This window comes from Alligator mississippiensis, chromosome 3 (genome assembly GCF_030867095.1).
Source record: "Alligator mississippiensis isolate rAllMis1 chromosome 3, rAllMis1, whole genome shotgun sequence".
NCBI classification, from domain to species: Eukaryota; Metazoa; Chordata; order Crocodylia; family Alligatoridae; genus Alligator; species Alligator mississippiensis.
In genome coordinates this window covers 187,566,969-187,639,057 of record NC_081826.1, presented here as the reverse complement: position 1 = coordinate 187,639,057, position 72,089 = coordinate 187,566,969, and the positions used below count along the sequence as shown (strand labels likewise).

The window sequence follows — 72,089 nt, the reverse complement described above, 5'->3', positions numbered from 1 at the left end:
GGGCAACAAAAACAGGTCTTGGTGCTGGGGCATATGACTAATGAGGAGAGGCTGAGGGAACCGGGCTTATTTAGTCTAAAGAAGACAAGACTGAGAGGGGATTTAATAGCAGCCTTTAATTACCTGAAGGGGAATTCATAAGAGGATGAAGCTAGACTTTTTCACAGTGGTGGCAGATGACAGAATAATGGGAAGTTTAGCTTAGATATTAGGAAGAACTTTCTCACGAGGAGGGCAGTAAAACACTGGATTAGGTTTCCCAGAGAGGTTTTGGAATCTCCATCCTTGTAGGTTTTTAAGACCTGGCTAGACAAAGCCTTGGCTGGGATGATCTAGTTAGCTACGGTCCTGCTTTGAGCAGAAGATTGGACTAGAGGACCTCCTGAGGTCCCTTCTAACCCTCATTTTCTATGATTCTATAATGGGTATTAAGTGCCTTGAAAAAATCATCAACAATGAAGTACTACAACTAGCAGCCATGTCAAGCATGGAAGCCATGCTAGGACAGAGGCAAATTACCTGGGTTGGACATGTCATACATATGGACAATTGACTGTCTAAGATAGTTCTGTATAATGAATTTGAAAAAGGCAGGAGGAAGGTTGGCTGTCCCAAACTCCACTACTAGGACTGCATTAAGTGGCACATACAGTTTGCTGGGTTGGACATAATGTCCCAGGAGGATATGGCCCATGATTGGTGAGCTTGGCACTTCATTGCAAAGGAACCAAGAATGAGCAACAGAACATCATTGTGCCACCTTGACTAATGGTAGGAGGGAATGTAGATACCAACTTGCCTCAGCTCATCTCCTGAACCCTACATGTGGAAACTGATTTCCAGTATCAGCAGTAGTCATACTCAAGTACAAGTGACAATCATTCATTCATTTATGTTCCCATTTTGGGGACAATTGCTTGTCATTCCCCTCCCCCGCAAAAAAGATCCCATTTTCTAAATGAGAAGGAGTCATAGTCTTTTGGATTAGAACCAACATCAGAAATCTACCAGCAAGAAATGTAAGTATTAAAAATACTCTGAGGTAAAATGTTAAAGGTTAAATCGTGAAGTTGTAACCAACCCAGCTAGAATTCGGTGTGATGGCCTTGAAGTTAAAAGCACATCATATGGGGGACACATCCTGGGCTCCAAAAGTACAAAGCAGCCCTGAAGCCAGTGAATAGGAATATCCAGTAGCACAGAGCTACTGTAAGCATCTCATGACTGTCTTCTGGTCTACATTGCAGGGGGTGTGGCCAGGACAAAACAGCATCCGGTTGATTCTTGGCTCCAGAATAACCCAATAACCTTTTGCAGCCTTCTTCCCTGAGCTGAGCACAGCTCACAGACTTAGCCCTAAATTCCATTAGTGTTGTGTGTTTTAAAATGATCCAGAGGTGCTTATGGATATATACATGCAAAATCTATGAAAGCCAAAGGGAAATTTGCATGGTTATTGGATGGCAGGATTTGTATCTTTATCTAGGTCTCTGGGAGCCACTGATAAAAGGCAATATATTCTGTAAAAGTGCATAAGAAGCTGACTGACCAATGCTGTGGCAGTCCTACGTCAGAATTTTCTTGCTTTTGTGGGTTTATATTTGACTCATAAAATTAGTTGAACACATTTAATTAACTACAGTGGCTGTTTGAAATCTTTGACATTATCATTTTTATACTACTACAACCTCATACCACTGATGGTCATTAGAGCTGTTTCCTAGATCAGTGCAATTCATTCTGGACTCAGAGTTAATCTCATGGAAAATCCAATCAGTAAATTGATTAGGTATTAAATTACATTCTTTGTTAACATTCTCTATTCCTTCCCTTACAGTTCAAAGAAGGCATTATACATTTTCTCCCTTCACTCTCCCTCATTTCCATTAGTATTACTGCACAGTTAAACTCGTTGATATGGCAGAGGTGAACTATGGATTTTATGTTACCACTTTCTTCTTAAAAAATGAGAGTTCAGCAGTTAGGCAAAGGTAGAAAAGGTTAAACACATTTAAAAATATGCCTGCTGCCAGGTTGGCTCAGTACCATTATATTTTGACTGATTTCTTTGTAGTAAGGATTGTCTAAACTGTGCTGCAGACACCGATGTCTGTTGAAAATACTGCTGGCATTAAAGTTTACTGTAGCAATAAGCCCCTCTAAATTGGTTGTCACTGTACTTTGTAAGCAGCTCTTTCCATGGGCCATTCCTAGCAGTTCACTTTGGATAACAAGTGATTTTTATGAGAGGCTTTTTTTTATGAAACCCTGAGGTGACAAGAAATAATGGAGCCAACTGAGCTCAGCTAGCATTGTCTATTGTGCCCACTTATGCCAAGGCTAAATTTAGTGAGTTCTGGAAACAATGTTAAGGACACCAACCAAGTATTCAAGTTCTTACAGTGTATATTTTTTCACACTGCCTACAGAAATCTGTTTTCTATCTGAGCTATGATGTGATTTCTATTATTGCATCTGCAAACTGTATATGTAGCTGTAGTTGAAATCCTGGCTGTAGTACTGATGTTAATGGGAGTTTGCTGCTGACTTCAGTGGAGCAAGGATTTCACTCCTATGATAAGTGTTTCTTTGCCTTTCTCCAGTGGTTTCTCTCATCAATTTTTGTCTTGTTTTTAGACTGTAAACATCTTGGCCTAGGGTCTGAAGGTAACTATGTATGTGAACAGCTCCTAACACAATGCCCTCCAATTTGCTCCCCAATGTAAGTGTTAAACATTAACAACAACAACAAACATATGTAAGATAAGTTATTTGAGTTTTATAAGAGCTTTGGGAAATGGCGCTTTTTCTCTGAAGCTCTTTGCTTTAAGGTAGGTTGAGCATTGGTTTCCTTCTTCTCAATTTACTTTTACAATTTTGACTTCAACTGGTTTTAAAAATCTCAAAGCAATTTCTAAGTGTCACTATTACTATTTCTAAATGTTTTTGGTAGCATGTCAAAATCATTTCTTTAATATAAATCCACATATTAGCTCCTGCTCTGTCAAAACTAGCCCTATGTTCATTTGTAGTTGGGGATATTTTATGATAGTGCAGACATGGATATTTCTATATTTTTGAGTTTGGGGACCCTCAACCCCATCTTGCAATCTCACTCTCCTCTCTGTCCTAATTATATATCATTTTAGATTGCTCACTGCACTTGAAATTCATTGTAGCAGAACTGCCAATGTTTTCTTCTAAACAACCCCCTTTCTCCATTTGGCTTGTCAAGGTTTTCATCACTTGTTATACAAACCTACTTTTCAGGCACATTTGTACTCTTTTTTCATTTTCTCCTAAATCCCATCTGTGACTAAATCCAATCATTGCTTCCTTCATAAAATTTCAAAGATCCTTTCTTTCCCTAAATTAATTGTCTATTTCCTGCCTTGACTATTGCAGACTTCTGCTCTCTGGTTTTCTTTGTATCAGTCTTACCCCCTTCATAGCTGAACTCCCCAGCTAAAATGCCATATTTACTCACATAACACATGTATCATTCTCCCCAAAATTATCCTTCCAAAATTGGAGTGCATGTCTTCAGCAAGGGAACTTATTTTTCTGTGAAGCACAACAACAGGAGCATTTCTATTCAAGCAGTGGTAAGGGAGTCAATTGTCTTCATGGCCCATTAGATTCTCCTTGACACATGCTAATTGCTCTTCACTCAACAGGTATGAACAACACACTCTCCTTTTAAAGGGCCTTGATGTTCTACTTATCAACCTATCTTGTCTTCTGCAATTCTACTGAGGAATTTTCAGGCAACTTCAGGTCTGTCTTCTGTTTCTCAGCCCTGGAGACTGTTCTTGCACATTTCAAAATCCTAGATCTACTCATGGAGTTCAGTCTTCAGTAGCAGCTACAGTTTCAGCTTTTGGCTTAGCAGCCAGGTTGCTGACAGTTCAGTTATGAAAGAGTTAAAGCTGTAACTTTTGTCTGAGCAGGAAAAGAGAGAATGAAGGAGTGGAAGAATGAGTGAGTAGCTCTGTCCCTGCTGTATGTGACCATAAGTCTGGAAAAATAAATATTTTTTTCTTAATATGGGTTTAACAAAAATAAGGTGTGTGTCTTATTTGGGGATGTATGGTATGTGAAAAAATATCTTATATATTGTTCTGAACACATCATCCCCCATCATTTTATACTTCCTACACTGAATTCCATTTGTGCATATTAAGTTCAAACCTTTTGTCCTTGCCTTTGGGGCCCTACAGTATTCAGGCCTAGCCTTCATCTTCAATCACTTTTCCTTCTTCATTCTTTTTTCCCTTTAAGTTACGTAAGTATTAGATACCCAATGTCTTTTCCCACATAGCTGTCTCTGTGCATATTTCTACTCTTCTCCAGCTTTACTTTTTGAATGGTCTCTCAATGAAGTTCACCTCTGCTTCAGAGGGTATATAAAATATATTGATTAAATTAGGATGCTGCACATGCTATTTTATTCATTGGCCAGAAGCGCATATGAACTTAATTGCCTTCCTTTTGTCACCATACTCTCTCTTGCCTGTTCTCTCCTTCAGTCACTGTGCCATGTCTAAGTTCTAGACATCAAGGTCTTTGAGGCAGAGATCTATTTGTTTTATTATGTGCTTAGCTTATCTGTGAGTGAGATGCAAATATTAAATACTAATGATAATTCTAGAATGGACTTAATTCTTTCTTGTATATTGAGAATTGTTCTCAGCTGTCTTTAACTTGTGAGAACTCAACACCTCCTGGTGGGTACTCAGGACTAGGTGCAGACAGAAGTGCAACTCCCCACTGTAACAAAGTATGCCTTGCAGGAACCTCCAGACCAAACAGAAGTTCACTGTTGGTTTTGGTGGGGAGGGGAATCTATTTGCTAGCTGCAGCCTGTAGCTGGCTTCCGCTAGCAACAGCCCTCCTCCTTGTGAGGCTACAAACTTTTCAGAATGGGAGGAAAGAAACAGAGCAAAGGGAGCTTATTCTGACTATGGAGGGTAGGATGGGTGAATTTGTCTTCTCACTCCACCTGGGAGGGGCTCCAATATACCTACCCCACCCTCCAGTGGGGGCTGAAAACCCCCCAGACCAAATTTCTTCCTCTCCCTTTCCCCCTCACTCCCATTCTGAAAAAGCAAAAGGCTGGCAGGCAGCGCAGACACAATTTATAGAAGATGCTGTACTTTGAAACTTCTTCATCTCACCCCACATGCAATGAGGGTTCAGATTTTCACCCAATTGGTCATTTTTGAAGTAGTCTGCAGCTGCTCACTTGTGTTTGGTCATGGCTATAGACCACTTTCTGTGGCCAAATTGGGTGAAAATTGTCACTTTTGTCTGCACCCACTGTATAGAAACAAGTAGGATAAGCCCCAATCTCATGTAAGTAGCTATAAACACTTTTTTTTTTAACTGAGTCATATCAGATGAGTCACTTGTACAAAGATACTACTTATTTTTGTAAGTGCCTAGAGGATCACACCTTCTCCTTGGATAAACAACTGGCCTCGGGCCCACCTTTGCCAGAATACCTGACAAGGCAGAAACCTCTTTACTGACAGCCCGTAACTGTGGCCGCTGCTAGATTCAAACACTAATCTACCACATATCACTGACTTCTTTCTCACAAAAGCAAAAATTTTCTGGTTACTTTGAAGTGAATGAGGCATAAGATTATCACAATAGAGCCATATTTCTTCATAGTTGTATGGAGCAGCTGGTATCCACATTGGAAATGGAAAAGAAAAATAATCCACTATTTAATTCTTTCCTACTAAGGCTAGGGACAGACATTCAAAAAGCCTGAGCCTGAATTAATTAAATCTTTGCAGTTTAGTGTAACCTGCAAAGAGTAAATCAGTTTCCAAGGAAAGGCAAGCAGACGCCTGCAGTGGCTCAAGTCAGAAGGCCAGGAATGCTAGAGCAGCCACCCTTCCACAGGGAAGCTGAGCTGAGAAAGGCAGGTGTGGCCAGGCCCCAGCAGGCCCCTGACAGCCGAGAGCAATCCTGGCATGCAAGGCTGCCCAGCCCCAGATGGGGAACTCTTCCCCCTCCTCCCTCTCCCCCACCACCATGGGGTAAGGAGAAGGGCCCTTTTTGGTGCTGGGGGCTATTGTCCCTCCTCCTGCTCCATGCCCCCTGCTGTGGGGTGGGGTGGGGAGCGGGACTGTGTGAGGCTACCTGGCCCCAGAGGGGGACTCTTCCCCCTGCTTCTCCCCCCTTGCTGTGGGGTGAGGACGGTGGGCTCTATGGGATGCCTAGCCCCAGAAGTGGACTCTTCCCCCCACTCCTTCCCCCCCAGGGTGGGGTGGGGTGAGGCTGTTCCATTCTGGGGGGAACTCTTCCCCCTCTTCCCCCTCACCCCAGAGGGGCAGCAGGAATGCAGAGCTCAGCTGGGCAGGGTATGGATGTACATGTGTGGGTGTGAGGTGTAGGGGCTCCCACACACTGCCTGGAAGCAGCAGCAAGGTGGGGAGGTCAGGGTGCTCATGCCCAGCACAGATGCAGCTCCAACCAGCACTGCACAGTGGGGAAGGAACAAAGCCTCACTTATCCCCAGGGCTCTGAGTCTGAGCCTGCAGCTCCAGCACTTGCAGAGAGGGTATCCCCACAATGAAGCCAGCTGCCTCTCCCGCTCGCTCCTGAGCAGTCCCTACACTCTGCTGGGAGTGGAGGGAGCCCCCCCGCTCCGCCCCCGCTTCCCTGCAGAGTCCAGTTCAGAGCTTCCCCTCTGTGACTGCGGAGCTGCAGACATGCAGCACAGAGCCATAATAGAGGCAGCCAGTGCTGCACTGGGGATGAGGAGTGCAGCCCCACTCAGCCTACCTGACTGCTTCTATCCCTATGAGTGCTGGACCTGCAAGGTCAGGTTCAGAGCTGTGGGGACAAGGAAGGCTCTGCTCCCTCCTCCCACGCAGCACTGGCTAGAGCCGCACCTGTACCAGGCCCTGACCTCCCTGCCTGCTGCTGCTGCCAGGCAGCAGAGGCTGCACACCATGGGGGGACCATGTGGGGTCCCTACACCTTGCACCCGCCCTCACACCCCAAACACCCACACCCTGCACAGCTGAGCTCCACACTCCCACTGTCCCTCTGGAAGGAGGAGGAGAAGGAGGAGGGGAAACAGTTCCCTCAGCCTTTCCCTACCCCCAGCCCTCTGGGGCCAGGCAACATCACATGGAGCCTCCACCTCCCAGCCCAATGGCAGTGGGGAAGGGGAGGAGGAAAAGTCCCCATCCCCAGTGCTTCACAGAGTCCCCCTCTCCACCCTGGGAGGAGGAGGGGGAAGAGTTTCCCCCAGCATGGAACAGAGCCCCCTCCCCACCCTGCAGAACAACCAACACAGGATAGCCCCATTAAGGTGAAGGGGGCAGGGAGAAGGGTAAATTCCTCCCTCCATCCCTTCCCTGAAGCTGGGGTCTGCCAGCTCCAGGGACCACCACTGCAGGCCCCTCCCCTCTGCTCCCTGGCAGACAGGCAGATCCTGGCTGCGGTGGGGAAGGAGGGAAGAAGTAATCCCATCCCTGACCACTTTGCCTTAACGGAGCCATGCCAGCCGGTGTCTCCACTAGGGCTGGTCCCTGCTCAGGCTAGAGAGCATGCCGGGATGCTCAGGGAGTCTTGTTTATCTTAAACCAGCTAAGAAAACAACTTCAGCATCACATTCCTTAAATCATTATTTAACACTTCTTGGCCCTTATAGCAAAAATTATTGTTGTAGCCAGGCAAACATTAACTTAGAAAAAGGAAGTTAGTAGCATATTGATGAGCCATAGCCTGAATGCTGATGATAACGTTAGAGCCAATTGTTTGCCTTTTTGACCTTGGGATTTTAGATAAAATGTATAATATAAAAATAAAATAAATAATTGTTTCATAGAGCAAGTATGATACTGTAACAATAAAAACAATAACTCACCTTATTATCTTAGACAGAGGATAATGAGATTTCACCAGCACACATACAGTCCCAATGGATTTAGCTCAACTGGCAGGATTAATGTTAGAGAGGACACCATGCATAATTCAAGATGTCTAATTTGTTGGGGCCATTAATTTGGCATCAGTTGCTGTGAACTATATATCCTATGACTAAACTTTGTGTTCAAACTTTTTGGTGTTACAAGAAATAGAATTTCCTACACTTGAGAAACAAGTTAGAAATCTGGTGGGGGTTTTTGCACTCTTTACAGAAAAATTACCATATATTGTTTACAACCTCTGTATGAAATGCATTTTTTAAAAGCTGGAACCTTAGAATCTTTTGATGCTGCTGCCTGTAGCAATGTCACAGATTTTTCAGATATTATATCTGATGTTTGCAGTATTAAATCTGGGCAATTCACAGCTACTTGTTACAGAGGTACTCAGCAAAGACCTGCAGATCTATATATTGAGGAGCATTTGTGTGCAGTTCCAACAAACGCTCCACACAAAGCCATTCTTCTTTGTATTCAGCTGTATGCTTGTCATACAAATCCCAACATAATAATGAATTAGTACATAGCAAAGCCTGTTAGTGTTTCGAGATCCAAATCTCCACCTTCCCTGCCATTCTGGGATGGATTTTTGGATACCAGGGTCAAAACAGATTTAGAGTTTTGTCACAGTTCCTTAGGTTCAAACATTTATATGAACCTTTCCTCCTTCTGTCCTGACTACTTGCAAAGGTTTTTGAACTCTATTGAGTAAGAGTTGGCTTTTCACTGACATGCTGTCACAGCTAGATCTGTGTACCAAGTGGATAGATAGTATTGGCGAAAGAAATATTAAAGCCAATTCTCCTCCTTTATTGCAGTGTAAAGTTCCTTTTGCTAACAAGACTACAGGGTAAATGGGCCTTTGAGATAAATTTTGCATTAGTTTCTCTCTCCAGTTGAATAATACACCATTCTGTATTTAATGTCACAGAGCTCACTGTTACGTGCACTTTTGTGAAGATATTTCCACCAAGTTGATGTCAAAATGTGAAATTAGTGATTAATAAAGTGAAGGAAGCAAAAGGAGAGCTGCAAGTTACTAAAAGTGATGGACATGATATATGAATATCATTAGCTCTTCCTTAAAGAACATTTATATGATTATATGAATGCAACTAGGCAATGCAGTATTTTAGTATTTCTCTAGTCACTGGAACACTCTGAAGCAGATGGACTGTGTGACTGATGATTCAATAATTGCACTCATTAAAAATGTTCACGCTTTTAATTTTTCCCCCCCTCACATTCTGTGAAGAGCTGAGGAATGAAATAGTTTTGTCATTGTCAGCAGATAGATAATTGAACTTGCTTTGATTTCCTGGGGTGCCCCTTCCCCACCCTCATGCTGGGGATTGACAACTCCAGAAGTGCAGAGAACATTTGAATCAGTCCCAACTGTCTTAAAGAAGAGAAATATCATAGAATGATTCCTCTCCCCCCCCCCCATGCTTGCTTGTGTGCACTCAGCCAGCAACCCACCTTGCTAGAAAACAGCATGCATTTGCTGTTTTGCCAGATTACTTCCTCCCATGATACTTTTACCTAACAGTGAGACTTTGAAAGAGCAGTTTTACCTTGAACATGCACATAGAATACTTCTATTACTTGTTGTCAGCTATGAAACAGTGTAAAGGTAAGTCTCCAAATGCATAACTGCTTCAAGCCTGGCATTGCAAGAACATGAAATCACATAAAAATCTAACAAAGGATCATGGAAAAGTGGAAATCAGTAAAAGAGAGTCTCAACTCTCAGGGAAGGCTAGTTTAAAAGGGTACCTACTAGTATGGGAAGAGGGATCCTCCTTTCTGTTCCACTTCGAAGGACTTCTGGCTTGGAATAATAAGGATCCAAGTTTGAGTCTTAGTTCTAACAAAGATTATACATTATATCAAGTCCATTCTCCAGATAAGAACCTAGATTAAGTGGTTTTATTCACTCAGGTATATAGTATTTATTAGAGACAAGAGTCAGAGCTTGACATTTCCCATGGGACAAATAACAGTGGCATGTATTTGTGCCATTGCTACTTGTCCCTGGGCATGTCCCTGCATGCACATTCCAGCATGCAGGAAATGGACTCAGGCCAGCTAGGAGAGACTGGGGCCAGCACCTGCACTGGCCCCTGCAGCCTTACCTGGCGTTCTGGAGCAGCAATGGTGCTGAGCTAGATGCTTGGAGCCTGGCCAGCAGCCAGAGCCTGGCTCTGGCCAAATAGGCTCCAGTTTCTCCTAGCACATGCTGCTAACAGGTGAGCTGGGCCACTTTTTTTAGTGGCAATTTTTTTGATACCAGGATCTCTCTGTTTATAAAACCCCCCACCGTGTTGCAAATCAACAGTGCAGTGCATGGGTGCATGTGCACTATGTACAGTTTGTGGTGCCTCATGGCTCTGAGGTGCTGCAAGCTACACATGGATGCTCATGGAGATGTGCCTCCATGGTTACAAGTTTGATAAAGCTCCTCTTGCTGTACATGTGTAAGGTCTTTCACTTGAGTCTCTGCTTTAAAACTTCCTCTGAGTAGGCTTCAGCACTGATTTTTTCCTTGCACTCCCTGGCACACTTCCTGGACAAAGGATCTCTGTGTGTATCCTATTCATCAAAGTAGGACCTCACAATATGACTGCCTTAGGACCCCTCCCCTGGCCCCGGCACCACTGATGACTACTTATAGAGATATCCTCATTGTTAAGCTCACCATTTTCCTATAGCTTTTACTGTGTGGGCACTTAGTATTGGAGTTCACTTCTCAAGGTACATTTTAAAGCATATAGTGCATGAACCTTGCAAAAAATTCTTGAATCATTTTTTCTTTATTTTAGGGAGCAAAAGAAACGTACTGATCTGGGTAAAACATTTATATGCCATTCCCTGCTTTAGTTCTTCCATCAGTCTTGATAATTCTTTGGGTTTCTGGCTGACTCTTTGAAGATTCTCCTCCAAATTAGTTTCTTCTTCTCCAAGTAAGTCTCTCTCTTTCTCCTTTACCCAGTTTCTTTGTGTCATTCCACAGCTGAAAGAGATCCCTTTGCTACCAAAAAGGTATTATTCTTCAGTACTTCTCTCGTGCCCAAACTGCCTTTGCATATATGAGCCATGTGAGTTCAAATCCTGGCCCTATCACCCTGGTCTTCTGGCCATGTTTCCAAGGAAAATCCATTTCTTCAAACTAAGGTCTGCATGCGTGGAAGTTAGAGACAACTTGATCTATCATCTAACATGCAGCTTAGTTTTTGCTTTCCCCCTCCCCCCCCGGTAAGAGTTTTTTTTCAGTGTCACGGCGGTGTCCTTGCGGAGGGCCGTGATCTCCTTGAGGCCCTCTCACCGCGCTACTCCGGCCCGAGGGCACCCTCCATTCTCGCCCGCCACGTCTTGGTGTAATATGTAATAGGGAGGCTGCCTTGTGTTTCCTCGGGCCTGTCAGCTCCTGGACCCCTCGTGGGTCTCCCCGTATAATGGGCGCTACCCAAGCGCCCTAGCCTTATGGGCTATGCGTGGCTCCTACCTCCCCTGATACCACGCCCCAAGCCTCGCAGATGTAATGGACGTTGTTCGGTCTTTAAGCCCGCTTCCCGGGCCTCCTCTCTAATGTGGCCCACTCTGGGCTCCCTCTCTCGTGCCCAGCCTCTTGCTGGGACTCTTGCCTGGCCCACTCTGGGCCTCCCCTGCCAGTGTGGTTCCGCTTCGGGACTCTCTAGCGGGCCTCTGGTCCTATGGGCCAACCGCATGGACACCCTCCCTGACTCTGGCTCCCCGCGCTGCTACTCCCTGTCTTCTCAGGGGCAACCACAGCGCCCTGCCTTGGTCTGAGGGGGATTGCCGCACTAGCCTGTGGCCGGGCTCGCTATGCCCGTGCGCCCACACTGGGCTACTCAACAAAGCACCATGGCATTCCCCCTTTCTGGGGCTCGCCGCGCCCACACTGGGCTACTCAATAACGTACAAGGGCATTCCCCCTCTCTGGGGGCTCGCCGCGCCCACACTGGGCTACTCAATAAAACACAATGGCGTTCCCCCTCTCCGGGGCTCGCCGCGCCCACACTGGGCTACTCAATACCGTACAAGGGCGTTCCTCCTCTCTGGGGGCTCACCGCGCCCACACTGGGCTACTCAGTATGGCCCTGCTCTCTAGGGCTGCTCAGTATGGTGCTCCCCCCTTCCCTGGGGCTCGCCGTGCCCACACTGGGCTACTCAGTAATACCGCCCCTTTCCTGGGGCTGGGGCTATGTTCCCCCCACACGCAATCCGGGGTCTCGGTCCCCGTCCGCAACCTACGGGTTGCCTCCGCGACCCACTGGCCGCGCTCCTCGGGCAGTGGCGTGCGAGCTGCGCCTTCGGGGTCTATGTTCCCCCACATGCAATCCGGGGTCTAGGTCCCCGTCTGCAACCTACGGGTTGCGCCCGCGACCCACTGGCCGTGCTCCTCGCCGCCAGTTGCTCATACACTGGCGTGCGAGCTGCACCTTCCCTGGCGCTATGAACAATAATGCGCCCTCCTGACGCTAGGGCACCCCACACTCTCTGGGGTCCCTGTGATTGAGGCCTCCTCCAACCCCTACAGCCTCACCCAAGCCTCCGGGTGTAATAATACAAACACAAAGCAAAACCACAAGCCCCTAGGCTGTAACACAAATGCAAGCTGCATGGCCATAACTCATCATCATAGCTCAAGCCTCCAGGGCTATCATGAGCTGTACTTGCGACTTAGGCTCCTTCCCATATCTCGGCCGAGGGAGCTCATGCCTCTCCAACTGCTGGCAGAGAACTGCCAGCCTGGCCTCAGCCCTGAGCTTTATAAGGGCCAGGCCCTGCCCCCTACAGGCAGCTGGCTCCCCTTAGTTGCTCCGGCAACCCACAGCTGTGCTCATTACCTGAGCAAGCCTCAGCTGGGCTTGTTATGTCAGGCCAGGGCGCGCTCACTCGCTCCCTGGCAGTTCCTCCTTTCTAGGAGCAGGGGTACCAAGGTGCCCTGCGACATTCAGTTTTTGATCTTCTTTAACATTTGGCCTGTTCACAGATAGTTGTGTTAGTGCTGCACCCATATCTTCTATCAAGAGTATAGAATAGAGAGCTGAGAATAGAAGCAGCTGAAAAAATCAAACTGGAATTCATTATTTGATCAGAGGTAGAGTCTGCAAATCATTGCACAGTCCTGGCCCTAAAATGCTTACCATCTAAATGGACACATGAGACCCAAACCAAAACATTTGGATCAGAATCTGGATTGAAAGGAAAGCAGGCACAGCCTGTCACAGGCAGGACTGAGATGATAATTCAGTTGTTTGGATTCCCAGTATACTGTCCTAACTACTGTGCTACGTTGCTTGGAGGACTACTTTAGCATATACTTTAATGAAGACATCTTACAAGAGTTTTCCTTTGTCTGATATTTAAAGGTGTCACCATAAATTCTTAATTCCATGACAGCTTTTTCTCCTAGTTTGTTGCACAGTATATGGAACTCAGAATCATCTAAGAGGGTGTAGCAATAGACAGTGCTGCAGCATGAAATCCTCTGAGTGCACAGGTGGAGAATCAGGAAGGTATATACAATCATCTTGCAGAGTAACATTTCACATAATTAGCCACATTCTGACAGGTTCAAGAAGAGAGTGTCAGTCAAGAGTGAGCTGCTCTGCTTGAAAGAAGCAGATCTATTTGTAAGTAAAATTCCATGTGAGAAAATTAATTTTTCCCCAGCAGTTAAACATTAGATGGGTCCCTATCCAAATATCCTCAATAGATAGGTGAGTTTGTAGCTTCAGGTAAACTTTGTAGGTGGGTTCTATCCATGGGTGACTGGTGCCGCCTTAGTCAGGGAGGGCATGTGCCCCTTCGTGACCAGTCCCACTGACTGGGGGGGTTCCCCTGTGGCCGATTTCGCTGCCTGGGAGGACCCCCGCAGCCAATCCTGTGATGGCCAATTGCTGCAACCACTGCTGGGAGCAGCTGCAGCAATCAGCCAGTGCTTGCAGGCGGGGGCACTGGTGCTCCTGCCTGCCCCCCTGCCCATTGTCTAAGTGGCGGTGCAGCCAGTCAGGCAGTGCACCGGTGGTCAGGGGGTGCACCTATGAGTCACTACTGGCTGTACTGCTGACATAGGTTGTACCCAATTCTTGCTTCTTACCACACTCAAATACCAGAAAACTCTGGATCCACATGTTGTGATTTGGCTTGCCTGTAACAGAAGGAAGTATGACAATAAAAGCAAAGGGTACAACAACATTTTAAGCATCTCATTCTCCTCCCAAAGGAGATGTTGTCTCTTGCTTTAAGCCCAAACTACAACTGTTTACATTGTGATTTCAGAACCCGAAAGTTTGGGTTCCTGAGTTTTGCTTTGGTCCCATATATACAGAGAATCTTTGTATAAGAGCAGAACCTGTGAGAAATAGCACTGCACAGAGGTATAAAATACACAGCAAAGCATTGCTTCAGGGAGCAGGTAGGAAGGAGGTAGTTTAGTTTGGGCAGAAATTGATCCATTTTCAAGATAATATAGAACTCTAAAGTGGCAAGCAAGACAAAAAATGTTGATGAGAGCTATGTCAGACATTTAATGGCATTGTTTCTGTGACAATTCATGCATTAGCATCACTTCTCCTTAAAATGCATTGGTGATGGTGACTCATTGTTCATAATTGGTACCTAGTTATCATTAACATTATTTTTGTGCATTTGTACATCAGTGGCCCACATGAAAAAAGTAGGTGAAAAAAGTAGTAAAAAGTGGTTTATAGCAGATGTCCTGTTTTACTGTATTATTGCATAAGGTATTAAGAAAAGAAAAGAAAAGAAAAGAAAAGAAAAGAAAAGAAAGAAACACTGGCAAAGTAAGGACAATATGAAGAAAAAGACTACTATAATATTCACTAAAGGTAAAATCCATCCGTGTGCAAGACCCAACACAAATAAACCTGCAACAGCTTTTGGAGTGAGGAGACAGAAAGATAGATTTGCAAGTGTGTTTGTAAAATTTTGGTTTCCCGTGAATGTTCTTGCAAATGAACGAAAAAGATCACTCACTCAAATGCTTGCAGAAAGTGAAGTTTTAAAAGTCAAGAACAGAGGTGGATAGGAAAGGATTTTCCTTGTCAGGAAGAATTTTCAAGATGATAAATTATGAAAGTTGAAAGTGACCAGAAGGTCAGGGGAAACTATGCATAACATTTCATTTATATACATTTGGGAAAAAATAAATGTTGGTATTTTACTGTACATTAATATTAATTTCAAAAAAGAAAGTCATTTCAAGGCCATACAATGGACAATTTTCATTAAAAATATCAAAATAAAAATTCTGCCAATTTTAAAATTCCACCCCCCCAATTTTTTAAATGAGGAAATTCATTTAAATCTATCTATACCCAGAAACAGGTTCAATCAGTCTGTCTTTTTCCAAGGAAAACAATGTTATGTCAAAAAATGATGATCTACACTTGTTGAGAATACCATTTTAGCAAATTAATTTCCTACTGGATTCAATGTTCAGGTATGTTATGCCATCATATTTCCAAACTCACATGGGTGCCCATCATGGTAGTCTATGCAGAAGGACCAAGAACTGTGCAAGAATGGAGCCTGAATGAAAATTTTATCTATGGATCATTCCAAAAGAAGGTTTAAGTGCATTGGTGTGCTAGGGTGAATAAAGGACTTTGCTTTCTGGGACTGTTAACCTAGCCTGTTTAACTGTTTTAGGACATGCACATTCCAGAAGAGAGTAGATCCTGTGAGAAGAAAGTTGTCCAGACTAGCTCATTAGAAATGAAGTACAGAGAGCTTCACAAGCAAATCAGAGAGAACCACACTCCTCTGTCTCTGGAAACCAAAACTAGGTTTCTGTACACTGATAATTAACTCCAATTTTGTCCATCACTTAAGTGCACTGAAACAAACTCTGGCAAAACAAGGAAAGCTGTAGTATTCTCTGCTGGAACTTACTCCCATTTGATCTGAAAAAATAAGCTCCTTAAGGAACCTTATACCTAAAAACCTACCAAATTCATGGACCCTCGCAGCCAATTACACAGCTGTAACCTAGCCGGGTCCCCTGATTTCATGGCCATATCATAGCTGGGGCTGCCATTTTGCAGGTGGAGCAAAGCACCCCCCGTCCCTGCATGCCTTTTGATTGGCTGAGGGGTGCTGCAAGTCTTACCCCTCCCATGCATTGATTGAAAGCCCTAGCTGGAGCTGCCTGGCTTGTTAATTCAGTAAATATTACTGTCTTTAAGGGGCAGAGGGTAATAATTTCTGAGTAAACAAACAATTTAAGTGTGGCAATTAAACAGTTCCTGTACCCAGTTGTCACCCCTCCCCCTCTCCCCTTCAGGTAAAGGAGACTTTTGGCAGGCTTTTCCCTGCTCTCCCCCCCCTTCCCACATCCCCTTCTGGAGACAGAGAGATGGGAACTTTTCTGTCCTCTCTCTCTTCCACACCTCTGCTTCAGGAGATGGTCATCCTTCTAGAAAACAGCTTTTTGCCAGCTGTTTGGTGGCTTTTTAAGCATAGCTGGTTCTCTGCACTTTTTCACAAGGAACCAGCTATTTCAAGGGAGATTACCAATTACATGATTTCTGAGAAATCTGTGAAATTGTGTATTTGGTATGTCCCCACTCATAGCTTTCCTTGCCTACATCCTGAATGCAGCTATATTGAAAACTGCAAACCTTGCTAATTTTCCATGTATACAAAGTCAGTCCATCAAAATGTCTGTTGCAGTGAACTGTTGCCCCAAGTGTGGGAAGCTAACACTAGATGAGACTCTAGAGTTAGATGAGAATTGAGAATGAGCCGGAAGGAGGACTGAAGGTGCCATTATTAATTTTATTTTGGTTTTATTTTGTTTTATAAAATTATAAATAGTGATGTTTTGGGGTAAGAGGGACAGGAAAATTGGGAAGCCAGTATTTCTGTACAGTTACAATTTCATACTCTCTTCTGGGGGATATATTTATTCTTGAATCAATCACTCCATTCTGTCTCCAAGACTGAGGAATACAGTTGATAGGCAGTGAGGTAACCTGACAAAATCTATAGTTCATGTTTTTTGCTTAGGATGTCTCAAGGTATTGAGATTTTATGAGGTCCATCAATGGCAATTTCAGCAGTCCAATTACTGTATAGTCATAGTATGTCATAGCATGTTTTTCTAGAGAAGGGCAGCAGACATGCTTAACAATGGGTTCCAAAGTGCTAGTGGAAGGATATCTTTTGAGAAGTCATGCACACCCTTGGCTCTGGAACAGAATTTATCCACTGGATATCATCAGGCCACAATAAGAAAAGGTTTTTCTTTCTATAGAATTGAGCTCCAGGTCTATATATTCTGAAGGTGGGCCATCTAGAATAGTAGAAATACCTGGGTTTATTTTACAATTCCATTTCTGGGAGATTGTATGATTTTTTTTCCCTCACTGCCTGTTTTCCATTCGTCATAAACCAATATCTCTGAATCTTTCTCCCCAGATTGCTGGCTAGTGGACTTTAGTGTTAATTAGGATGATTATGCAGTTGTGGTATAATCTTGCTTTTTTATGTTGATGTTCCAAAAAAATGTTTCTTTAACCATTGCAGACAGTTAGAAAAATCCAGTTTCTTTTGGACTCCTCACCTATGCTGTAGCTAGGTAAATTTTAAAAAAATTCTTTGCCTGAATTAAAAATTTCTGGTGGAACTGATAGCAAACACAGAAAGTCTAATTTGCATATAGATGTTGAAGCTTGCAACTATGTGCTCTTCTGAGACACCTCTTGTTTAAATGTGTACACAGTCTTGCACTGGTCTGCCCAGTCCCTACTGAAAACTAAGCTGAAACTTTTGGAAAACTCTGAGATGGCATATCTTCTTAAACTAACATTTTACATTTGTAAAGAGAGGGCAGAACAGTGTTAAATAAAACTCATTTAAAAGGAGCTGTTGGTGGAGATTGAGAAGGAAAGGGCAAAAGAGAAAACTAGTTTGAGTTGAAACTTAAAATCAATCAAATATGCTAATTTTTATCCTTCATCCTAGACATGCTTTATTACAGTGTTGGAGTGGGATAGATATAGAAGAAGTTAAGAATAGTTCTGTTTGTGCATGTGAGAAAAGGGAATGTGCCTCCAGATGGTTATTAAAATGGCAAAAAGGCAATTACAAAGGCTAAGATGTCTTAAGTGAGAAGAGAGGGAGAGAAAAAATGAGGGGAAGGAGTGGAAGAAAGAAGAAAAAAGGAAGAAGAAACTGAGGGGGAGAGGGAAACAAGGATGGAAGGGGGGAGGTTGTTTTTTTTTTTTTTTTACTTTCCTCCCATTCACCTTTGTTTCTTTTTAATTTTTAACCTTGAAATTAGCACAGGTAGAGAAATTGCCATGCAGCTCAGCAACCTTGTAATATTTCATCAAAAGAAAGACATAAGAAAACCATGGTGATTTTATTTTTTAAATTTTATTAAAATAAAATATCCTCAAATAGTATGTCATATCATCTAAAATAAACTAACATTTAAAAGATTCTAAAGACTATGCATAGTTAGAATAATTGTGATAGTAACAGTATTCATACAAACTATATAATAGGGCTAACAAAAGCAGATAGCTAACATGACAACTTCTGATTCCTATGGAATGTAAAAAATTATGCAGAACTCTATGTTAGCCAGCCAGTTTTTTATGACGCCAATTTCTGCCAAATTCTGCCACACACAATTCCCATTGACTTTAATGGGAGACCTGTATGCATTGATGGCTAGAAAATATTTAGAGGTTTGCTTTTAAGAAGTGGCTTGTAGGTAAAGTAGATATGTATCAGAACAATGGTCCAGGGGAATGGCAAGGGTTAATTAGTTTCTAAAAGCCTGTTTGTGACAAAGTTTCCTTCAAAGCTTCCTGTGTCTGGAGCAGGCATACCACCCTGCTCGCTGATAACTCATAACATGAGTTAAAATAGCATTAGGTCATAGTGCCTAGCTGTAGAGTCCTTGGGATTTCTGGTTTTGGTGGACAGACCAAATTAAGAGACTGGGGAATGCCTGAATTAAGATGTGTGCATGTGATGGGTTTGCTGGAACAAAGGACTATGCTGCCAGAAGAGAACATGGACAGTATGATGACCACAGGGAAACCAAACAATGGTATCCAGGAATGAAGAGTCAAAAGTGGGGATTTTAGACCATCAAAGGGTCCCTGAGGGGGGAACTGGAGGGAACCATGGACAGAGGGCGCACTACTGGCCCATCTCACCCACCCCAGTGTGGGTTGAGGAGGGGAGTGGGCCTCAACCTCCAGGCTGCTGACATCTGACATTCAAGAAAGAAACAGGATAAAGCTTGCATACTGGCCAGATGTACCTTCCCTCCATTTGTAAATGTTCTGTGTACTGAGGCTCTAAGCAAGATCAAGTTTGACCACAGTCTACATGTGCTATTAAGGTGAAACAATAAACTCTGGCACTTATTGTATTAGAGTTTATTTCTCCCAGTTGTTATTTTTAGCAGTTACTTTGCCATAGTGGCACTCACTCTATAATGAGGGAGTGCATCACTATAGTGAGATAGCTGCTGGTCATATGTAAACGCCTGCGGATGCTATACTGCTGTAGCACATTGCTATGGTGACACAGCATCATATGTAGACATGCCCAATGAGAACTAAAATGCTCTTCTCTCAGGAAAAAATCTTGTAGGATAGGACAGATATTAAGAAAAGCTTGTAGGGTCATTGATTTCATGGAGCTGTAAAGCTGGTCACAGGTTTTCCAATAATACTGGTATTCCTTCAGAATAGTTAATTTACTAAAGTTAAAATGTTTCATGGAAGTTTACCAGTTTGCATGACATTTCAGAGACCCATTCATATTCCTATGAATCCTACCTAGTTTCTGCCCTCTTACCTGGAAGGTTTCTCAGGAGCCAGGGCTTCAAAGGTCTGTGGCTCTAGGGCAGCTCTGCTCTGTGGGACTTCTGGGTTTCTACATTTCTTTCTATAGAGCTGGGAGCCCGGGGACACTGAAAGTTCTAGCTTTAGCTAAGGCTCTGCTCCACCTTTACAAAGGGGAGACTTTTAGGGTCCCCAACCTATGGCTAGTGAGACCCCTACTGCTAGAGGACACCCTCAGTTGTTACTGACTCTAGGGTTACCCTTGGCTTCCACCATTTTCCCTCTGAAGCAGTGCTGGGAGCCTTGGAAGCAGGCAGCTGCTCCATTTCATTTCAATGAATGAAAACTTTTACACAATTCTAAAAGGTACAAAAAAATAAATTTCCTTCCCTTGTTTCCACACTGAATGAAAACTTTAAAAAAATTGTTTGAAATTTCCCAGAGAATGTCTGGAGATGAGCCCAAGGGCCATGCCCAGCTCCAGGTCCAGGAGCTGGCCACAAATCTAGGTTCACCCCAGTGACCCGACTGTGGGCCAGGGAGGCCAGTACATTTCTGTAGGGCCCCAGCAGGAGAGCCCAGGTGCCTGGGAAGATGCCTGGCCAACCCAGAAATCTGGTCAGGGATGAACCCAAGGGCTATGCCGGATTACAGTACCAGAAGCCCAGCCACAGATCCAGGTTTACCCCAGTGACCTGACCATGGGCTGGGGAAACCTGTACACTTCTGTAGGGCTCCAGCAGGTATGCGGGGCCCTGGGGTCAGTGCCCAGTGACCACTCCAAGTGGGCCCAGCTACCAGGTTCCCCTGCCCGGGGCACAGGAGAGCCCCAGTGCTGAGTTTTGGTAAGCCCTAGGGGTATACAGTTTCACAATCATTGCACTTTACTTACCTAGAGAATCAACTGAAAAAAACAGACAGAGATGGTAATTTTGTCTGGTCTCCTCCACAAATCTTAGAACTTTCCCCAGTCATTTCTGCATCAAAACAGCCTATCAATTTTGATTTCAAGTCTTCAAGTGATGGACAGTCTACTACATCCCTAGGTTTTGGAAAGGAGGATGCGACATAGAAGAGTTGCTTCCCCAGATTTTTCCCATCAAAGTATGACATGAGGATCCTTTTGCACTCCAATCCTGATCTCCCATAGTTTTCCAATAAAGTGGATTCAGCATGATGAGGGAGCAGATCACAAAGATACCTCTGATCTTGCCAATTATGTAGGGGCCTTGCCTCCTATTTCTCTTATCCCTTACTCTCCTTCTGCCTTTGCCACCTCTTTAGAGGAGAACTTCTGGGTGATAGGAATTTGAGGTTTATCATGAGATTTAGTCTTCAGTGGGTGCATCTACATGAGATACTTTACTGTGAAGTAGTGTAGTTTACGGAGAAGTAAGAATGTGCATATACTTGTGCACATGCTTTCTGCACAGTAAACCTCGCTAATGGCAAGTAAATTTTCTACCTGCAAATACATATAGCAAAACTACTCATGATTAGTAACAGCTTACTAGCGCTCATGTAGATGCCTGACCAGGAGCAAATCTGCTCCCAATCAGCTGGCCACCAGAGGGTGGGAGAATGCTTACTGCACCCAGGAGTTGCCTGATGCCAGGTTGGGCTCCACCACTGGAGCCCAGGCAGGAACTATGTCTCCTAGCCCCAGCAGCAGGGAGCTCCAAGCCCCCTGCTCCAAGATCATGATCAAGAAGTGGGGGCTGCAACATCCTTATCTCCCAGCCCCCACATCACCATCATGATTGGGGAACAGGGGGCTGGGAGATCCTTATCTCCCAGCGCCAGCTCTGCAATCGCGGGGCTCAGGCTAGGAGGCCCTTACCTCCCACTCCCATGATCTTGGAGCGGGAGCTGGGAATCGTCCTGGTCAGGGGCAGATCCCAGCCCCATATGGTGATGGAAGCATGGGCCTTGTGAAGAGCTGGGGGGGGGAGGGGGGGGGAAGTCCCTGCCCCAGCCCCAGCCCCTTGCTCTGATCTGATGGTGGAGCAGCAGTTAGCTAGCTGCTAGCTGCCCCACCAGCACATGGGGTAGGGGGCTGGGACCTGCCCCTCACCTGCAGCTCTTTCCAAGTCCCCTGCCCCTGACTGGGGAGCTGGCGCCAGGAGCTCCATGCTGCTGGGGCTGGGGATTGTTGTCTCTGCCCTGGCAGAAAGCAGCCCCAGGAGTGTGCAGTGTCACAGTCCTGGCCAGGAGACAGCTGGGGCCCATTGCAGGGCCCCAGGAAGCAGAAGTAGTTTGCTGCCATTAGCAGCAAATCTTCTCTCATGTCTCTGCATGTGTAGATGACTGCCCAGGAGCATTTACTCACAAGTAGTTTGCTTGCAAGTAAACTGATCCCAAATCAAATTCATGTGTAGATGCTTCCAGTCACTGTTGAGTGCTGCAGAGGGTTGGAATTTCATTTGTTTATTTGACACCCTGGTGCTGAACATTATTTCCACAGTTTTCCTTTGCTGATTCCAACCCTAACTTTTTATAGGAAGCACTTTGCTCCTTAATCATGTTCCATTCTGTTTCCAGTTTTAGTTATGTAGCCCTGTCCCTCCTGGTCAAACTTACCTTTAGGAAAGCTGAACAATTTCTGAAATAAGTGTATCCTGCTTATTGTAGAAAGTTCATCTAATCATGTCATCAAACATGTGTAGGAATGGTGAAACTCACATTTATAAGAACATCTTCCAATAGAACAAGGCGATTCATTTACAGCTTATGCTCAGGAGTTCTTTGATAACAGGGCAGTGATGTTCTGCAGATTTTGCAGGCTACACATGATGTGAAAGAAAACTTCCCCTAGAGACTGCAGGCCAAATCCATCCAACTGAATTTATTTATAACACACTGTAGTTCCCAATCAAAGCTATCTGAACTATGGTCAAAGTGAGTGCCAAGAGCACCAAGTACAGTTACGGCTGTCCAAAGTCATCGTCTCAGGCACTGTTGCAAAAATGAGACACAAGGTAGTGAATTATTTATTTGCTACTCTGAAGCAGGTTTTTGGATGATCAAAGTCTATTTTTCTTAATGCATTAAGTGTGCAGTCTGTTATAGAGTCTGTAGTATGCTAGTTAGGGATCATATTAGCCAACCAAGTTTGCATATTGCTTTATTTATAGAATCTGCTGGCCTTGAAAAGACTTCTTTTAACCCTGGTAAAATTGTTGGTTTGAGAATGATTTATGGGAGTCAGAAGGTTCACAGATAAAAATGTTTTTGTGACCCTCAGAGTGCTTGTCTCTACTATCTCATTATGCAAATTGGGAACATTCCAATCCACTCAAAATGCATCTCCTCAGATCATCTTCCTTGCCTGTCATTTTGACTGTGCCACCCCTATTTAAGAGTTTTTATTCGCTCCTCATTTTCTATTGCATCAGATTCAACTTCTAACTCACCTTGAAGGCCCTTCAAAACCATAATCTTTCCCAATTAACCATTTTCTCTTCCTGCATTCAGTCCCTTAAGTCTGCTTTTTTCTCAAACGTTGAGCACCCATCTGTTTCTTTCTTCCACAACCTTCTTCACACTGCTGTCTATCATGAAATATATATCATACTCAAATTAAATCCTGTGGCCTGCTATGACTCCTTTCTTTTGTGATGCCTACACAGAATCAATAGCATGGTAGACTTTCTGTATTTTTTTTAATTGCCAGTTACTCTGTTGTATAGAAGGAGTGAGCATGTCTACCTAAACAAATAATTCAGAACCTAGACGTTGTGTATAGAGCTGTTCTGTATGAGTGGTAGGTTCATATCAGAAATGCCCCTCTCCTCTCTCTTTCTTTCTGCTGTTTAGTATCTCTTGTTCCTTCCTCTTGTGAATTAGATCACAGAATCATGGAAAATTAGGGTTGGAAGGGACCTCAGGAGGTCATTCAACCCTCTGCTCAAAGCAGGACCAACCCCAACTAGATCATCCCAGCAAAGGATTTGTCTAGTCAGGTTATAGAAACCTCCAAGGATGGAGATTCCACCACCTCTCTGTACTCTCCTAGTGAGAAAGTTTTTCTGAATATCTAGCCTAAACTTCCCTTGCTGCAACTTGAGGCCATTGCTCCTTGTTTTGTCATCTGCCAGCACTGACAGCAGTCTAACTACATCCTCTTTGTAACCAGCTGTAACAGGATCTTGACCAAGCCAAAAAAACAAAGCAAAAAAGGCTTCCTGGTCCTGCCTCATCTCTCCTGCCTGATCTCACCAGTTCTTTATGAGCTGGAGTTGCCTGTTCACAAATCCTTGATCCCTGCTATGCCTCCTTTCTTGCCTGCCATACCATTGTTTTTGTATTTCAGTTAGAGAGGCTAGTAGCAACACTCTTTTACTAGGCATAGTGTTCACCAGGCTTCTTCCTTTTCTTCCTCCATCCTGAATTCATAGGTGGGTTCTCCCTCTAAGGTGCACTTCTTTATCTTGTCATGGATTGTCGGACCTTCTTACACCTGTAAATTTTGTTGAGGTAGCAACCTGCTAGTCTTAACCCCTTTTCTCTGGCTGGGGCTGTTAGCACAAGGTACACTGTTGTGGTCCTAGCTCCTGGGGCCTTTCTTGGGTCTGTTTTGGCTCTGGGCCCTTAGGTCCTGTCTCTGGCCCTCTTAGGGCACCACTGGGACTTCTACTTACACAGTAGTCCCAAGCCCAAACCACCAGTTTAGTTCATAAAGAGAACAAAAAAAAGGGGTGGGAGGATGAGCGAAGTGTCTACTTAGCAACCAAAAGTCCCAGCCTTTGGTAAGATACAAAAAAAAAAAAAAAGGAAATTGAACATAGAATCCTTACTAATGATACTCCCTCTATTTGCCATTAAAGTCTCACCAACAGGCTGCCTTTCCATGTTTTGAAGTCTCTTTCAGCTTCCCTGTGGCTAGGTCACCACACTCCTGCTTCAGTAACTCCAAGCCCTGGCTTCTCTTACTCTCCTCCACAACTCTGAGTACTTGTGAAAAAGCTGCAAATCACTTAATCTGTGAGCCATTATACTGCCTGCTGTTCTATTTTTAAGGAGGCCAGCCCTCCATTCCTAGCTTTCTCAGCCCCTCTCGTCTCTGCACCTCCATTTCTCTTCTTCCCCGGCATTCAGTGACAGAATAAGGGTTCCCTGTAGTGCCAGCCTTCCAGTAGTTGAAGCCTGTTATTAAATCCTGCCTCAGCCTTCTCTTCTCCAAACTAAATAAGCCCAATACACTCAATGTCTCCTCTCAAGTCATGTGCCCCAGCTTCTTAACCATTTTCATTGCCCTCTGCCGGACTCTCACCAATTTGTCCGCATCCTTTTTGTGGATACTCACCAGTGCTGAATAGAAGGGAATAATCACTTCCCTCGATATGCTGGCAACACTGCTGCAATGCAGCCCAGTATGGTAGAGTATGGCCTCTGGAACAAGGGCATGTTGTTGGCTCATATTCAGCATATTCAGTTTATTGTCCACTGTAACCCCTAAGTCATTTTCTGCAGAGCTACAGCTTAGCAAGTCAGTTCCCAGTCTGTACTGGTGAATGGGATTCTTCCATCTGAAGTGCAGGACTTTGCACTTGTCCTTATTTAACCTTCTGAGATTTCTTTTTGTCCAATCCTCCAATTTGTTTCAGTCTCTCTGAATCCTACCCCTACCCTCCAGTGTATCTGCTACTCCACCCAACTTGGTGTCATCCACAAACTTGTGGAGGGTGCACTTCATGCCATCCTCCAGATCATTGATCAAGATATTGAAGTAAACCAGCCCCAGGACTGACCCCTGGGTCATTCCACATGATACCAGCTTCCATTGAGACATTGAGTGTGACCCTTTTAGACTGACAATCCCGCCAGTTTTCAATCTACCTTATAGTCCTTATAGTCACCCAACCTGTACTTCCTTAGCTGGCATGCACAAATGCTGGGGGAGACCATATCAAAAGCCTTACTGAAGTCAAGGTATATCACATCTAATAAGGCTGGTCAGGTATGACTTGCCCTTGATGAATCCATGCTGACTGTTCCTAATCACCTTCTCCTTCAAGTGCTTTGAAATGGATTCCTCGAGGACCTGCTCTATGATTTTTCCAGGGAATGAGATGAGGCTGACCAATCTTTAGTCCCCAGATCTTCCTTTTTCCCTTTCTTAAAGATGGGTACTATGTTTGCCCTTTTCCAATCATCCAGGACCTCTCCCAATTGCCACAAGTTTTCAAAGATAATGCCCAGCAGCTCTGCAATCACATCAGTCAACTCCCTAAGCGCTCTCAGGTGCATCCTGTACAGCCTGTACATGGACTAATACATGTCCAGATTTTCTAAACAGTCCGTAACTTGTTCTTTTTCCACTGTTGGTTTCTCAGCTCCTTCCCAAACTATGCTGTGACGTGCAGTAGTCAGGGAGCTGACCTTGTCTGTGAAGACTCAGGTGAAAAAGGCATTGAGTACTTGAGGCTTTTCCACATCAATGTCACTAGGTTACTTCCCCCATTCAGTAATGGACCCAACACTTTCCCTCATCTTCCTCTTGTTGCTGACATACTTGTAAAAACTCATCTTGTTACTCTTCACATCTCTTGCTATCTGCAACTCCAACTGCACTTTTGCCATCCTGATTTCATCTCTGCATGCCAAAGCAACAGTCTTATACTCATCCCTTGATGTTTGTTCAAGTTTCCACTTCTTGTAAGCATGTTTTTGTGTTTTAGCTTACTGAAGAGTTGTGTGCTAAGTCAAGCTGGGCTTCTGCCATCTGTGCTAGTCTTCTTGTGCATCAGGATGGTTCATTCCTGCACTCCCAGTAGGGTTTCTGTAATGTACAACTGGCTTCCTAGACACCTGTTCCCCTGAAATTGGCCTCCCAGGGGATCCTGCCCATCAGTTCCTTGAGTGAATCGAAGTCCACTTTTCCAAACTCCAGGTTCCTTACTCTGCTGCTCTCCTTTCCTCTACTCAGGATCCTGAACTCAATTATCTCACAGCCACTGCTGGCCAGATTGCCATCCAGTTCTACATTCCCACCAATTCTATTTCCCTGTTTGTGAGCAGCAGTTGAAGAAGAGAATGGCTTCTAGTTGGAGCTCCAACATTTGCACCAGGACGTTATCCCCAACACTCTCCAAAAACGTGTTGAATTGCCTTTCCACCACTTTATTGCCCTCCCAGTAGATGTCACTGTGATTGAAGTCTCTCTGTGATCATAAAACTTCTGTTAGCTGTTTGAAGAAAGCTTTAATCACCTCATTCTCCTGGCCTGGTGGTCTATAGCAGACACCCACCACAACATCACCCTTGTTGCTCTCTCCTCTGACCATAACTCAGAGACTTTCAATGGGCCTATCTTCAGCTCCATATTGGAGGTCTAAGCAATCATACAACTCTTTTACATAAAGTACAACTCCTCCTTCTCTTCTCTGCCTGTCCTTATTGAACAGTTTACACCCATGACACTGCTCCAGTATTGTGAGTTATCCAAACAAGTCTCTATTATTCCAATCATGTCACAGTTCTGTGACTATGCAAGGACTTATAATTCTTCTTGCTTGTTTTCCAGGCTCTGTGCAGATATCTGAGGCAACAAGCTGATTGCCCTACTTTCTCAGGAAGAATGAGAAGCCCCCCCCTTGCCCCTTCCTGCTTGTGCTTTCTCCAGATCACCCACTTCTCCACTTATCTCAGGGCTCCAACAACCAGTGCCTGTCACTTCCTTTTGGTGGGAGTCCTTCCAACCTTAGGGATGCCTGGCCTGGCCTCTTTCATCAATGGAACATGCTTCTTGTCTTATGTTGTTCCAGCTCCATATCTGCTATCTAGGCAAACCACTTCAGGTGGACATAAAGAGTTTTGCTTACTTCCAAAGGCCACAAGCTTCCAATTTTCACCTTCCTGGGAGTCCATGTTCTCTTCCTTCTCCAGCACTGCCATTGGCAGTTCTTCTTCCACAGTTCTAGAAGTCTTCTCCAGCATCAAATTTATGAGGCCTTTATGGCAGAGGATGCTTCAGAACCTTGCCACCCCCTCCTGTAGCTGTCTTGCCCGCTCCCTGAGTGACACCACCAGGAGGCACTGGTCACATTGCAGGCACTCCTCCACCTGGCTGTCACTGGAAGGAACCTGCAAGCCAAATTCTCCGCAGCACCAAAGCAGGCCTTTGACTGTGAGTGGTCTTGCCTGGACAGAAAACTCATAGATGTAAGCAAAGGAAGAGCTAGCCGTGGCAGTGGCTCTGGCATTGCAACATTCTCCAGCCATTTCTCTGGGACGCTTAATCCACTGCCTCTCTTTTCCAGACCCTCTTTCCAAGTAGACCTTCCTTTGCAAATCCCCCCCCCCCCTAATCTGGTCTCTTTGATGTTTCCCCCTGAAGCAGGATCTGGTTCCTGGTGCCTGGCTCCTCTTCCTCTTTCTGTTCCCCTTCTTGCTCCAAGTAAGCTGCTTGCAAACTGCCCTGTTTACTGCTCCTGTTTACCCACCAATGCTCTTTTGGGTTTTGCCTTTGAATTTGTATGTATTCCTTTGCCCAGCACAGTTGGGATCTTTAGATATTAACACAACACAAACAAAAACTAGTGCTGCAACACTGAATGAATTTTAAATCTTAATTATCTAAACTGGTTACCTGCTTACATCATGTTTACAGTGCTCCTGAATTCACCTGAATACAGCACAGATATGTGTGTGTGTGTCTGTATTAAACTTCTGACTACAGCAGTCCAACAAAATCTGGCTAAGCTACAGTGTCTGCACTTTTATGTTAAGGAGCACCTCTCCCTAGGCGAATTGTATCAGCACAGGAAATGTTCAGTCAGGAACATCTGTGAGAGAGAGCCTGTGGATGAGAGAGGGCATCCATCTATGGGGCTGCATTTTCCACACTAGTTGCCAAGAAGACTTTCTCCCTATGCCATGGAGATAGAAAAGAGGAGACTCTTGAAATGACATGTATTTCAAGAACCTGTATTTTCCTATTTTTTTCCAGAGTAGATTTTTCATTCCTTCTTGGTCAAAGAAAAGCTACTAAAAGTCATAATAGAATAAATGTTTAAAAATCACATTAGTGATGTCAACACATTACTCTTTTTGATAGGTATGAGGATGCAGATGTTTGTCCCCACAATTAATCATGCTTTGTGATTCTGAGAGTAATGGGGTGTGTGTCTCAGAGCTTACAATATGGCTGTAATGTGAGGAAAACTAGAAATCGCTGGACAATGTCAAAAACAGGTCAACTATGCATGGAAAAAGCTAGCTTTTATCAGTTTTTTTAGATAGTGATCTATTGTATTCAAATAACAAAAGCATGAGGAGATTGTAAATGTTGTAAGCATTCAGTTTATGCATTTTGATTCTAGGTTTGGGTGGTTCTCTGTGTTCCTTCATTATAAAAGTGATTTGATTTTTCCTTTATTCTAAACCCTGGACCTTTACAGTGCTATAAACTTCATTGCTGTATGACACATTTCTTAAAAGAAATACCAAACACCTATACATTTGACCTTGCTGAACAGTTTCTTACATTACAGTTGATCTTCTTTAAGAGATTTTAGATGTGTTAGCTCCCTCTATACAACAAAGTAACTGTCAATCAAAAAACCCAGGAAGCAGAGCCAGAGCTCAGTCTTCAGTAGCAAAAACATATAAATTAAAGCACCTTCATTTGGATTTAACTGTGTGACCCGTAGATTCCTGCAGACTTGCTCCTGTGAGCAAAAAGATTGGCATACTCATGCAAGTAAGTGCCAGAGTGGAAGTTGCACACTTAGCCACTCTTTTGTATTGAAATTAGAATGATGCAAGTACATAGCATGAGGGTGTTAACCTCTTCCTCTTACTGATGAATAGTTACCTGTAACAAGTAGTCCTGTTGGAGTCAAGGTAATGGAATAAAGAGCTCAAATTTGAGCAGTATTAGCTTGAATGTAAACAGACAATTACATGAACTGTTTGACTGGTTTAAGGAGATGTATAAAAGCTGAGTTAATATTCTAAGATAACTGTGTTTGGAGGCCCTTCTGACCAGTGGGTGGCTTCCTGTCTGATTTCTCCTCAGAAGTAGCATGTTTCATAGTGGTGGACTGGAACCATTGGCTGATTGTGGAAACTCTTGCTGAAGGATATGTAAAGTTTTGTAAAAGGAGATTGCATGCTCTGGAAAACACAACAACAACAAACAGCTATTTCTTAATATCAGTTATATTAGAAAGGGAATTTTCTGCTCAAATGAACCCATGAATACGTTTACCTAGTAAGTATAGTATTAAGTGAGTTACAAGCATAATAGGCAACAGTTAGGTGCTTATTACAACAAACAGACCATATATTGTATATCTGAGGTTAATATTATAGTGCTGTACCTGCCCTGAACTTTTCTAAAATTACAAACTACCTTGCTTAACCTTTTCTTGAAGTCTGTGGGTGAATCTTCTATTTATAACAATAGAGTAATTAATGGTATTATTTTTGAGTAGGTGACATTGTCACCCAGACAGAATTAATGATAAACTTCCTGTCCTGACTCAAAATTATAAACCTCTGATGTTCTTCTCCTGAACCCCTTCTCAGCAGAAGCTGTCAATTGTACAGAGTATATTTTTACTGTGATCTGGGATGAAACCACAACATTATTTCTGTGTGGCCAGCTAATAGTGACTAGAATCTGGATTGGGCCAATGGGGAAAAAGTCCATTAAGATTTACCTTTTTCTTTTGCCTTGTCAAATTATAGCTATCTCAAAGAAAATCCATGAACTTCTGATGACGTCCTGTTAACCCAATGTTGCAGAAAACAGTCTAATCACAAACAAAAGCATGGGAAAAGGTGGGAAATCACCTTCCACTACTCTTATACCTTAATGAAGTGTGAACTTCAAAGACTAATTGACAATATTTAAACATCAGCATTTAAAGTCAATGTAAAAGTTAAACTTCTAAGAGCAACATTAAGCTGGCATAACTTGACAGCTATTTGCATAGATCTACTACCTTCTTATTCTCAAAATCTAAGTCATTTTTCCAAGTTCTAAGGCCTAGCTTTCCTTTTAGAAGGCACAATTTGCCCTTACAAAAATGAACAGTGTCAAATAGTACTTGTCACTGTAACAGCCTGACAGGGCCGGCCCACCCTATCCTGCAAAACCTGCAGCCAAGGGGCCCCCTGCAGCCGTGAACACTCCACCGCTCCCTGTTGCTGCTGCTGCAGGCTTCTTCGGCCACTCTCCACCCCTTCTCTCCCCCCTTGCTGCTGCCGCCGCTGCCACCACCACCGTCACCATCAGCTTCTTCACGCCAGGGAGCCCCAAAACTATATCTCTCAGGGGGCCCCCAAAAATGTGGGCCAACCCTGCTGCCTGATTTGTGCCTATAATGCTCTCTTTGTCCATTCACAATGCAGATGTAGTTTATTTCTAAGTGCAAAATGTGGGTACACAGTTTGCCAATCCAAAAGACAGAGGCCTCCCCCGCATTGAAGATATCATCCTAAAGATATATTTTTAATAATTAAGTTAAAAAATTAAGCCATTGATCTGTTTTCCATTAGAAGCAATATTTTGACTCAATTTCCTGATTTCATACTCTCCAGCAACCTCGCCTTCAGCTAATCAAAAGAATCTTCTTGATAGTTCTATCATTTATGTCCGTTTTTTAAAAAGTTTGGTGTTATAGGAAGGAAAGAAAGAAAACAGACTGAAGCAGTGTGAAAAATAAAAGGAATTTCATAGAATAATACTTATTGTAACTTTTATTTTAGCGATGTCATACGTCAAAACTGGAATGGCCTAGAAACTTCAAGTTTGTTTTATTTAATTGGCCTCAGAGAGGACTGGTAACTTTAACTTTTTTTGGAAAGGTTGCCTGGCTATTTTTAGAGTTATTCAGTTTGGAGTTTGTGAACCTAAAACTCCTTGGTATCAGATGATGCAGGTATCGCAAAATCTTCAGAGATTTCATGGATTCTTGCAAACATAAAGGAGAAGTAGAAGTATCACTTGAAATTAAGGGAGAAAAGAATCCCTCGGTGCTATTCCCTACTCAGTCATATTCAGTGTTTTAGTCAAAATAGCTCTGGTGAAAATATTTGACTCCCTATGAAAAGTTAAGAAATAAATTTTTAATTTACATTTTTATAGATTTTTGTTTGTTTGTTTTCAGTGAAAAACGGAACACTGCCAACATTTTGATAAAATCAAGTTCTCACAGATGTTTTCATTTGGTTAAAAAAGCCATTTTTCTTTTAAAAAAGGAAAGAGTTAATGAAAAGTTTTCCTAGCTCCATATGTAATACCTCATTATGTAAATTAATAGCTTTCCTCAAAGTATGCTGTGTTAGATAGGTAGTATTAGATTTATTTTAAAAATTGGAAAGCTGTGATCAGAAATGTCAAGTAACCGGTTATGGCCACACAATAAATTAACACCAGAAGTGAGATCTGGGTCTTCTGCATCTGAGTCCTACCAAAATTTTAGGCTCCATTGCCTTCCACTGGGATGGTTCACTTATCCTGTTTGTCTCTATTTTTTCTCTTTAGTTAATTGGAAGTACTATAGAGGTCAGTGAGATTGAGCGAATGCAGGGATTATGAGGATTAATTGACTGACTGAAAGAGCAGAGTCTTGTATAAGAACTATTAATATGAGCTCCTGTGTTTGGAGGAGTGTAAGACAAGGCAGCACAAAAAGCAGGAATCATCCTCCCCTGTATTTTTGGCTTTTCTGAAGAGTTCAGAAGACTCATGCAAGAATAAATAGACTTGGCTTGTTTGACTGGGATGGGGTCCTAGTCAAACATGCTATCCATGGGTAGGAGAGAGGGAGAGTTTATTTTGGTTGTTGCCTATTCACAGGGTGGGAATCTCATCCAACTCTCCAGTGAAGAGTTTAAAAGCTCCAAATCACATAGAGGTAGAGCTGCCAAGATCTGAACCAGCCTACACAAAGCTTCCAACCTAGGGATCAACCCACATGGAGATGGCATGTCTGAGCTCCACTGTCATAACATTTCCAAGCCATGCATAGTCTCCTCATGAAGGGCAATGAAAACAATGATTGCCACTTAATTGCAGCAACAAGGGCAATAAGATAGTAAGATTCTATAGCAAGTTATTATTATGATTCATTGAACTACATATTATCTACCTGAAAGTCCTCTTGATTGTATAATCTATTACATGGTTCCTAAAGATGATTCTTTCAGGACTTCTTGCCATGAGCTGGCTAATCGATGTCATGTAAACAAAATCAAATCCATATTGTACAAAACTGCCAGACCTTGGTCCACTTGGTTATAAGTAGTTTAAGTGATCATTTATAGAAGGCTAATTTTCAATAAACGGCTGTGCATAGAAAATGTGTGCGCCAAAGTATAGTCATGATTCCACATGTAAGTCCTGTGTTTGAACAAACTGTACATTTGCATATAAAAAAGGTTAGACACAATGGAGCATGCACAAAATTAATAGAGCAGTGAAAATTAGCATAGCTATGGTTTGTTTATGAGTACATTTATATGAAAATCTGGGTTTCCATTTTTGAAAACATGGCCCTTGATATAGTGTGGTAGAAAAGGGCTTAAGGCATAGATGGAGGGAACCAGGAAATACCCCAGCTAATTCCAGAAACTTGAGAGTGCGCAGATAGTCTCATAAGTAAGCAGTTGGTCACCCCATAGGTGAAGAGATTGACCAGAAAAAGGGAACTCATCATTAGAGTAGATATAATGTCTCCAAAGTCATTTTAACAAGCAGAGAAAGAAGACCATAGAGAACCCATAATATAGAAGAGAAGCCATTTACACGAGGGTTGAGTTAGGCAGGATCCTCAACTCTTTCAAAGACATTAGCCTAAATCTTACAAAAAATTCCTGAATGGTGAGCAAACTTGGGAGAGAGTAGATAATATAGGGTTTTTATGTGTCTGTCTTTTTGCTATCTAAAGAACTTTCTGTCTTACTTGAAAAGTAGATGCAAGATAGAAACATCATATACTTATAATATTAATGAGAAATGTGCTGTAAAATAGATAAGGGTATCTCTTAAAAATAACATGGGATTGTCTGTTGGAAGACCAGGCAGAGACTTTTGAGGAGATGCTGCATAAGAAATAAAGGATTTGTCTGTGGGGAGCTTTTTCTTGATGTAAATCCACCAAGAAAAAAAAAAAAAAGAAATAGAGTCAATATATACATCAGTGTAGCTACTGTCACCAGTAAGGCAAATCAGATTAAAGAAAGGAATGATTGACAGAAGACACAGGAAGCACAATGTTCAGGTCAATTTTCCTGTGTCTGCATCACATGCGTACACAACTTCACTGTGCATGGGTGTAGCATACTAGCAGCACAATGTTTATACACCTAAGTCTTCTTTGGTGATCACATGGCATCAGGTTTTCCCTGCTTTTGCAATCCTTGGGGCAATGAGACTTAAAATAGACAAAGAGACAGAGAGAAAAATAGATCTGAATTTGATAACTCCTGTGCAATGTCCAGTAACCTCATTCATAAGGAAACGGTAACAGAGTTCTGGGAGAAAATCTCGCGCACAAGTTACCTTGACAGGTTTCATCTGGCTGCTATTGCTAGGGTAAGAAGGATGCATGTTTATAAGTCTGTTTAATCGGTACTCAACAGGAATCTTATCAGGCCAACTGAAGAAAAGCTGGAGATTCTATTCCATGGGAGTTTCTTACAGATACTTTCTCTCTATTTCGGAACAAAGAATAGAATTTTTCCCTGGAAGGGAAAATTAGCAGGGAGCCTAGAAGCCTTGGGAGCCACAGGTGAGCTGAGTCTTAGAGTCTGGGATTTGGGACTCAGAGGGCAGATATATATGAGATGCTTAATGCTTATTAGACTAATTCTACTGTGCATTAGTGTGGCTGGCAAAAACCATGCTAATGTGCAGGGGATTTAGTCTAATGAGCATTAACTTCACTTAAAAAGCATTCATCTGCACTTATGCACAGTAGTGCTGAATACAGTGCATGAAGTTAATACTTGTTGTACGGCGCTTGGCTATGTTACACCTCTCTCGTTTCCACATTACACTTTTATTGTATCCACATAACAAAAAATGCCATTAAACTAGCTAAATTGCATTTCCAGATCTACATTATCAGCTGATTTTATCATTTTAGGGGGCTTTTTCGTGGTAAGTTAAAACACCTCCGGCATGTTTTATTTTTAGCTCCTGAATTTCTTCCATGAGGATTTTTTAAATCATTTTAAATTGTCAACGTGGAACTGACTTACCCTTGAAAATGGGATTTTTCCCTTCTTTGCAACAATTTCACCACCAGGTGCTGCTTGTGTTCACTCAGTAATCCATGGAAATCCATTGAATTTTTATTGCAATGCTACAAGACTCCAGGAGCTAATCTTGCAAATTTTTACTGGTGATTTAGTTCAAGGTTCAAATGAATGAAAAATACAACTTTTTTAGATTAAAAAAAAAAAATTGTTCCCTGTGTTTGCATGAACTTCATGGCAAAAATCAAATTGTTATGGGTCAGACAGTTCAAGACTCAGGTTAATTAAAATTACTTTTTATTGGACTGGGTTTTTGGTTATAGCAGCATTGGTCTAAGGACATAGGCAGATCCCCCAGGATTTTAAACTTGGTGTGGTTTTTGTCTCCCTGCAGTTCAGGAACTGTGGGTCAGGAGTGAGGGGAACTGGAAGGGCTGGGAGGGTAGGGGGCTGCAGGTCAGGAGTGAAGAGCCCTGGCAGTGTATGGTGAGGGCTGTATAAACTGTTATATGTGGTCGTTGCACTCAGCTGTGGGGTATATCTTCGCCCTCCCCATACACTGTTATATGCAGCTGTTACACCCCAGAGCTGGGCACATATGTGCCATTCCCACGCACTTTTATATGTGGCTATTACACCCCAGAGCTAGGGCTACCCCATGCCATGCCTCTGTGACACTGGGGGACTCCCTTGGATACCCTGACCACATGGACTGGGCCAGGAAGAATTTCCAGCTGTAATCCCAGCCCAAAAACCAGCCCGGTTCCAGGAAAACCAGAAAACTAGAAAACCAGAGAGGCATGGCATGGGGTGGCCCAGGAAGGCCCATCTCTAATCCCAGCCCATCTCTAATCCCTGCCCAAAAGAAATTCCTTATTTGAGCCTGTATACTTAGTACAGTGGGCATGGTGGGGACTATCAGTTGGCAGCCTAGCATGCACAAACTGCACTTTGGGCTGGGCAAGACTCTGGCCAGAGATGTCCAGGAGAGTCCCCCAATGCCACAGAGTAATGGGGTCAGATGGCCCAGGAAGGATTTCAATCTGTAATCGCAGCCCCAAATCAGTTCCTTATTCAAGCCCATATACTTAGTACAGTGGGCATGGGGGGCTGTCAGATGGCAGCCTGGCATGCACAAACCACCCTTTGGGCCGGGCAGGACTGTGGTCAGGGTTCTTGGAACAGTCCCACAGTGGCATAGACAGGAAGTTGGGGGTGCTCCCTGCACTGGCTGGCCACCAAACCATTGCCAAGCCTGGTCTTTTTCTGGTCTTTCTTGCCTCCCCATCTCCCTTTTGACAGCGCCTATTTTAAAGCCCCGAAACAGGGTTCTATCTGAGCTATAGGCATTCCAACCCCCTCACAGACTTTGGGGATTAATAGAGTTGCCAACATTGCTGGGTGACAGGGAAACTGCCTATGCCAGTGCTGCCCCTGCTCCCTTTGGCACTACACAGCCCATTGAGCTTTCCAACAGGAGTGCGCACCAGGGGCTTCACACCTCATCTGCCAGCTTTGCTGGGATGCTGGCTTTAGGGTGACCCCACTGGTCACCCAGGCAGTTCCCCCATTGCTAGGACAGCTCCCTCTGACACCGACCACAGTAGCAGACCATGGCACTGTCTCCTTATCTCTCTGGACACAACTGTGTTGGCCCAGGACTTACCCAAGTGCACCCAGCTCTGGAGTGTAACAGCTACGTATAACATTGTATGGTGAGGGCTGCGATGAAATGTTATACGTGGCTGTTGCACCCAGCTCTGGGGTATATCTCAGCCCTCCCCATACACTGTTGTATGTAGGCATTACACCCCAGAGCTGGGTGCATCTCTGCCCTCCCATGCAGTGTTAAATGTGGCCATTAGATCCCAGAGTTAGAGCCACCCCATGCCATGCCTCTGGCACTGGGGACTCTCCTGGACACCCCTGACCACGTGGGCTGGCCAGGAAGCATTTCCAGCTGTCATCCCAGCCCAAAAAACAGTTCCTTATTCAAGCCTATATACTTAGTATAGTGTGCATGGGGGGCTGTGAGTTGGCAGCCTGGCATGAACAAACAGCACTTTGGGCCAGGCAAAACTATTCAGAGAGGTCTGGGAGAGTCCCCCAGTGGCACAGAGTCATGGGGGGGGGGGGGGGTGCTAAGAAGGATTTCCATCTCTAATCCCAGCCCAAAATAAATTCCTTATTCAGGCTAATATACTTATTACACTGTACATGGGGTGTTGTCAATCAGGCCACGCTTTGGGCCGTGCAAGGCTCTGGTCAGAGGTGTCCAGGAGAATGAGTCCCCTGATGGTACACAGGCATGGTGGATGCTGGATATTAATTTACACATTATTTGGTAAATATGCATAGCTTATGAAATTCTCTCTCTTTAGAATGTGTAATTCATTAATAAGAAACTTTTATGGGGTATAGATTAGCTTTGAAAAAGGAACTGGGAACCAGGAATAAGGACCTGGGACTTAAAGGAACAAACTACAGTCTCATGAACCATAACATGTAGTTTGAGCATTGGCCGCCCCCAAACAGTGTTTGGCGAGAAGGCCAGTCACGGCCAGCCAGGGTTGCCTGAGCTACACCACCAGGGCAGGGGGGCGGAGAGGAGGGGTGGGCGGCGGGGCAGATGTTCCTTGACCGTCAGTAGAGGCAGACAGTTTGAAATTCGAGGCATGTGGCCTCAGATGCACCAAAACAGTGGAACAGGCCACTCAAAGTGAGCAGAGGGTTCTCCACAGTCCCAGGCCCAGGCAGAGGTGGGGCTGGCAAGGAATTTTGCAAGTGAAATGTTCCTGGGACCTCAGAAATGTTGGGGAGGGGGGTGACTGATGAACAGAGCAAATAAAATGCATGGCTTGCCAAGTGCAAGTCACAGCTAAGCAGGCTTTTGCCAATTCTGGAAGAGAAACCTAACATGTAGCATTGGGTGCATGTGGTACATACGGGTCAGGTAGCTCTGGGTATTGAATCATGGAATAGGCCTTTGTCATACTGGAAGATAGTGCAGGAATGGGGATTTGTCTCTGTGGATTGCTTGCTAGGGCATGGCTTCCTCTATTCCTAATGGGGCAAGCAACAAGAAAACAATAATATTGCTGGCCCTAGAACAGTCACATAACAGAAGTCTGCTTCTAGAAGAAGAAACAATGTGGTTTATTGAAGTGGGCTGGTGTCAGTTCAAACTCCTGCAAAGCCAGGTTCAGAGGTCTGCCTCAAGGCACAGACTGATGAGAGCTGTAACTTGAGCTGAGGGGAAACCAGAATTGATATGCAAATAGGATTACTGTGAAATGCTGATAGGATAATGAACTGTCAGATTTCAAGCCTCCCCCAAAAAGCAGACCCCAGGTCCTTGGACTTTACTGCATAACATGACGAAACCACGTCTTACTGTATGAAAAAAAATTGCTCAATCAAAAAGAGCATGGTCGCTGATTTATCATGCTTTGGGGTGCCTCTCACTTCCAACACACAACCACTGCCCCCCCCCAGCGCTGCCACTGCCCTTCACTCCCAACCCCCAGCCCCTACCCCCCCAGACCTGCCGGTGCCCTCATCCAGGGCCCCAGCCAAAAAGCAGCTTCATTGGAGCACTGTTAATGCAGACAAAGCAATTCAAAGGGGGTCCAGGATTTGGCCAGAGTCACTCAACTGGTTTTACAGGTTCTGTTGAGGAATCTGAACAGGGTGGGGATGGGTAATGGTCCTCTCCAGCCCTCAAGGAGGCACAGTATACAACAATCACACAGAAAACATGATCATGCTTTGCAGCCAAGCCACTGCCACCAGCCCTGCTTGTGTCCCTCACTCTGAACCTGAAGCCCCTGACCCACCAGCCCTGCCAATGACTCATTCCTAGCTAACCTGTAGCCCTCCAGCCTAACTGGTGCCCCTCACTTCTGGCCCGCAGTCCCCTGCCCTTCCAGTCCCCTCCCCCCGCAGACCCTGCCGGTGCACCTCATTCCCTACCTGCAGCCCCCTATCCCATCAGCCCAGCTAGTGCCCCTTATTCCTGACCCACAACCCCCTGCACTAGCAGCAAGGGGCAGCAGTATGACTGCCTAAGAGGTGGCAGTATGACTGTCAGACAAAGCAATGGCAAGCAGAGGTTGGTCGAAGGAGGACAGGCAGGGGCAATGTGTAGGGGGTGCATGGGGGTGCACGTGCACCCCGAGAGCACCGGTGCATCCTCTGCCAGGCCACCCTCCCTGTTTAGCCAGCAGGCAGGTAGGAGCACCAGTGCCGACCCTGCAAGTGCTGGCTGGGGAGCGGAGCCGCCAGCAAAAGCAGCCGTGCCTCTTATGAAACTGGCTACAGGACTTCTGGAAGCAGCGTGGCCACTTTCATGGTGAGTGAGATTGGCTGCTGCCCCCCCACCCCCAGTCACTGACTGGTGTCAGGGGGGACATGTGCCCCCGCTTACTCGACAGGCACCAGACACCCATGAAGACAGGGACATCCTGCTGGGGTTAAAAACAGGCTTAGAAGGAACAGGAGTACCAGAGAAGAGGAGCAAGCTTGGTGGGTAGAGGACAGGAGGGGAAACAAGTATTGAAGGGATCTGGTTGTACACTGAGGGGATATGACTGCAGACAATGATGATCTGTCAATGCAGCAGTTAAAAGATTGACTTGCAAATAGACTAAGTAATAACTAAGAAAATTCTTCTCAGCCTGGGCTGTTTCTTTCAGGCTTTACCCTGGGGAGCCTTTGTGTACTCTTGTGTAGCCCTATGTGTACCCCACACCCAGAGCCCAGTGCAACAAGCATGCAGAAAAAGCAGGGGGGAAGAACTGCTTTAGGACCAGGCTTGGGTAAGGAGGTAGCCCCTTTGGGAGGGTTGTGGTGCAGATCCCCAATACCAATCCAGACTTGTAAGGAGGAGGCAGGCAGGCTCACTCTTGTGGACCTCTGCATTCCCTCCCCAACCAGCAGCAATGAGCAACAAGCACCCCCCAAAAAGCAGGAGGCTTTACAGGGGAGGCGGGCAGCACTGCTTATTGAACTCAGAAACCCTCAAAAATGCATCTCTCTCAATTAAAGCTGCCAAGAATTACCCCCCAAAAAACATCCTGGCACAACCCAAGAAAATAAACCAACCAAAATATCAAATCTTATCCTAAAGCACCACCTGGCAGTAAAGTAATACTGAAAGGGCAGAACAGTAAAATTGTTCTGACGTGCCCCCTAGTGCATTTTACTAGTTATAGCATAATAGACCATTACATGGTAAATCACATCCACGTTGCTTAATCAGTCGTCATAAACTAAGTAAGGAAAATTAAACCAGGAGCATTTTTAGCAGGTAAATTCCGATTACATGGACAAGTGCCCGTAGGTACTAAACTTAATGCAGTGTAATTGCAGTGCATTACTGAATGTGTAGATGTGCACAGAAGGCTTCAAGGTTCCCAGCTTCTTCAGGGTGGGAAGCTCGGATGCCCTTGGAGGAAAAAGGATTCTAGTTTCCTGGATCTGAAGCAGCAAGGCTGGAAGCCTTGAAAGCTCCAGAAATAGCTTGGGGGGTTTCAAGGTATCTAGGTTCCCTAGTAAGAAAGTGGGACTTGATATTTAACTAAACCCAGGGTTCTTGGCCCCAAAGCAGGGAGTCTAGAAACCCCAGGCCAGATACTATTCCAGCTTTTAGGTCAATGATTCTCAATTGTGCCAAGGCACCCTGGAGTGCTGCAAGATTCTTCCAAGGGGGTACATCTCCATGTGCATATTAATGCGCAGAAATAAACTCATGCTGGAATTTATTGCTCTTGGGTGCCATGTTTACACATCAGCCTGGGACCACAGCACATTGAGCTGGGTTGGAGCAGCCCTGGCTGGCAAGGGGCCTGGGGCATCAGCCTGCTAGCCCAGGGCTGCTTCAACCTGTCTCAACATGCTGCAGAGGGGCTGGTGCACAAGGTGCATAAGTGTAATCCAATTCCATACTGCTCAAGTCTATGGACTACAAAAAGGTAGTTTTACTACAAAAGTTGGTTGGGTTGTACTCTTCCTTGCTTTTTTTTTTAACTCAGTTTTAGGGCTAAGATGACAGTTCTTTACACAAGTAGAAATAGTAATAGATGAACAAGTTGGAATAGAATCATATTTAGGCACTTGAATCCATTTTGTCTCCTAATAGGTGGAATAGGATGTGGCCATCTGTGATCAGAGATACCAAGGTTGGCCACAGGGCAGTGCTGCCTGAGAGGTGGAAATCACAGACTTCCTAAATCCAGTTCAGATTGCATGGCCTAGCTTTCATCAAGCCATATATTTTGGAAGTTTGGGTTCTCCAATATGCCAACTGAACTGACAGGAAACCAAATAGGGACTCCTGCTGTATTTCATTGACATTTTGTTGAAAAAGCTTATGTTTTCACAAAGCATTTGAGTTTCAATAAATCAGCATTTTCCAAGAAAAACCTGTTTAGCAGAAAATTCCCAGCTACCCCTATTTGTAAGATTTAAATTAGCAAGGGATTTGAGATCCTTAGGTGGAAATGCAAATTATCTTCTTTTAGTTTTTTCTCTCGAAACTCAAGCCACAAATGACAAACAAAAACACGAAGAGGCAGCAAAGCACCCGTGAAGGATACAAACAGAGATTTCATTGCATTTTCCAGCATAGTAATCTGTTAATAATACTTTAGATATGATCATATGATGTTACACAATGTGCAAGTCCTAGTAGATGGATAATTAGAGGGACTTTTAAAAAATGCATTCTGGATAGCAATGAGGGATTATGCATGGCTTGCTTTCAATGTCTGAGAGATCAGATAGAAAAAAAAATCTTTAGACTGCTTGTATTTAACCTTATATAAAACCTAAATTGACAATATTTTTAGCTAAAAAATGAAAGGCACTATATAAAATGCATGTGCTTGCAAACTACCTGTGGAAAATCTCTACAGTACTAGGATATGAATGATGGAAAATGCTCTGTTGTCCTTAAGAACCTGTAGCTTTCTTTGGGCTTTGTTAGATTTCTCTGTAGGAACAATGTCTAATGCAGATTAAAATGTCATTGATTTCCCTGCAGGATCTCTCAGAATCCGCAAAGGGCCTTGCTACACGGAATATCACTTGGTGGTGGTCACCACAGCACATCAAAATAGAGTTTATGTACTGTGCTCTTTAATTAAGCAGAATTATTCAAATTAAGAAACACACCTAAATCGTTCTACTTTAATTAACCCTTTGTGCTACATTTTAACCGTTATCAGTCATTTAAGAGTGTGGTTGGACGGTAGATAACATTGCAGACTAGGCATGCATGTGAAAGGGAAAGTAAAGACAGATTTAGACTAAAAATAATCTTCAGCAAGTAAAGTCAGGGCTGGGTTCAAAATTTTGGTGCAACTGCAAAGTAGAAGATATTCCATTAATCTTTCTTTATTAGTTTTAATATTAAAAGGACTTGCTCCAGTTTCTTGGGAAAATCCCATGCAAATCCCATCCCATCCCATGCAAATCCCAAAGTTTTGCTTCTTTGCTCCCCTGGTTTTCTCTCTCTACTTTCTCATTTATCAAACCTACTACTGTATTTCTTCTTAGTTAGCCTCCTCCCCCCTCCAGTGAAAGGCCTATTGGCCTTTGACCAGCAAGAACCTTTGGGGTCCATTCCTCCCTCAGAGCACTCTTGAGACCACATATGAGTAGAGCTGAGATCCAATGGAGAATTGAGCATGCCATACAAAGCTTTACTGTGGTCACTCAAAAGTATAGACATCTGCAGCTATTGGCTTTGTTGGCTCTCAAAAGCCAGCTTTGAAAGCAACCTTCAGCATCTGCTCCTCTAATTTGCATAAGTAATTGGTAAGTGATTAGTAGCACATGCTGGCAAAAACAAGCGCAGCATGCAGTGGAGTGGGCTGATTTTGCTTCTTCAAAATACACTGAAGCTTGGATAGATTCTGCAATAATGATTTCATATTTAAAGATGTCAAGACCTTCAGGGAAATGACCTCTATGACCTGCTTCAAGAATTATGCTCCTGAGGGACCATGACATTGTTAGCCACATGACTATAGGACAGGAGACAGAGCTTCATGGTGTCTGCTTCAGATCTCTAGGGTTCATTTCATGGGATACCAAATGACCTCAAAGTCTACCCTGTAAAATGTAAACTCACTCCCTTGCTTACTTCTCTCACAGAAAAAAAACACAAGGAAAGAGAGAAAAGTAAAAGAAAAAGAAGAAGGCAGGAGAAAGGACTACAAGTACTCCATTCATATCAGGGAATAGGAGAGGACGTGCCTTGGAGCACAAAATGAAGCATAATTTTGTGGCTAAGGCATGAATACAGGTCTCAGGAGGTCTGTTGAAGACTTCCTGTGTTAGCTTGTTATATTCAAATGTCCACTGAGGATAACAGTACTTTTTCTATTCTCCCCATTTTTTCTGTCTTGTCTGTTTAGGCCATGTCTTGTTAGCATGGCTAATTACTGCAATGTTAGCCTGGCTAATTAGTAACTTGGTCTTATCTACCTTAGACATGTGGCAAAGCCATTAGTGTGTTATGGTTTCTTTACTAGTGCTGCATGCCCCCTTGTATGTTGATAGGACATTTGAAGGGATATCTTGTGAGTCTTTAAACTACAGTAGATGAGCCACTCCATGATGTTTCTTTTTGGAATGAATTGTGACATAGAAAATTATGGGGAGGCATCAAAGGACTGTCACTATTTCATATAGTGCATTCAGGGTAATATCACAGAATATATAAATATTTCTTGGTGCCAGGAAAGGCTAAACACAAAATTATCTAAGTAGTATATCATATGGAAAAATTAACATATGAAATTGTCAGCAACTTCTAAATTGACTAGTTTAGTTTTGGGGTCAAAGACAACATTAATGGTGAAAACTAAATTCTATTGTTCTAATTTTCTCTATTTCAGTAATTATAGATACAAAATTTAGAACAAAGTCTATATTTCAAGCATTGTATGCATTTAGAAAATTGCAGAGCCTTTTTATGACTTAACTTCCTGTTAAGTCATGTAATATTTTTTGTGTCTTTCTTTCTTTCTTTATTGCAAGAGTTTTTAAAGGTTTCTGTGTGCTAGGAATTCAGGAGTCCAGGGGATGCTCCAGAAAAGAACTGCTAGCAAGGACAATGACATTTTTGCACATTTATGGGATGGTGAAAAGAATGGAGATGTGGAATCACTCCCTTCTTCCCTCCCTGTTGCTATGATTCCTGCCACAGTAACTGCAGTGATGACTAGCCCTTGTTCAGATGCCTGGAGGAACAGGGGACTAGGGAGGGGAGTATTCCATAGGCCAGATGTTTCTCTTACCCAGATGTAATTTCAATGGAACTACACCATTGTGTATTGCATTTTTGTATATGGTATATTAGTATAGTGTATTTAATATTCATGTTACAAATCTCTCTCTATATATATCTTTATGTTTAGTATGTAGGATATTTCTATATTGCACAGTAAACAGAGGGAGTTTATGTATCTCTGATTCATTTAGTCTACAAGATACGACTCTACCTAACATTTCTATATTGCATAGTAGTATAGTATATACACTATATACTAGTAGTATTATACTATATACTAGTGTGTATAGTAGTACTATACACACACACACACACACACATATATATATATAAAAACTCTGCTATATATTGCATATATATCTTGAGAAAATTTGTTCTCATAGGTGCCCCAAACCTCTTGTACTCCTGCACTATGACAGGGTACAGTGGGCACATCTACACAAGATTCTTTACTGTGCAGTACAGCATATTACTGCACAGTGGGCATGTCTACATGTGCATTTATGCCAGCTTAAATTTACTGTGCAGCAAGTTATTGCATAGTAAGAAGGAATAGGCCAACGTCTACACGTGTAGGCATTAAAGTACACTAAAGCTGTGTGTGAACTGACTTGAGACTAAAGTTAGTCCCCAGTCAGCCCACACACACAGTGTTACGGCACAGTAAGATGTCTACATGTGCATTACTGCACAGTACCTAATTGGGCATAAATTTGATACCTACATGATGCATATGAGTTTCCATATTTACTGCGCCGTATGGGTGTGCACGTGTAAATGTGCACCCATACGGCACAGTAATGTTGGTTACTGCGCAGTAAATACTCATGTGTAGACACGCCCAGTAAACATCACCATCTACATGCGCAGACGCTTATTGTATAGTAAATCACTATACTCAGAAGTTAATTTGCTACCTGTAAATACAAGTAGCAAATTCACTACCAAATAGTCACTGAGTAGTAGGGCTGTGTGAAGCTCCAGTTGCTGATTCAATTCAGAGGAGATTTGGCCCAATTTGGTGGCTGAATCTCCAAATTTGAATTGAATTGGGATGGTAGAAATTGATTTGAAGCCTCCAAATCGATTTGGAAAAGATTCAGAGGAGATTCAGAGATCTGGCTAGTCCCTGCTTGCCACCACAGGGAGCTGAACCCGGATTCCGTGCTGGTTCAGGGAGAGGGGCTGGAGGAGGGGAGAGGGGACCATGGGGGGACCCCCTCAGGGCTCCATTCCCTGCCTGCTCCCCCTCGACCCCTGCCCACTCTTCCAGCCCTGTTAATGGCTGCCCCGCCTGGCTGCAGTGTCTCGGTGCTTTAAAAAAAAAAAAAAGGCCCACGCTCACTGGCTGCTGCAGCGGCCATCAGGGCCTCTGGAGGCTCATGGCAGAGCCCCCCCCCCATGCAGCATGGGGCAGTGGGGGGCAGCAGGGATTGCCACCCCCACCTGGCAGGAGCCGGTGAGTGCAAGTCTTTTTTGTTGTTGTTTTTTAAGTGCTGAGATGCTGGGGTTGGGCAGAGCAGACATTGATGGGACTGGGAGAGAGGGCAGGGGATGGGGCCTGCTCAATTTGGCTGAATTGATTTGGGACAGTGATTCGAATCACTGAATTGAATCACTGCCCCCCTGAATCAGCTGGATCCAAATCCAAAGCAAATACTAGCCACTGCACACAGGCTTACTGCACAGTAATGCACATGTAGATGCTGACTGGGAGCAAATTTGTTCCTGGTCAGCCCCACCACCATGGGGCCACTGTCAGGCTAGCCTCAAGGCCAAAGCACTGGGAGCTTCTCCAGCGCAGGGATGGGGCAGATCTTTGCCTGCCCCAGTCCCAGGCCCTCACTGCCAGCAGAGACCAACCTGCAGCCAGGGTCTGACCACTGTGTGCCACACAACAGAGGCCCCAGGCCAGCCACAACAGCCTGCCCAGACTCCCACGCTGGTCCCCAGCACCACATTGCCACATGGCTGCTAGGCCAATGCCATTGCACTCTGCTGGGTGGAGCAGGCACATGCCAGGCCCAGCAGCAAACTGGGCTACCTGCAGCCAACCACTGGCCATGGGGTCCTGCTCCAGCTGGCCTCAGGCCAGCCATAGCAGCCTTTCTGGACCCTGCTGCTGGTGTCCAGCATGGCATCACCACATGCCTGCCTGTTCCGCACTGTACTCCTGTTCTGGGTGCTGCACACATCTATTTAGGTCTCCCAGCACTGGGACTGTCATGTGGAAGTCCAGCAAGCCATCGAGGGAGCCACACTGGTGTCCTCCCTGATGGCACATGCCACCTCTTGGGACTGAAACTGGCCCCAGAAAGAGACCATGGGCCTTGTGGTGCTGTGAGGTAATGCTGAGGTCTTCAACCATTTTGTGTGAAGCAGATACTCCAACGTGCACATCTATGAGGGCCTTTCAGGATGTATGCGGAAGCATAGGCATGACCAGTTGGTGCACCAGTGCTGCATAAAAATCAAAGGTGGTGGGTCACCATCACTAGCCACAATCATTGTTTGGGGGCTGCCCACAAGTTCATGCCCTTTATGAAGCAGCTGGATGACATCCTCACGCCCCAGGACCCTAGACAGAGATGTGCTGTCTACTCCAGCACTGGTGGCCTGACCAAGTCTCCACTGCAGCCTGGTACCTGCAATGATACATCACTGGGAGAGGGCCCTTCAGGCTACTGGGAGCCCATCCTGCCACGCTCCCCACCCCTGACCTTGTTGAGTAGCTCCAGGAGCCTGGGCCAGCACCTGCCCTGCCAGCTCTAGGTGTACAGCCCTGCCCAGGAGGCCAGGATGGCCATGGGACTGCTGGCCCTCAGCAGCTCGAGCTTGTTCCTGGAGGGGGCCTCTGTCCATACAGTCAGACACCATGCCCCTGCACCCCAGGATACCACCAGGAGTGGCATGTCCTCACTGCCAGCAGGAACCAACTCAAGCCACTGGGCTTTCCTGCCACACCCACCTGGTAAGCCCTACACTGGGGGAAGGCTCTCTCTGCCCTTGCCTCTGCTCTCCACCCAGACCAGCCATGCACCCCTAGGCCTGGGTTCCCCCCATGCACAGTACATTGGGAGATGGGAGATAGTGCAAAAAACTTTAGTGAGCAGCCTGTGCTTTCTCAGCTAGGCAGGCACAGTCCTCTCACATATGGAGAAATATGTTGATGCCAGTAGTGATATCATCCTCAGCTGTGGGAGGCAGAAATGTATACCACAGCCACAGGTAGCTCTCCAGGCAGTGAAGGAGGGTGTGGGGCAACGTGGACAGTGGCAGCAGGTCCTGCCAGGATCCTGGCCTGGCCTAGCCTCGCCTGGGAAGGGGGTTGGGAAGGCAGGCTGCTTGTGGCCATCACCAGCAGCCCACCTGCCTCTGGAGAGTAAGCAGGGATGGGTGGGCTCAGTCGGAGACTGCCTCTGCTAGGGTCTGCCCAGATGACTTACCATGGTCCCTAGGATCACACGATCTATTTAAACAGGTAGCTTAATGTCCTTCCTTGGAAAAGCCATTTAAGAGCTGTTTGCTCCCCCTCTGCCCTTCACCACTCCCTGCTAAGCAGAAATTCCCTCATCCCCTATACCTTCTCTGCAAGGCAGCTGTGTATTAGCTAGCAGACCACATGCTGGGTCCGTGCTGAATCAACAGGTAGCTGGTAATGTCCCTCTGTTTTCTTAATGGGGTGATAAACACTGAGATAGGGGTGACACCACTATCAGCCCCCCCACCACACCCCCAGGTTGCTTGCCTGTCAGTTTGCTGCAGACAGGATACAGAAGCAGGGAGGGAGATTGAAAAGCTCCATATCATCAAACAGATGCATGCACTGCACCCACCTGCTTTACCTCAGTGCTAGCTGGGGGCTGGCAACACTCCTGCCCCTTGAGCAACAAGCCAGGAAAAGCCTGGGACTGCAGGCAGGCTGGGGGTTTAGACCCCTCCCTAATCAGAGCCTCCTGCTGGGACCTGGCCACACCCCCCTCAGCTCAGCTCAGCAAGGGAAGGGAGAGCTGCTCTAGCACTGCCCAGTTTCCAGCCTGACCCACTGCCGGCATGTGCCTGAATTTCCTCAGTCCAGAGGGATTGTCTGTATGGTTGGAAGCCAGCTCAGCCTAGCCAGGTTAGACTAACCTGCAAAGGTTGAATCAATTCAGGCTCAGGCTTTTTGAATATTGGTCCGTAGCCTAGGAAGCCAGAGCACTGGACATTGCTTCTGGAGCCTGGGAGTGGAGCAGTCATGGCATGGAGGGCAGTGGCTCCAGGTACAGATCCACAGCATGCTGGCACAGTGCTCTGCATGATGCTTTGGGCCAGGAAGACAGGTGGCCAGGGAGCTGGGAGTAGGGTTGCCTTTTAAAAATGGCCACAGGCAGCTGCAGCCAGAGCCTCCAGATCCCCCTGGCTGCTGCAGGGGTCAGTGCAAGGCTGAAAGAGGTGGAGCAGACTGCTACCAAGAGCATCAAATCTGTTCCCAAATCCCCGTGCATATAAATGCCTGCCCAATTACTCTGGAGTAAACCCATCCCACAGAATTTACATATTTAGAAGTACCCAGTATGACCTTAAACTGGAAAGGGCCACGGTAATATAAAATCAGGACTTGATGCAGGAGGATAAGAGATTATGTCAGCGCATCAAATGTCTTAACATTAAAATTGAGTTGTAGAAGCTTGTGTTTACAATATCTGGGACTTATTACACATGAATATTAGGAGGCTCCTGGAGCTCTTAACCACTGGATTGTCCACATATTAATACCTGAAACTAGTTTAAGCACACTTTGGGTGGTTTAAAGTGTGCCATTCCAGGGCAGGTTTATCTCATCCATGTTACCCAACTCATATTTCATTAATGTATGGCAACTCTCCACAGATGAGCCACTCAACTTGCAGTTCTCTAGTGTCTCAGGATGCAGTGGTCCCTTCCTCCTGTTCTGTGTGGAGGAACTTTCCACGCCCTGAACTCTACTGCCCAGGGGGTGACTCTGGCACTAAGTCAACTCCCCCTCCTGATCCCAGGAGTGTGACCCTCCCATGCACAAAGCCAGGACACAACCCCATGCAAACAGCTTGCAGAGCACATTCCAGCTAGCCAGGTTGCAGGGCATGGACAGGTCCAGAAGTGGGGTCAACAAAATGGGGGGCCAGATCAAGTCCCCAAGAGCTGGGGCTTCCTGCCCAGGGTAGGGGCAGTGGCTCCCCCAAAAGGGCCTTCCCTTACTGCTTCTAGTTCTCAGCTACCCCAGGAAGCACGACCATCATCCTAGACACCCTAATCCCACACCCAATTTATTAGAACATGAGACCTTTTTTAATTTACTTACTCTTTATTTCTTAAAAAAAAAAATACTTCTTTTTATTTTATCCTTCAGTGTCAACTTCCTACATTTCACCACCCTTCTGCCCTACCATTTCCTTTCCACCTCCCATTTCATTACCCACCCCCATCCCATTAACCCTCCACCTCCTGGCTTAAATGTTCCTGCCCCTCTCCAACAACCCATCTCTCACACCTGCTTACATAAAGCAGGGATAGAAGTCTGTCCTGACTCATCAGCCCAGTAATGGCAACTCACAGATGTAGCTCCTAGTCAGGGCCTTGCTCACCAGAACACTAGTAGCAAGTCACAGCTGTTCAGGTAGGGAACTAAAAACCTTTTCTGAATGTTAAGTCAGGGGCAGGCAAAATACAGTCCATGGGCTGAATCTGGCCCAGCAGGTAATTTCATCTGGGCTGTAGGCAACCACTAACTAATTGTACCCCACCAAGTTTGTGCACCTCACTCCCACCCTTAAAGATGGAAAGGCCCAGCCCAGCCAGCACACAGCTTCCAGGTGGGGCTGCTGCTGTCACTACTGCAGCTACAGGGGGACGTACTTGGCTTCCCTGATGTTCCACTCACTCCAGACACCAGGTAGGGAAGCAGCTGTAGGGGGTGGGGGGGGGAAAGAGAAGAGTCACAGCTGAGCAGGAGCATGGAGCTGGGGCTGGCAGCAGCATGGAGCCTGTGCCCAAAGGAGCGATGGGAGGACAGAGCTTGGGTGGGCAGGTTGTAAGTGTGAGGGAGGGTGGTGGGGGGATTGGGGACCCCCCAACACTCCCCCCACATGGAGCACCTCACTGAAGGCAGCAGCAACAGCAGATGGTGGGCACTCGGGGTACCAATGCCCTGTGCAGGCACTGCCTCCCAGTGGTGCATAGCTTCAACCAGCACTGCATGTGGCGGCAAACAGTGCAGCCAGGCCAGCCTGCCTCTATCAAGTGGATCTCCTCATGGTGCACATGCAGCTCTGTGCCACTGGAGAAACCCCTGAAAAATGGGGCCAGATGTCTTCTCCACCCCCTTCTGTGCAGGTACCCAGAACTCTGCTGGAAGTGGAGGGCAGGGAGGCAGTCAAGTCCATCGCAAGGGGCTTCCCCCGGTAGTGTGGAGCTGCACATTCACCATGAGGACCCCTGCACATTAGAGGCAGGCCAGCATGGCTGTCCTCCTTGCTACCATGTGCAGCACTGGCTGGAGCCATATGCCACTGAGTGGCAGCACCTGCATAGGGCAAAAGCACCCCGAGTGCCTACCACCTTCTGTTGCCCCCTGTGGGGGAAGTGTATGGGGGTCCCCACACCTCCCCTCCCTCACATCCCACAAATGCCATACACCCACGCCCAGCCCCTACAACCCCCTATACACACACCCAACATATCCTACTGCCCCCATACACACAGCCACACTCCCTCACAACCCCCCCACACCCCAACCATGCCCCCACATACAATATACAAAAGACTTTATTTTCAGTTATTATGCAGTCACCTCTGTATACAGTACACAAACACAAATCATGACAAATATTTTTTGCAATAAAATTAAGATATATGTTATAATAGGTGTTTGACTTTTAATATACGATTTGTTTTTTTTTCCCCCCTGGTTCCAACATGGCAACCCTCTCTCTCCCGAAAGGAGTACTTCTAGAGGGCAAGAGGAGGGACTTCTGGTGGCAAAGATCAGGGGCTAGGGGCAGGACTTCCAGTGCCAAGGTGGCAACCAGGGAGCAGGGCATCTGTCAAGGCATGGGGCTACCTTGGCAGCCCTTTTCAGCTCACCAAAACTCCTTAAGTGGCCCTCCAGCTGAAATAATTGCCTGCCATTGCCATAAGGTGTGACTGCTCCAAACTCAAACTAGCACTTACATAATCAACATTTGTGCAGTGTGTAATAGGGCCCCAATACTGTATTAAGGAGTTAGTCAATGGGAATGACCTAACTACATGCATAGTTCAAGCAAACAGGTTTTATGCCATTTTGTCCTCATAATAAAGTCAAGTCAGAAATATTATACACAAGATAGGAAAGAGCTGCTTTCTTTTTTTACTCACATATTAAAAATGTCCAAGTTCTTAAATGCATCTGCAGTATCTTGTTCTTGCCGCAATCACTAGAGCCATGTGTGATAGAAGCAATTTCAGCTCATTGGTGGGGTTTAGATAACTGTTAGTTTGCTTTAATCCAAATAGGTTTGTAAATCCAGGAGTTCTGTTCAAATTTGAATCAGAGTGGGATTAGAATGATAAATCAAACCTCAACCTAAACGCTACATTTAAAGTAAATTTAGGCAGAACTCTGATAAATTCTCCATGTTTCCTTAAGAAAACTGTATATCTGGAAACTTTTTTCTAGATCTTAATTTTTCTGTAATCAGCTCACTCAGATCGCCTTTATTTTACATTGTCTTTTGATAGTGCATGTTGTTCTGCAAATCTTCCTCACCTCCCAAAAAGCAGAGTGAGTCAGGTAGGCTCCCTCTCCAGTTTGCTGCCTGACTGCCATAGTGCATGGGAAATACAAGGATTTCTCTTATCTGCTGCCTCCTGAGGGGCATCCAGCATCCCTCTCCCCCTCCCCCACCACTCCATCTCTTGTGTCTCTATGCAACAGTCACCATAATATGTCCACAATTTTTGCTCATGCTGATTAAGATGATACCAAAGTGCACCACAACTATATGAGAATCTAATAATTCTATAGCCTGGGGCTTGCTCTTACTCTGGTATAGTCCAAGTACAATACCATTTCTTTGCAATACTTAGCACTGTAATTGTATGAAGCACACAAATCAGTAGTTCCTTTTCAGTGACTATCTCAGTTACTTTTAAGTTCTGAATTCAACTCTCCCCATATATTAGGTACTAAAAAAAAAGAGAAGTTGTAAGTCAGCATGAAATGGCTGCAGCGAACATTTACTGTAAGCTGTCTGTGTAGCAGTAGATGAATGCAAACTCTTGGAATTAATCAACTAGGGCATGACCTTGCTGAAACATTTATGAAAAAAGAGTTACAAACCTTACTAACACACTCTCTTCTCACTTCTGTATCTTTCTTTCTGAGATGCAGAGGCTGGTCTTCACTAGCCCCAGTTCCTACATTGCTCTTGGGAACAAAAAGGACAAGAAACACTACAGATATATTTGATTATGTGAACTGTATAAGTCACTCTGTATCATTAGATCCTAATAAGTGCAATAATCTTCACAATAGTCAGTGAGCAGAATCAGATTTTTACAGAGATCTCTCACTCGAAACATGTTGTGTAAACCTTGATTTCCCCTCCAGGGACCATACTTACACACTGACAGTCTTCATTACAGTCAGTGTAAAGGCAAAAGCAGTAGCTATTGAAGTTTTCTATGCTGGTTACCAGTAAGAACATCACAAAAGAACAACATCTCCATTTTCTTGCCTCATTTTTTTTCCCCACAGAGCTGTGCTCAGGAGGCCTAGGAGCTAGTTAGTATTCCTATTAAGCAAAATCTTTAATTTTCCAGCTAGCTTAGAGAACATGTGGTAGTAATAATAATGGTAGGTCCCAGATATTTCAGGATGTGATACCTGGCATTTTTCCAAGAAGCAGGTCTGTTTTAGAACTTTGGAAACAGTGAGGGCATTCGAGAAGAGGTAATCTAGAAAATTACCTGGGACTGTGGGCTCATTAGCTGGTTCAGTTTAGATTAAATGGAAAGATAAACAGTAGGTTTATAGCTAAGGCTCTCAGTTTCAAAAGGGAAGCTATGAGAACTTATGAAAACTAAGTAGTAAATCAGCTGGACTGAAAAGCTTAGAGGACTTAATTGTGGAAGAGGCAAGGAATTCCTTTGAGATGAAACAAAGTATTTCAAACTTGAATCACAAACAAAGGGACAAGCTTGGAGGGAAAGACTTTAGACTTAACTGGATAAATAATCACCTGAAATAACTATATTAGGAGTAATCAGGGAATCTACAAGGATTGGGGGGGGAGGATCAACAAAGAAAGATACATTTCATAGGTCAAAGAAGTGAACATAAGTGAGAACTGCCAAAAATCAAACCTGAATTAGGCCTTGCAAAGGTTATTACCATACATATTAAGTTTTGTTAGCCAAATAAAGAAAACGAGAATATATTTTAAAAGGTGGGACAATATGCAATGAGGAATGTAGTTGATATTAAATATAATTCAGACAATATACAGGGTTTTCCTTAGTTCTCACTAAAGACAATGATATCTAACCTAGATGCAAAGGCAGAATGGATAATGGGAATAAGGGTATGGATATGAAAATTACTGTCTGAAGTGGAAGCAAAATTCAAAGAGCTTAATGTCTTTGGTTAACAATCACTTGGTTGAATTCACTATCCAGCAAAGGGTGGGTAAAGTAACTAGTGGGGCTAAGGTGTTGGACTTCAGAAGGGCCAAGTTTAGCAAGCTTAGAAGGTTAGTTAGTGAGGGGATACAACTCAAGTATATAGAGCAAATGAGGGCTGGAGGTATCTCAAGGGGGTGATCCTTGGGGCTCAAAAGGAGTCTATCCCATTACATAGGAAGGGAGGTAAGGGGGCAAAAAGTCCCCTTGGCTGAACAGGGAACTCCAGGAGAGTCTGGGGGCAAAGAAAGAGACGTATAGGCAATGGAAGCAGGGAGCAGGCACCAAGGAGGAATATATCTCCCTGGTGCGCTATTGCAGGGAATTAGTTAGACAGGCCAAGGAGGGGCTTCAGCTCAGGCTGGCTTCAACAATCAAGGACAATAAAAAGTCCTTCTTCAGGAAAAAGGAAAGCTCAGAGCAACATAGGGCCCCTGCAGGACAAATCAGGACAGTTAGTGGTTGACTCGGGGGAAAAAAAGCAGAGCTCTTCAATGAGTTCTTCACTTCAGTATTTCTAAGTACCGACCAAGCCAATTCCCCCACCTTGATCATTGATGGATGTCCACATGGCACCAGTCTGCTTATGGTTAGTTCTGAAATAGTTAAGGAGCTCCTGGAGGAGCTGGATGGGTACAAGTCAGCAGGCCCGGATGACCTCCACAGCGGCTGAAAAAATTGGCCAGTGTCATTGGTGAGTCACTGGCACAGCTGTTCGAGTGCCTGTGGTGCTCTGGCCAGGTCCCTGAGGACTGGAGAAGGGCCAATGTGGTGCCCATTTTCAAGAAAGGGAGAAGGGATGAGCTGGGTAACTTCAGGTCAGTCAGTCTTACCTCTATTCCTGGGAAAATGCTAGAGAAAATAATCAAAGAACACATATGTGCAGGTCCAGCAGGGGAAATGATGCTGAGGGGAAACCAGCACGGGTTTGTCACAGGTAGATCCTGCCTGACAAACCTTGTAGCCTTCTATGACCAGGTCACACACTGCCTGGACATGGGAGCTGAGGCTGATGTCATCTTCCTGGACTTTAGGAAGGCCTTCAATACAGTCTCACACCCTATCCTCATTGAGAAACTATCAGACTGCAGAGTGGATGCCTACGCAGTCAGGTGGGTGGCCAACTGGCTTAGGGACCACACCCAGAGAGTGGTGGTGGATGGTTCCTTCTCAGCCTGGAGAGAGGTGGGCAGTGGGGTCCCACAGGGTTCGGTCCTTGGACCAATATTATTTAATATCTTCATCAGCAATTTGGACAAGGGCATGGAGAGCACCCTCTCCAAATTCACTGATGATACCAAGTTATGGGGCAAAGTTAGTACACCAGAGGGCAGGGAGCAGATTCAGGCTGACCTGAACAGGTTGGATCAATGGGCAGAGAGAAATAGGATGCAATTTAATAAAGATAAATGTAAGGTACTCCACCTGGGACAGAGGAATCCCTAGCACACCTATAGGTTGGGGAGTGTCCTTCTCAGCAGCTCGGAGGCAGAGAGGGATCTTGGAGTCATAATTGACTCCAAGACGAACACGAGTCGGCAGCGTAACGAGGCCATCAACAAGACCAATTGCACTTTGTCTTGCATTAGCAGGTGCATGACTAATAGATCAAAGGAGGTGATGCTCCCCCTCCATGCGGCACTGGTCAGGCTGCAGTTGGAGTACTGTGTCCAGTTTTGGGTGCCACACTTCGAGAGGGACACGGAGAATCTGGAGAGGGTCCTGAGGAGGGCCACTCGCATGATTAGTGGCCTTCGGGAAAGACCCTACAGGGGGAGGTTGAGAGAGCTGAATCTCTTCAGCCTTCACAAGAGACGGCTGAGGGGAGATCTTGTGGCCGCCTATAAATTTATTAGGGGAGGTCAATGGGAAATAGGGGAAGCGTTGTTTACTAAGGCACCCCAGGGTGTGACTAGGAATAATGGGTGTAAACTAGTTGAGAGTGGATTTAGGTTAGATATTAGGAAGAAATTTTTCATAGCAAGGGTGGCCAGGATCTGGAATGGGCTTCCAAGAGAGGTGGTGCTATCACCTAGCTTGGAGGTCTTCAAGAAGACGCTAGATAGTCACCTGGCTGGGGTTATTTGACCTCCGTCCTCTTTCCTGCCAGGGGCAGGGGGTTGAACACAATGATCCATTGTGGTCCCTTCCGACTCTACAATCTATGAATCTATGTCCTCAAACTAAGCAGGTGAAATAATCCCCTTCCCAGGACTGAGAAAGAACTATCAAACTGATCAATGAATCTAGTAGCAAGAATGTTTACAATTGTGGGGTCCATGTTGTAGAGTTGGAGAACAGAAAATATAGAACCCTATGTATGAGAAACATGGAAAAGAGTGATATGGGGAACTATAGGTCTGTTCCCTTTTTCAATAGTATGTCATGTAGTAGCGGAGTGAGGGTTAAGACCCTCTGCTGGCAAATGGCCCCTCTCCATCTCCATCACCCTGTGTTCTACAACCATGCCTTGATCTTGAGTGATACAATGGGGTTAACAGGGACAGACCTTCTTCTTGAAGTAATTTGTTGCATAGGTGAAGGAGAGGCCTGCCTGATGTCTTTATGGGGCTCCTCCTTCCCCCTACACTCTACCCACACCTCTCCTGAAGAACTATGCTACAGCAGATGTTGAAAGCTTTTGTTTCCCAGATTAGTCTCTCTGGTTTCCCTTTTTCTACTGGCATTTCCACTTTAGGAATGCCAGATTCTTTTCCCAAGCAGTGCCCCTTTAAATGTCAGTAATCCAAACCAATAAACAAATTCATGGGCTTGCTTGGCTGTTCCACCAATATAGTAGCCTTTTGGAAGTCTGAGTCTGATGCTGCAGACCTTCTCCTTTTGCTTCTTTCTGAGTCCCACTCTGCCTCTGGCTATTCCCCTCCTGGTTCCCCGAGTGCTGCCCAGCTTTCCAGCTAAGATTATCCACCCACTTATGTCCCTCAGGCCAAGCTGCTTGTTGCCCGCTGTTCATCACATCTCCCATCTGGTAAGGGGAGGCAGGGTTTCCAGCATGACTCCATTTCCCTGGAGCATCTCCAGTGCTTCCTCCTGCATGCTGCCACCAGTTGCTTCAAAAATGCTGCACATGGCTCCATCAGCCAATCTGGGAGCTCTGCCTTTCTCCTGCGACTGCCCCATGGCTAGTACCTGCTGGATTCCCTGTTCTCAGGTGGACCCGGCTGTCTTCTTTGCAACCTCAGGCAGGCAGGTTTGGAGGGCTTTTCCAGACATTGTGCTGCACGGCAAGTATTCTGTGCCTGAGCACCTGCTACACAAGCTTTAGAACAAAGTTTGAAGGAAAGGATAACGACAGATACAGATGCATGGAAAAGGAGATAAAAATACAAGAATTAACAAAGGTAGATCATGCCAGGCTAACTTCCATATCTTGCTTTGAAAAGAGAATTGATTTTTTAGGAAAGGGAAATGCAGTTGATCTAATCTATCTGGATTTCAGTAAAACATCTGATATGATACCATGAGGGAAATTATTAGTCAAGCTGGAGGAGAAATGGATTAATAGAAGGACAGTAAAATGGCTAAGGAACTTGGGTGGATCCAGAGAAGCAAGATCACGTGGCTACACCACCTTTGACACTGTTTTGATGTTTCACCCATAAGCTATAATGGGGAAGGTCAAAACAGCCTATAACTTTGTCATTTCTAGCCTGATTTGGATGAAACTTGCAGGAATGGTAGCCTCTTCTAAGGGCACGAAGCCTGCCAAGTGTCAAGGAATAGGTGCAGGGAGTTTCAGGACAATACACCCCAAAGTCTTGAAAGCAAAACTCATGTCATGAGTAGAGCAGGAGAATCACTTCTTTGCAATGGTTTTGCTGGAGATGCATCAATTGATGCATGCCAGGGTATTGTTGGCCCTGCTGGCTACAGCATCACACTTCCAGCTCATGTCCATATGGTGGTCAATTATTACCCTCAGGTCTGTGGTGGCAAGTGATGAGGGATCTTCAGTCTGATGAGAGGCAGCAGTTGCACAAGCACCCATGTCATGAGTTTTGCCTGTCAGCAGCTAGGGGTGCAGGGCCCCAGAACCCCCCTCCACCCATCTCCTTAACAGCTGGCAGGCTTTGTGGCCACAGCAGAGCCTAGCAGCCAGGCCTGCAGTAATTCCCCCAGCCACCCCTGTGCCCCAAGACAGACACAGTTGCACAAGTACCCATGACATGAGGTTTGCCTGTCAGCAGCTAGAGGTGCAGGGCCCCAGAGCCCAGAACCCCTGCACCCATCTCCTTGAAAGCTGGCAGGCTTCATGGCCTGCAGCAACTATTCCTGCAGGTTTCATCCAAATCAGGCCAGAAATGACAGTTCTAGGCTGTTTTGACCTTCATCGTTATATCTTATGGGCGAAATGTTGGGAACGGAACGGAACAGCTATTTCAAATTGTCACAGGGCACCTCGGTGCTCTGCTCCTGGAGAGGAGAAACTGCCAGGGAGAGAGCCCTGGCAGTGCCTAATGAGCACAGCTGCAAGTTGCTGGGGCGACTAGTCAGAAGCAGCTGGCCAGAAGGGGGCAGGGCCTGGCCTTTGTAAAGCCCAGGGCTGAAGCCAGGCTAGCAGTTTCTCTGCCAGCAGCCTGGGAGGCAGGAGCTCTGGGAGCGAGGATGTGGAAAGGAGCCTAGCAGCAAGTACCATGGTCATATGGAGCAATGTTGTTATGGCCATAGGGCTTCGGGTTTGAGTTATAGCCAGACGGCTTGAGCTTGCATTTGTGTTACAGCCTAGGGGCTTGTGGGTTTGCTTTTACATTGTGATATTACACCCGGAGGCTTGGGTGAGGCTGTAGGGGTTGGAGGAGGCCTCAATCATAGGGACCCCAGAGAGTGTGGGGTGCCCTAGCGCCAAGAGGGTGCATTAATTTCACAGCACCAGTGAAGGCGCAGCTTGCACGCCAGTGTGGGAGCAACTGGCGGCAAGGAGCGCGGCCACTGGGTCGCGGGCGCAACCAGTAGGTTGCAGACGGGGGGACATAGACCCCGGATTGCGTGCGGGGTACATAGACCCCAGCCCCAGAGCGAGGGGCAATTTCATTGAGAAGCCCCGTGGGGGCACGGCGAGCCCCAAAGAGGGGGAGCGCCACGTTGTATTATTGAGAAGCCCCGTGGGGACATGGCGAGCCCCAAAGAGGGGGAGTGCCACATTGTATTCTTGAGAAGCCCCGTGGGGGCACGGCGAGCCCCAAAGAGGGGGAGCGCCACATTGTATTCTTGAGAAGCCCTGTGGGGGCACGGCGAGCCCCAAAGAGGGGGAGCGCCATTACTGAGGAGCCCGGGAGCGGGGCCATTACTGAGGAGCCCGAGGCGGGCATGCCCTAGAGCGGGGTCATATTGAGGAGCCTGAGATGGGCATAGCGAGCCCGGCCACAGGCTAGTGTGGCAACACCCCTCAGACCGAGGCAGGGCACTGCGGTTGCCCCCGAGAAGACAGGGAGTAGCAGAGCGGTGAGCCGGGGTCAGAGAGGGTACCCGTGCGGTTGGCCGGAAGGGCTGGGGCCCGCTAGGGAGTCCCGGAGCAGGACCGCACCATCACGAGAGTCCCAGTGAGAGGCTGGGTGCGAGAGAGAGAGAGCCCAGAGTGGGCTACACTTTAGAGGAGGCCCGGGAAGTGGGCGTACAGACCTAACAACGTCTATTACAGCTGCGAGGCTTGGGGCGTGGTATTAGGGGCTGGTAGGAGCCACGCACAGCCCATAAGGCTGGGGTGCTTGAGTAGCACCCATCATACGGGGCGACCCACGAGGGGTCCAGGAGCTTACGTGCCCGAGGAAACACAAGGTAGCCTCCCTATTACATATTCCAGCAAGACGTGGCGGGCGAGAATGGAGGATGCCCTTGGGCCGAAGTAGCGCGGTGAGAGGGCCTCAAGGAGATCACGGCCCTCTGCGAGGACCCCTCCGTGACACAAATTTAAACAAAATTTGAAACAGAATACTGTTCCATCAAAATGCTGGTCAAAACAGAACACTGCCATTTCAGACGGCCATACTGAATAGTATACTGGCCAACCATGTTCAAGAATATTGAGTTCAAATTGGAAAAGTGTCATGGGATGGGATCCCAGGGATGGCCATGATACCCCTAGGGCTCCCTGACCATGCCAATCCTGCCCAATGGGCACCCTCTTTCTTTACTGCCACGTCTTATTGCAACTATGATAAATAGGGAGGCTGCCCTCAAGTTTGTTTGGATACAGTCCTGATGGACCCCACTGAACCCTGCAGGTTCTCAGACCCCTTTTGGGTCCTGCCCCAAAATGGATCTCTCTCAAGACACCCTCAGCCTTATGGGCTAGATGTTTGGTTCCTAACCGCCCCTTTACCATGCCCCAAGCCTCACAGATGCATTCACACAGTGTCCCTGAAAGGCCTTAGTTTCACTTAGCCTCTCTGCAGCCCTGTCTCTCTCTCTGTGCCCACAGTGGTGGTGGGGTCTGTGCACCCCAAATACTGCACCCACACTAGCTCTGGGGTCTCCACACTGTAGTGGGCCCCAGTGAGGCCTCCTCCTTCCCCAATAGCCTCAGCCTGGTCCTCCAGTTTACAAACAGAAACCAAAATATGAGACCCTGGGCTATAACATAATGCAAGCAGCTCAGGGTGTGCTCTGTCCCTTCAAAAGAATCACCCTTTCTCCTAGCACTATGTGCCTTATAGACCAGGGTATCTGTTAAGCTCCTGAAGTTCCTTAATCTTACCAGAAACCAAATGGGCAGTCAAGCCTCTTCACTTAGCTTCCTCTAGGAGAGCTCCTTCCCTCTTGGCTGTTGGCAAAGAACTGACTCTGTGGTCCCAGCCCTGGGGCTTATATGTGCCCCAGGCCCTGCCTCTTCCGGTCAGCTGACTGCCTGCAGGTGCATGCTAATTCCCTCATTCCTGCTGCCATGGTAAGTTGCAGCTGAGGGGGTCCTGACTGACTGCTAGGGCTCTCTCCCTAGACAGTTTCAGCCCTTAAAGGAGCAGACACCTTAGTGCCCTGTGACAAAAAGGTGCGGAGATTGGCTAATAGGATGATCAAAAGTGGAGAGTCTGTGTCAGAAGAGGGGACTAAAGGACATTGGCTATTTGACTTAGCAAAAGGAAGGGAATATGATTATTCTCTCTAAATATATTGGGAGGGAGGGATGGAGAAGAGCTGTTAAAGCTAAAGGTGAATGATAGAACAAATGAGCGTAAGTAGCCATGAATAAATGTAAAGTGGAAATTAAAAGTGATGTTCTGGTGTTCTGGAACATCCTACTAGAAATTGTGGGGGAACAGTCCTAAGTACTTTTAAGATAGAGCAATTTACTGTAAACATTATCCCCTTGTATCTCTTAACCATATTTTAATTTTATTTGTTATCCTTTTTATTTATTTTTTCAACCATTCTTGTGGAACAAAAAACCCCTGTTAAAATGCCCAGTCTCTGTAATCTTCTTTGCAACTTGTCCAAGTTGCAAGATTTAAAAAAGTCTGATGTTTGAGGTAAGCACTCAGCAGGTATAAATTGGCAGTGCTTCACTGAAACAAAGGGATCTAGTCCAGTTTATACCAGTGAGGATTTTGCCCATTGTTTTTTATATATAGTAGTAGAGACAGCATAGATGCACAACTTATTGATAATAATTACAGGCTAGCTTGCACAAGCCCAAGAGGAGCACTGAAGAGAACTTGTGTTTCATGACTCCCATCCTGTCCCTGTGTCCAGGTGTAACCACCCTCCCTCTACACCTCACCCTTTGCACTTCACTGAATGACATTTTTGGTGGACATTAACTTCTCATCCTGCCATACAGAGGAAAGGGAATAAAGGGGCTTGAAGCTCTGCTTACCCCACTGCAGCTGGGCCAAAAGGTGTAGCAGAAAAGAGAGGGGCATGTCTTACATCTCAGCACAGCCATGTTAATGCTAACCACACCTCAGCTCAGCATTTGATTTCTGTTTATAAGTGCAGTGCAGATGTAAAAAGCAATTGTAAACACTACCTTGGTTTGTTCCTCCAATCCCCCAAAGCAGTTGCCAGCCTGACATTTTTCCAGAACAAGAGCTTGCCAGCCTGACATCTTGTTTGACAAGTTCCACTGCGGGGGAAAGTTGGTTTGGGTTAGTTTAATAGGAATGGCAGGGAAACTGGCACTTGACTTAAAGACTGCTAGCAACAGCACTCTAATAAGTAATGCCATGAGTGATGCCATAGTGTGAGGTCAGGAGTAATCAAGACACTTCATTTTCCTTTAGAAGAACTCTGCTTAGTGTATTTAAGTGTTATCTGCAGCTCTGCTCATTTCAAAATAAAACTGCTTCCTAAAATGAAAAGCATATGGCTTCTAGTTTAGGACACTGTTTAAAATACAAGTTTTCAAACACGATCAGGTTAACCACTGTCCCATTCACTATAATGTATTGTGACTACTTCTCCTAGCCAGCTGGTATTTTACTTGTCCTCCTCTAAAACGAAATCTTCCGTATGTCTTATATAAGACTGTGCAAAGCAAGAATATAATTATTAGCTTGTATTTCTACCTCAGGGTTTTGTGTGGCTTATAAACAATGTAGGTGAGATGCTTCGGTGGAAATAGTCACCATGAATTTTCTTCCTCCTCTTTCTCCTGAAAATACAATGTACTAATCTCTACCGCTAGCCTGCACTAATGGAGAGGGCCGTATCGACTGCAGTGGAACTAAAGTCATTTGCACCAGCTGAGGATCTGTTCCATAATCTGCCATCACAATAAGAGCTCCATTCTGACCCCAGGTGCACATAATGAGAAAATGTTGCCATTAGGCTTGTGCGCACCTGCACAACATCAGAATCAGAAACTACCTGGGGACCTTTGTATGGGTATACAAGATTAGAATTGGTCTGATTGGTATAAATGTTACAGCTGTTAGAAATATTTTCAGCAGAACAAATTTTTGGTTGGAAAATGCAGCTTCATCAACATTGAAATGCTTCATAGGAATGAAATGAATTGCTTCAGCTTTTGTACTTTGTTTTGTCAATATTGGAATGGTTTGTTTTGTGTGGAAATATTTTCTTTCAAAGCAAACATGCTTTCCTTAGACTTTATTGTTTTATGTATGCTTTTTGTGTGCTGAATTATATCCAAGAATCCATTTTTAAATTGAAATAGTCAGATTTTTTCTCTCTCTTTCTCTTTCTGCCATCAAAACTAGCCTGGATATCGGAAACTGTCCCACTGAAAACTTCACTGAAATCAAAATGTCTCCATTGAACTTCAGGCTTTAACTTTTTTTTATTAAAATGTTCAGAACTTCATTTATTTTATATTAAAAATTAAGTTTACCATTTTACATACATTTAATATTTTATATTGTCACTATTTCAATACAATATGGTTTACCATATTGAAATTTCCTGCAGATGAGAATTTTCACATTTTGGCAAGATCTAAAAGACATATGCTAATGTACATGAACCCAAAGGAGTATACTGTTTGCTTTGTGTGGATGGAGCACTTCAGTTCCCTTTTCACAGCAGCCTGAATAGCAAGTTGTCTCCTGATAACGAACATTCTGTACCTTGTCCTGTGTTTTCTACCCATGTTAGAACTGCTGACCTTGAGATCCACATCTCACAGCTGCATAACCTGTTATGTCATGGTACTTAGTGTTCCACACCAGAAAATTTAAGCCATTCCATGTGCCAACCCAAGAAAGATTTCTCTTCTTAGCCTACTTAATCTAAGGTATGTAAATGAAATATTGTCTTCAGCTTGTCTTCTATAGTGTACCTAGTGTACTAATTCTCAATCCGGCAAACAAGTAAAACATTAAATGTACATAAAAATCAGTGCTTGAGTTGTAGCAGAGGTGGGAATGATTCTATACTCCTATACCAGCAGTCCTATACCAATTCTGCAATGGGCAGTCAACATTGTTGCAAAAGAAAAAATGATCCTGGAACTCACAATTTGATGGCTTAAAAGTTTCTTGGTTTATGCTTAAAACTTTTAAGTATAAAACAATGAATGCCACCCGTGCTCTGCTTTACTCTGTAATAATCTGTGCGATAAACTGCTTGGCCCTCGGGCTCACAGTTTATCCACTCACGAACTGGATCATTATCTCATAAAGCACTGTGACTTGACTATTATCACTTAATCGCATTGCAGCACCAAAGAAAATGTGTAGTTATTTTATTGCATTTGGATTTAATTTAAATTCCACAGTAGCTCAAGAAAAGATCATTACCAGGAAAATGTGAAATGCATTGATTGAACAAGGTACTGTACAAAAAACAGTCTGAACATGCAACTGGAGGAAGGCTGGGGACATACTGTGACAAAGACAGAAGGGCTTATTCTGGCCTACATTAAAAATGCTACCTCTGGACCAGCAGAGAGCTAAGATTTATACATATGTTCCAGTTCTACACAGAAATGATCTCTATTTCACATTAATATATACATTGGGATGGCTCATATTTCTCATGTAGGCCTTACACTACATGAGAAAAAAGGATAGACTGACATAGATGACCCTCTACTGGAGAACCAGTATCAGCTCCACATCATTTTACGTCTTACCTTTCTTGATAAAGCTGAGAAAGATTAAAGTGAGGAACTTAGATCAGAAAGAGTGACATATAAATCTGAGAAGTTACCTTCTTCAAAACAGCTCTAGGGATTACTGAATGAGAAATGAACACTAAGGACAAGCTCTCACCTGACTCAGAGTTCAGAGAAATTTAGGACTTTGGAGATAGCTCATTTCTTCCATTTCACAATTGCATCTGGATGTTTTCTTCCAAGTGCATGGCAACTCAAAACACAAAACAAAACAAAAATATTCTAGTGGGTTTACCAGCAGACACGGTTTCCTTAAACCAGGGATCACCAACCTGCAGCACACATGCTACAAATGGCATAGGAAGTCTTTGCGTGGCATGCAGCAGATCAGGGAAGGGGCAAGGACCATATATGTAGATTGAGCAGGGGGCAGAAGGTTGAGCAGCAGACCGAGCAGGGGAAGGGGATCAGAGTGGCACTCAAAGAAGATGTGGAGCTTAATTAGTTACACACTGGAAAGGTTAGGCTCCCACTACCTTCTAACATCTCTCTCCTTATATTCTGCTTTCTGCATAGCCATTCACAATATCTGATAACATAAGCTTCAGCTTCTTATACACACACATTTACTTTGGCTAGTCGATAAGGTCCAAGTGTACCCTGTCTTCTACCACTGCCTTAAACCAATATCCTAATGGCATGAAGGACTCCCATGGGAAAAGTGAGGGTATAGAGCAGAGGTGGGCAAAGTCTGGCCTGCAGGCAGGATCAGACCTGTGGCAGACTCCATTTCCTAGCAGCCCCTGCCCATGTTGCTGCTGCCAGTTTCCACGGAAACCCCAGCAGTGGTGGTACTGTGGCAGCACGGGGCCAGGGTTTCCATGAAGACCAGCCCTAGGAGCGCTGGCAGAGTGCCCGGCAGAGCAGAGAGCTGCTCCGGGGCTGGGATCTTCCAGTGCTGAAAGCATGGTCTGGAGCCAGGGCAGAGCTGCAATTTGCTGCCCACATGCCTGGACAGGGGCATGGAGGCAGCAGATCGCAGCTCTGCCCCAGCTCCAGACCATGCTGTCACCACTGCAAGATCCCAGCCCTGGCCCCAGAGCAACTTCCTGCCCAACCGCGCACCCTTGCCACGCTAATGAGGCCAATCTCCATGGAAACCCTGGCCCTGCGCTGTCATGGCGCCACTGCTGCCAGGGTCTTCATGGAAACCAGCAACAGCAATGTGGGCAGGGGCTGCTGGGAAATGGAGTCTAGCCACTGGCCCAGCCCTGGTATAGAGTCCCAGGGGGAGATTAGGGAACAACAGTATCAAAGGAAAAAAGTAGGCTTTATGTAATTTTCCTTATTTTTACATTATATCTAACATGCAATGGGACAGATTATTCAACCATTCCTCCTTAGGATGATTCCTGACTGCAATTACTGAAAAAAGTGAGTAAAGAGCACATCATTTATGAACCAGCTGAAGTATGTATGATGGTTTATATAAATAAATACGCACATATGTAGGGTTTGTGAAATCAGATACTAAAAAGAAAGCAGTAACAGATTTAAACATGCAGCTGGCGTACATTTATGAGCAGGAAAAAAATCAGGCAAAAGACTAGGGAGTATTAAAAGAAAAAAAAGAAACCAAAAAATCCCTGAATATCAGTAACAAATCTGAGAATAAGTAAAAAAAGCAAAACACAACAACAAAAAAGCCCACAAAATAAAACACATAATTGTCTGTGAATTCCACATTAGCAGTGTGAAGTAAAACAGCTGGGTTTCCCGGGGTTACAATTTTACCAAATGCGGCAATTATTATTGTAAGAATAAAGTCAGTAAATGAAAATGCAAAATAAATAAATAAATACACCTTTTTTAGGATATACTCCCCAGATAACCACACTGTTATAGAGGAAAACTATGCTAAAGACATATTAACTGTAGCGAGCATTCAGTCTTGTCATCCGAGACAAACTCATCAAATTCCAGACACTTCTCCATAAGTATACTCTCTTCGTTTACTCTGTTCACAAATGATGTTAGTCAAACTTTACTGTAAAATAAATCCAAAGTAGGAAGTATTTTTATTTTAGAGAAAGACTGGGATAGCACACAGGTACTGATCAGCTTTGAGTCTGAAGTAACAGAAATGGAATGAAAATCAATAGTACAAAGTGTTGGGTTATGTACTTAAGGTCTAATAACAAGAATTTCTGCTATAAACTGGGAGCTCATCAGCTGGAAATGACAGAAGAAGAAAGGCTAATTCTTCTAATTGAACATGGGATGACTTTGAGCCACTTTCCCAATGAACCCTTGAGAAAGGCAACTGTATGAGGTTAAGTATTTCATTAATGCCATTGTAAAAGGCACTGGTAAGATATCACCTATGTACAGTTCTCACCACCCATGTTCAAAAAAGGTGAAATCAAAGTGGAGAAGTGCAGAAAAAGGCTATTAACATGATCAGGGGCATAGAGATCCTGTGTTATGAGAGGAGACTAAAGGAGCTTGGCTTATTAGCCTAGCAAGAGGAAGGCTGAGAAGGAATGTGATTGTTCCCTATACATTTATTAGGGAAGAAGAAAGCTAATTAAGCTAAAAGAGAAAACAGACAAAATGTGTCATGTATAAATTAAGCTGGAAATCAGAAGTATCTAGCCATCAGCACGGTGAAGTTCTGGAACATCCTCCCAATAAGAGTGGATTGGGCAAAATAACTAGTTTTGAGGTGGAGCTTGAACAATTGGTGAACATATTATACAATTTATTAAAATAATGGAGGACTTGGCTTGTTCCTATGTCAGTCCAGTCCTTCACCTTTGCAGGACCTAAACTTGAAAGTTAAATTGATACAGTTATGCTGTATGAGGGGAACTGAATATAATGTTGGGGGGGGAGGGAGGAGCAGGGGGCAATTTTTTTGACAAGCATGCCACAAATTAATCTCTGTGCTCTTCCTAATTCCCTTCCCCTATCTAGTCTGCTGCTCTGTTTTTTGCTCCCTGCCCTGTGCTCCTTGCTGAATCTGCTGCTTTGCTTTTGGCTCCCTGCTATATCTGCCACTATGCTGCCTACCCGCTCCCTGTCTTTCAGATGCCACACACAGATGCTTCCATGCCATTGTGGCATGAATACCAGAGGTTGACCACCCCTGAAATATAACATATTGCTTATTTTCTATTATTACTAATGACACAAGGAAATTTTCAGCCTTCATCACCTTCTGAGACTGGGTTTCCTGTTAGAAAGTGCAATAAAATAGCAGACTCCACCATTAAAACAATACTGCTTCATTTTCTTCCATAATGTGGTAAACCACTCCTAGGGCTTTTTATTCCTATTTATGCCAATTACCATATTTTTTTAGTTCGAAAGGCAAGGATTTGTGCATGTTTTAATTCATTATTGGTTATTTAACAATAAGCTTTGACTCATGAAGTGAAAATAGGGTGATGTTTACTTCAACACAGAGAACTTGTCTTTGAGCCTGTGGCTGCTACTCAGAGGGCATGCCTACATGTTCATTAATGCACCTTAGATACTGTGCATTTTGTTTAGTACTTGCTTAATAAAGTACTAGCTAAATGTGCAGTAACTAGTGTTACTGTACATTAGCCTAATAACACTGCGCAGCAGGATATTAGCACAGTTTTAACTGCCATGCTAATGTGCAGTGCTATTAGGCTAATGCACAGTAAGTGTCTGGTTAGATGTGTCCAGTGGGTGCATCTACACGTGAGCTTTACTGCGGAGTTGACTAATTAGCTCTGCAGTAAAGCATTACCATCTACATGTGTGCCAGTATTAGGGTATAGTAAATTAATTAACTCCCCTGTAAGATAGCAGTCAGGGACAGTACTACAGTCTTACAGTGCAGTTACTTACCCCGCTGAATTGCACACATAGACAGTGACAAGGGCTGGCTGGGGCTGAAGTGTGGGGACTGCCTGTTGCTTAGCCCTGCACTTTATTACCCTTGTGCCCCAGCAAGCCCCTATGTCACCTGATGCTGCCACCCAGAGCCTCCACCTGGAGTTTATTGCTGAATTTTAACAGCATGTGTAGATGCACCCAGTGCTACTAACTTTCTGAGCAGCAACACTTCAAGAGAGCCAGCCTACATGGGATAGAAAGTGAAAAACTATACTCTTCATTTCAATTCTCTTGTGTGTCATTGAAAATGCTGAGTCAAGAACTGTAACAAATGGAAAGGATAAAGAGGAGCTTAACAAAAAGCAGGGGAAATTTGTTGCTATCCCAGAACATTTACCAAAATATATCAAAGTATGATACATTAAGCATTAAGGGAATAGTTAATTCAGCCATTTTGTTAATGTTTCTCTGAAGTAGCATAGCTGTCTCCTCATAAAAATGTAAAATGGTAACAATCATCTGCTCTTCTCTTTGGAAATAACAGACTGGATATCTTTGTGTCTAAAATCACATCCCTCAGTGCTGTTGGAATACACAGGGTCTTTGTTTTTCAATAAGCACATCCATCCTGCAGTCAAACATGGGAAAATGGGAACGGAAAATAACAGTCATTTGGCCACAATCAAATGGGACGTTTGCATCAGTGGATATAAATAAAAAATATATTTTCAAAGGAAATGGAATATTGTTCACAAATCCCATTGTTATTTGCTAGTGTGTACATTCTCTATCTTCCCTCTAACCTACATAACTGTAAGCATACTTTTGCGGGGAATGATCCAAAGCCCACTGAGATAAAAAAAATACTCTAATAAGGTGGTTAAAAGTAGATACCCAAGTAAATAAATAGCCTAAGTTTTATAGGCAATGAGCACTCATAGTTTTCATGTATTGCTTTTGAATACGACCTATTTAGTACTTTTTAAGTACTGATTTTCAAGTGCTTGTTTTTAGATGGCTAGTTTAAGGAACCGTACATGCCTAGTCACAATTAATCTGTTCGAGTCTGTTGGAGCGTTCTGATTGGACTGCTCCAGCCTGCTGAAGCATCATGTGTATTCAGCGTCCCACATTTCAAAATGGCTGTGGGGGTGCTTTAACTCAAACTCATCAAACGAGCTTTAAAGCATTCCTGTGGCCATTTTGAAATGTGGGACACTGAATACATGTGACACTGTAGCATTTTAATTAGAGTGGCTGTCTGGGAGCTGCTCTAATTAACCCCCCCTCACCCCAGCTCATGTGTATAGACACCCCTAGTTTTGAAATTGTTTATTAAAATGTGATACTGATAGAAAAATAATAAGAGCTCATGATAAAATACTTCACATGATTTTTTAATAACATTTTTAGAAAAAAAAGAATTACACCACATCTTCCCAAGTCAATCAGCTTCCTTAGACTTGGGAGTGTTATGAGATGAAGCTGTGTCATGATTATTTACAAAAGGGTTATTGTTTCACAGATTGCTGTTGTTTTGGTGCCAGAGTGTGACAATATTATCTCCCAGCAAATCTGACAATGAAAAGCATTCATTCATTCATTGGCCACTCACCCGTTCCTCTGAGTCTAGTAGTCTACAGAAGCTGATTATGAGGAGGACAAGGGAAGTATTTTGATTGTGTAAATCAACATTTGGCACCATGTGGGCTTGAGTGACTCATTTTATGTCAGAAGCAGGTGGGCAGGAGGTAGAACCCAAGTGCTGCCACTGGTTTTCCCTGGAGAGGCAGAGGAAAGTGACTGCTGCTGAAGACCCCTCACTGCTGAAGCCCCATGAACACAGGCCAGATCAAATGGCTTTGTGGGCCAGATCCAGCAGATGGGCCATAAATTGCCAATCTTTGCTATAGATTATGGATTGGGAGGGCAAGGGGAGAAAATAAAGCAACACCCTTTCTTCTGTGATAGGAAACAGTTTTCCTACTACTGGAAAGACACTGAAGTTTTTTTGGGTTGGTTTTGAGCTTATCTTGAAGGGAAGGGAGCATTGTGTGGACTTGATCAATGGTGTTAAGATTGATTTTAGGATGAAGGAGATAGATGGGCTTTGTATTCTTCCATAGAAATCCGTACCTTTCCCTGGTATCCCTCCTTGGCCTCACGGGAGGGAGAGCAACCATTCCAATGTAGTGGCAGTGAGAGGTCCATGGTATTTGGGCAAGGCTGAAAATACTGGAGATGGTGAAGTTGAGGAGCTCTGTTTAAGGACCATATTTCAGTGAGAGGCAGGTACTTAATTAGGAGTTTTGGGCCTGCAAGAGGGAAGGTGAGGGGGTGAGTGCTTGAAGGGAGGGAAGTTTTTATGTTGCTTTATTGTAAGTATGTAGATTATATGAAAAATGCTTCTGCTCTCTTCCCTGAAGTTTATTTGTGCACTGGCCTCTGGCAGATGTGGTTTTACAGTGCCTGCCTCACTGTGGCATTGATGCACTGAGGAACATTGCTGTGAGGATGGAATATGGAGGGCCTTCTATGGGAATAAGGGTGAATGGAAAATTGCTTTAGGACATGCAAGAAAAGTCTATTTCTTAACAGCAAGCAAGTATGTAATAAGAGTTAAATTTCATTTAGGTGGAGTTATTTTTCAGAAGTACATGATGTCAAAAACGGCCTTCATTTCTAAAGTATGTATGATTGTGATTTTTCACAACTATGTCAAAAGATCAGATGGGGGGTGATTCAGAATTGCTTAGGGGTAGGAAAGACTGGGGCAGAATTACATTTGCTCTGAGTTTTCTGTGATATAGCGTTAAGCAGAGAATTTGGTTTTCTCTGATAAAAAAAAAATCCCCAATTTTCAGATTAAAAAAGTAATCTAAAATCCACATATTTCCATGATTAAAATGAAACACCACTATATATATAGAATAAAGGAAAAATGTGGATTTGGGGTTACTATTTTATCTGAAAATTGGGGATTTTTTTTATCAGAGAAAACCAGGATCCCTGGTGATAAGGTACAGGGAAGTAGTGATACATGTGCATCCCATTAGGTGGCTTCACATTTCATTTCTTATTTTGACATTAGGTACAGTGTTAACTAAAATGCTTCTGTGTATAAAACCAGTATAGAAAGTACTCTGACTCAAAAACTGATGGCTTTCTCCTGGCCATGAGATGATGATCAAAGATTCATGCTGCTCATTTTACATCTATCAGTTGCTTTTGATGTAGCAGCAGGCTCTGATAAAAATAGGTAGCTATTCTTTCAGATAAATCTCAGAGGGCAGGATTAAGTGATGACTCAACTGCTCTGGAGTCACTTGTAGGAAATTTCAAGGAGGTTCTATTTGATCACCCTTTCTGTTTAGTAAGTGGATGGAGGTGTTATGAGGTTAAGAAGAAAGGTGAGTGAGGAGATGTGAACTGCAGCACTTTCAGCCCTACATAGTCACATTTTTCATGTAGCAGGTGCTGTCAATTCAGCTGTTCATTTCATCCAGGGCAGAGTCCTCTTTCACCCGCTAGACATCTGGACCAGGTACAGGCCATTACACTATTACTGGTATAAGTGATAAACCTTTGCGAAGTGGCTAGTATTCGCTTCACATTTGGCTGATTCAGGGGACAGTGATTCAATCTGGTGATTCGAATCACTGTCTTGAACTGATTTGGCCAAA

The 72,089-nt window shown here is 44.6% G+C and overlaps 1 long non-coding RNA gene across 4 annotated transcripts; it reads right to left on the bottom strand.

Moving 5' to 3' along the window:
• Nucleotides 1-28,881: 28,881 nt before the first annotated feature.
• Nucleotides 28,882-60,793, bottom strand: LOC132249131 (uncharacterized). 4 transcript variants are annotated; one of them, XR_009460532.1, is made up of 5 exons: nucleotides 60,721-60,786; nucleotides 57,156-57,285; nucleotides 52,666-52,752; nucleotides 51,702-51,858; nucleotides 28,882-29,932 (listed from the first exon to the last, which is right to left on the bottom strand). It is a non-coding gene; the product is annotated as an uncharacterized LOC132249131 (long non-coding RNA). The 4 variants fall into 4 exon arrangements; XR_009460534.1 differs by lacking the exon at nucleotides 28,882-29,932 and adding an exon at nucleotides 38,161-38,275; XR_009460531.1 differs by lacking the exon at nucleotides 28,882-29,932 and having other exon boundaries at nucleotides 51,134-51,858.
• Between the last annotated feature and the right edge of the window lie 11,296 nt (nucleotides 60,794-72,089).